Source organism: Lepisosteus platostomus, chromosome 2, assembly GCF_059453375.1.
Source record: "Lepisosteus platostomus isolate fLepPlt1 chromosome 2, fLepPlt1.hap1, whole genome shotgun sequence".
Taxonomy (NCBI): domain Eukaryota; kingdom Metazoa; phylum Chordata; class Actinopteri; order Semionotiformes; family Lepisosteidae; genus Lepisosteus; species Lepisosteus platostomus.
The window spans coordinates 19,009,602-19,073,748 of NC_142612.1; the positions used below are offsets into that span (position 1 = coordinate 19,009,602).

Consider the following 64,147-nt stretch of genomic DNA (forward strand, 5'->3'; position numbering starts at 1 on the left):
GCAGGATAAATTGTGCACCTACAGTAGTAGGAAATTCCTCACCACATTTTTTGTGATTCAAACAGTAATTAATTCCCTATGAGGTAACTTGACCTTATTTTTTTTCAACCACTGTGTTCCTTTGCAGAATAGGAGCAGAGTTACAGTGAAATATTTGCATAAACATTGCATAAATTGCAATGAAATAAATATGTTTATATAGTGACAACCAGGTAAAGGTGCCAGTTTGGGACGACGTGCAACAAAATGGCATATATACTTTCATGTCTGCACACACTGACCTTCCTATAAAGTCATTCAGTATTTGACATAAAAAAGATTAATGGCCCCATGGCAAGTGTTTTGTAAGCAGAATTGTTATATCTAGTGTTTCAAAGCCATACCTACAGCAAATCTAATGTTTTTTCTTCTTTGTTTTACCAGTTCTATAAGTCAGCAAAAGACTGGTGGCTGTTCAGCTTCTATTTCTGCATGCCCCTTGCTTGTACGGCGTTGTTTTATACTCTCATGACTTCAGAGATGCTGAGCAAGAAAAATGGGGTGCAGATCGCTTTAAACGACCACCTAAAACAGGTAGGAAACGGTTTGGTTACTTTGATAGCATGTGTCGGAGTTTATTTCATCCACCAAAACATTTTGAGACTTTGCATATATTTTGTTTTATTTTCCCAGAGACGTGAGGTGGCAAAGACAGTGTTTTGCCTGGTACTGGTATTTGCTCTCTGCTGGTTACCACTGCACCTCAGCCGAATCTTGAAATTAACCATTTACAATGAGGAAGACCCCAACCGATGCGAACTACTGAGGTGAGAAGGATTTTTAAATTTGAAATTGCAGTATCGCTGCACAAGTTTAAAAGTTTTTAACAATTTTTTTTTTTATTATAGCTTCTTCCTAGTTCTGGATTACATCGGCATCAACATGGCCTCAGTGAATTCCTGCATAAACCCCATTGCTCTCTATGTGGTCAGCAAGAGGTTCAAAACCTGTTTCAGGGTAAGGAATTCACTCTATTTTTACTTATTAGCTTTACTATTATATTTATTTGATTTTTATTTTACTATCAAATGTTCCATCTTATATGGCACACTACAGTGTTGTATATATGAACAGCAGCATCCTTTGGCATTTCTGCTGGAGAAACTGCAGTATGTTTTAGATTTTAGAATCAGTGCCAGTAATGTATCTGAGGTAATACATATGTAAACTTCTGCCTCTGAATTGATTACATTGATTTTGTTCCTGTAAGCACAATATATTATTTATGTACTGTATACTGTAGCTAAAAAGGAGTGTGGTCTTTAAACTTTAGCAATATACTCACATATTCAACAGATTTGCCTTTAAATAATTGTGAATTATAAAATGAACGCAGTCACAGTGGCCCCCCAGGACTGGAGATGAAGTTGGGAAGCCCATTCTAAAATGGTACATTTTTTAAATGTATACATTTTTTAATCTTCATGATTTGGCCAATTCCAAGCCCAATTCTGAAGGGATCAAGCCCTGAAAGAGTTAGACACACATTTCTGGTTGAGAAGTTGAGCTCTGTGGAGCCGACACCAGCAGTCAGAGCTCATGACCCCTATCTCTAACGTACAAGTGCTGAGTGCTGCTGAGGGTGGGCGAGCTTTTCTTGACTTGGACCGTCTCAGCTTTCAGTGCAGCTCCTGAAACCTCCCGGGCACTTGCAGGCCTGCAGTGACATTAGTGAGAGGCATGCTGCTTCTGCAACTGGCACATGCTCTTCTGTAACGCACTGCAAAGCTTGGAGCATGTCAAATTACAAACGGCTCTGATGGGCCGGAGGTGTGTGTTTGAGGAGGATGTTTTCAGGAAAATAATTCTCCCCATGCAGCATGGCGGGGGGAGTTGTAGTCATGAAGCCAATTTCTAAATTGGATGGGTGTTAAAAACCTGATAACCGTCAATTTCCAAAATAATCTAGAAATAATTCTAACAAATAATCCTAAAAAAATCATTTTAATTCCAAAAAAATGATTTTGAGACCACCCTGTCACACTTTAATGTATCAGTGAACTCTAAACATGAGAGAAGAAGCAGAAAACAAATCTTGAGTTAATTTCCCACTGGTTCAGTGATTAAAACTTAACAGATACTTACAGGACAATTACTGAAATGTGCTGCCTTCAGAAATCAAGAAAATTGAAAGAATTGAACATCTTTTCCTATTATCATTAATGATATCACTATTATCTACAGTATGTTGTCTGGTATTATTCCAGTGAAACATGTGGACTTTTTATTGGTCATTTTATAAAAGTACTTGTTTCTTTCTTCTCAAGTCGTGCTTGTGTTGCTGGTGCGTGTCACCAGACATGCTGCCTTTGGATGAGAAGCAGTCCTGCATGAAGTCAAAAGCCATTGACCGTGGATCAGAACAGAGCAACTCCCGGGTCACCAACAAGTACACCACTACATGAGGTGCTACCCATAATACAAGAGGTGCTACCCATAATGCACGAGGTGCTACCCATAATCACAGCTGCAATGTTTCCAACAAGACTCCTCTCCGAAGAGCGACATTTGTACCCACTGGCTTTCCCTCATTCAGAATGGAAAACACAAAAGCACTTAAATTCTTAACCCAAAAGGCTTTAGTTTCCATGTTTAATCTTATAAGGCACTTCAAGAGAGCAAAATATGACTGGTAATTAAAAATAATTGAATCTGAATTAATTCAAAGCAGCTCATGAGGATCACTTCCTTAAGTGAGTGCTTATGTTTTAATATCGCACATAATGAAAGTATTTCAACTCATTTTATCTGACTACAGTAAACACAGTTATTATTACCACTGAATGAAAGGTTTCTGCTTTGTTTTTTCAACACCTTCCATTGGCATGTTTAAAGTGCTTTTCTAGGATTAAAAGCCCCCACATTTGTGTTATTCCATATTGCTTTTTACTTCATTAAAATCCTGGAGAGTTTTCCAACTTGCTTCATAAAACTTTAAACACAAACCATGCTGTTGCAGAGGGATTAACTAGAATTTTCAGTGTGATGTCCATCTTATCTTATATGACTGATTATCATCAAATTAGAATAAGATTTTTGGGCAAGAGCCTCATATCACTATCAGCTGCGGTTGTATGATGTAGATGCTTGTTCCTTCATTTGCAGATTTGTGTTGTTCATGTTCAGCAACTTCTTCTGAAAGTATAAAAAAATCTTAAAGGGCAGGTCCCATATTTTGAATGTTTTATGTTTTGATTAAAAAACATTACAAATAAAGAGAATTGCCAGGTGCAATGTTTGTTATCTGTTACTTTTTCTTTATGGTGTTAAAACAACAAAATAATGTAATATAAAACTATTACAATTGTCAGGAAATATGGATGGAATTTTTTAATGGCAAAAGCTCTAAATTTTAAAGTTATTTACCTGATATCACATGCATGTTTCAACTTCTTTTTTGTGTATTGTGTATTTTATCTTTATTTAGCTTAGTGGTAAAAAGTATCACTACATTAAGCTTTGTTATTGTTAACTGAAAAAAGCCAAATGTATTTCATTATTGTATTGCATTAAGTGCCAGTATTAAATAGCTAATTTTACCATTAAACACTAGTTTTGTATATTATCCATGCTAGCATTGCTGTACATAGTGTGTGTAGCCTTAAACTATAGATTTTTAATTTATAATGTAGTCATCTCATCTGCTTGTCTTTCCCTTTTCCACTTTGAAACATTGTTAACCTGTTAAGTGCCATTTTACTGCTGAAAATGTGTATAGTCTATCTGTAACCAAAATTATTTTTACTTTGAAAATGAAAAGAAGTGTATAATAAAGTATAATTTTATTTAAATCACAGAACTTCAAAGTCTTTTATAAAAAGTCTAATGAACTTGACTACTACTATAACTACTCAGGCATCAATTTAAATAAAATACTTACCAGAGAGGGAACCACGTAATTTATATAGAAAAATACAAAGTGATCTAGACAAAACCTGCAAGGTTCTGTTCTACCTGTAGGGTTTCGTGGAATATTTTTCTTCAGATATTTAAAATATAATATGTATCGCTATTTGTGGTTTATATCCAGTGATAAATGTAAAATCCACCCACACCATACAAACCTCTATTTAGTCTTATTGTTCTCGGTCATATCATCGACTTTTTCAATGACAAAGTCCTGTCCACTGAAGTTCATTTTTCACTTGTGTTATATATTGTAATTCTTAATTTCTCAAAAATTGTTCTGAAATCATTGCATTGTACACCTGTCATCTTTTACAGGAACAAAACAACATTGTGCTAAAAATACATTGTCTTGTGAAAATAGCTACTGGATCTAAGACAAACACTTGGCTATAATGCATTCTTCACTTAATTATGTCTAGGATTTGAAAATTGGTTATGTTGCTAGTTTACCTGCTTGTGAGGACTGTTGATTAATTCACAAAGCAATATTTCATGTCACGAGTCTTGATGTGACTTGTACACTTTGTGTTCTCTCAGTATGTAGTTTTTAAACTGGCTTTACGAGATATTATGTAGAGTTCAGAACTACTTTAAAAACGTTATTACAGGAGATTTGTCTTTTTCAAATGAATCATATTAGCTACTAGCTCCAGTCTGCTCTTATATTACACTAAGCTTGTAAGAGTCATGGGTGGCATGTGGGCACAGTGGTTAGCATTGCTGCCTTGCAGGGTGGAATCTGGTACTTGGGTGCTAAATGCAGTCTGTATATTCTCCTTCTGTTTGTGTGGGTTTCCTCCAGGTGCTCTGCTTTCCTCCCACAGTCCTCCCCAGGTAGGCTGAATTGGAAGAAGTTTAAGAAATGGATGATATATTATATATTATTTTGCTTTATTCCAAAGCCATTAGACACTAAAAACTCCTTTAACGGGCATCTGGCTGGTGCAGAAAACATTCAGGGGTATGTTGATTTGAAAAGAGATTAGAATGTAGTTAGTACACAAAACACAGCATTTATTAAATTACGCCGAAACTGCAGTGTAAAACTGTAGTCAAAGTCACCATCAGCTTTCAGAATTAATAGCATAATTCATCTCAGGAAGAGAAGTCCATCCTGAAAATCAAGATCAATGATGAAGACAAATGCACATCCTTATCAGGGAAAAATGACACAAGGATGGAGATACCGCATACAAATAAGATGATTTATTCCATAAAATATAAACCTTTACTTGTTCCTTTGCAGCCTACAGATGCTGATGCAGCTACCTACTTGAACCAAATAAGATGGTGATTTCTCTACTTTTTAAATGCTTCTTAAGCAAGAATGTGCAAGAGAGTTGTTCTATTTGAAGAAATGAGTGACTGTCCCATGTATCTGCATAGCTCTCAAGTATATTTAGAATAACTTGAATGATTTAGCATATTTAGTTCACTGTCACTCAAGAGGTTTAATTGTTTAAACATGTCACATTACATGATATTTAATAGAAATATGATCACCCTTGTTTTACTTTTACTTGTTTGATCAAACAGACAGTATATAATTTAAGTTACTATTCATTTGTATGGACAGTGGCTCCTCATGAGATTGAGATTAATATTAACGGATTTAATAATATCTGATTTGAAATTGAAAGTCCAGACGTGCTCGTCTACAAATCACATAACAAAGTTGGTTTTATGATTATAAGTAGATGCTACAACTAATAATGAGTCATCTTTCTAAACATTATTTAAAATGTATTAACTGTATTGGAATGTGTCTATTAGTATTAATGTCTGCACAATTCAGGAGGAATCAACGATTCAATAAATAAATAAAAAGCATACCACATTTTATATTGTAATGAAGAGGTAGATGACCTGTATAGTTAAGCTATTAGTGGAGATTTAGCATAAGCCTTATTTGAAATAAACTAGAGGAAATTTCTAGGCTTTTCATTAGTGTATTATACTACTATTGACCCATTTAATTAAGTACGGTACTCTTTTATTATAACCAACTACAATGTAAATGAAATTAGATATTATTACAAATTATCATGGCCCTTTCATTTGTAAAGGTATAGTTATGTCCATTTTGTCTTTGGATCAGAGCACACATACAAATAAGCATTTTATTGCAGTTGTGAAAATGACAAACCGAACTGAACTGAATTTTGTTAATCATCACAAAAAATGATATAAAATCTCGAAAGCATGTAAAGGTGGTTTAAAATATAATTGTTTTGGTGTCTTTCATTTTATCTGTGCAAACAAGACTGTTTTCTTGTACAGTTTCATAATCTTCAGACAAAACGAAGAGCTGAACATTCAGTAGGAAGAACTACACTCCCTGGAGCCCAGCTGAGATGAGGACAGTTCACAATCTGTATGCTGAAGTGGAACAAGATACCAGTTTGCTCAGAAGTGGTCAAAGTGAAAATGTGATTGTGAAACATGCCCTGAACATTCAAACTGTTGAACTATCTTTTCATGATAATCATCTATATTCCATTCAAAGAATCCATCAACAAAAACCGTATTATTTCTAAATGTGCAACCACATTTCATCATGTGAGCCAGCTACAGAGAAAGCCTGACTAGTTTCACCCCACACTTGTGACATGGAAACATACCCTCGGGTTAGGCGCAACTCATGCATGTCAGATGACCGTATAAAACCCTTTTGTTCGCTGTGGGCCGTGACTCTTCCCTAGTGTGTAAAGTATGTACCTATCCAATGTCGTTGCTGACCGACATTTTAGCCTAACCCCTTCGTTTCACGAACGTTCAATTAACCATTACCACTTAAGCCATTTTTTCGCGTTAATGAAGTGTTCAAATTAATCGTTTTTCTAATTTTCATACATTGCATGTCCCATCAGCCACCCATCACACAGCTAGACTGATGCTGGGTTTGTACTGTATTGCTGCCTGGGTGTCATACTGAGTCCTACTAAGAGCTCTTGCCATTTTCCTGAGTTTTATCTCAAAACATCTTGCCCTCATATACAGTATTCTCAGCCATCTACTCCTGAATGTTGAATAGCTCTGCTTCCTTCATTTTCTTTTTAACATTTGGTCTTTTTTGAGTTTGTACTGCATATTTGGTTTAATTAGTATTGCTTATTGTGTGGAATACAGTGCCTTGCGAAGTTCTTTCCAATGATTTGGATCCAATGATGATTCAATTTTGTTACACATTTCTTAAACTGGATATTTGCACTCAAAACATGAATACTCAAACACTATTCTGAATGAAAGGAGTTAAAATTCTTCATTCCATCCACTTTCTAAACTCACAGGGGAGACGGAGCCTATCCTGACAAGCAATAGGTGCAAGGCAGGGTACACCGTCACAGGACAGACAGACACAAACACAGACCTATACACATGCAGATCAGGGCCAGTTTTCTCTGAAGCCAATTAACTATCAGTATGTTTTTGGACTGTGGGAGGAACCAAGAGCACCCAGAGGAAATCTACATGAACACAGGGAGAACAAACAAACTTAACAGACAGCACCCCAATCCTAACCACTGTGCTCTCATTCCCCCCTAAATACTTTGGTGTCCATTTTATTTGTAACATTAAAAGCTTATGTTTGTGACTTTCTGAACCCCTGACTAATACAGGATTTCACCAAGGAAAATTAGATCAGTTCACAACTTTCAGAACATCTGCATGAAGAATCAGCACCACAGCATTTTATCCTTAGTTTCTGTCACGGATGTCGGAAGGGACGAACCGTGGAGAGGCAGGAGAGCAAAAAAGACCCTATGCGTAGCGGCAAAACGGGGGTTAGCCTGGGCTCAGCTGTTCAGGAAATGCCGTATAGAAACCTATGCCTTCAGGTAGCGGACGTGGGGCGACCTGGTGCTAGGCGGGTTTCAGGACATCCGAACCTCGATGCTGAGCGAGGAGCAGAGCAGAAGCAGGAAGTAAATAGGCTACACAACAAGACACACCAGAAAGACATGAATAATCACAGGGAACTAGGAACAGGAGAGAAATAGAGCGCCCTCTAGGTGTACTGGGACTGACAGTTTCATGTTGATGTTCAAGAGTTGCTCAGAGTTTTAGATACCATGTGAGACTCAATGAGCACAGGCAATTGTTCAGCTTAAAAGATTCTCTTGTCAGTGATGCATCACCTTTTACACTTGAAAGAACTGATTTACTCAGCTCAACTGTTTTTTTTCCCTTTGTGAAAGCAATTTTCATGATCTGGTTGGCCTTCACTGATTTCATGAACATGTTCAAGTCTGTGATGGTTTAAACTTTTGTCCATTCTTCACTCTTCATCCTGCAATCTGTATTGCATTTAATGCTAATACACATAAGCTGTGGAATGGACAAAATCAAAGGTTATTTTGCTGCACACATTCCTGTAAATGTTTACACTACCAAAATAACAAAAGGCAGATCTAAACCGAAACATTATTCATTGTGTAGGCTAAGCTAGGGTGATGATTTAGATCTGAAATAGATTAAAGGCTGGAACTGCGTTGCGGCAGTAGCATAATAGTATATCTCTTATGTTTATTTTGGAGTGAATTAAACACTCAGTTTGGGGATAGACCTTGGAAAAATGGACACACTGTAGAATTATTCAGATATGTGTAAGATAAAGAAGAAATCAAACCTTAGAACTGGCCTAAATGTTTCATATAAGGTACCATACAGTACCTACTGCTTGGCAAACTTTGAACGTAACTGGAATCCAAAAGTACGCTGAAATTTATCAGAATAATAGTCGATAGGAAATGAAATGCATCTTTCAACAATCCCACCCATAACAAAAGGCCAATTAAAATAAACCAAAACCTCCTGGCGCTACTCACCAATCACGGTCTGATCTCAACATCGACCCAGCGACATCGGCAATCTTAGATTGTAGACACAGTTGAATGCGTCAAAGGTTTTTACTGAGAACCACCACACTACTTGAACCACCATACGTGTTTACTTGTACATTGTCTACTGTTTGTTTGTATGTTGTCTTGATGCACTGTCTGCACTTTGTGTTTTTACACTTGTTTTAACAATCGAGAGACTTTCTGTAAGTAAGAATCCGGTTACATATGGCAATAAAGTTCAAGTTCAAAGACAAAAAAGATGTTAATGGCTAAATATATCTTTAATGTCCCTTGAAACCTAACCCTCTGTTACATAGAGTAAACATAGACTGATATTTCAGATTGGTCTTATTTATATAAAAATATATGTGGGACTGGGCTACAGTTAAGCCTGAACTACAAAATGGACAACTGGAATGCAGTGGAAGGCAGAAGAGTTGACAATGGTGCATTACTACAGCAGTGGAATTAAATGTTCTATCCTTTAGGGTCGCTCTTCAGTGAAAAATTAAAGTAATACTTACCAATGAAGCGGCCATACAGCAGTGATACTGGGATTACACATAGGTCTCATGGCCAGGATCAGAGCGACCAGTTAACCTTGACAAGAAGAGGGGCTACAGTCCTGTTTTAAACAGCCTAATCAACATGGTATGAGACCTTATTGGCCTGGAGCTTTAATGTAGGCTTTACTGTAGTTCCTATCTATCGTTAGGGTAAAGGCACTTTTAGGCCTTTGAATATTTAATTGCATTTATACAGAGAATTTGTTCTACAGAACAAAAATCTCTTTGCATATAGGACAGGACCCACTTTATCCACTATTGGTTACCAACATGGCAGACGTACTGTAGCCATTCTGCAAAGGCATCCCCACTGTACAGCTGATCAGGTAGATAAACTGTTTCACAATCTGAATTTAAGGGGAACTTCAGGAAGGTAGGACTGTTTACACCTACGGTGGAATTCAGCCAGGACACCAGTGTTAACACCCCTACTCTTTCCAAAAGCACCCCGGGATCTTTAAAGACAAAGTAGTCAGGTCCTCAGATTAAAGTCTCATTTGTTACACTGAGACGACAACAGGCAGAGCCTTAAATTGAAAATAAAAGAAATGAAAAAGGTTCACAGGGAGGGTTTACTTCCTGTTTAATGGAAAGCAAAGCAAAGGCATTCGGACTCCAGCACCACCCAAACCACAGGACAGCAACTTCCGGGAGCTCTTCCATTGAACTGCGTTGAATCAAACATGAAACACACTCAAATTCACATGGAAAATCTAGTAAAAAAGTCAAGTGAAACATTTTTTATTCTATATATGTGAGTTAGGCATTGATGTTATTATGTGCAATATTAGTACAGACCATTTTAAAACTGTTTAGTGTGCTGTAGAATTTTGGGAAGCACTGTCATACTGTGGACATCCATGCTGTCTGAGCAAAACTGACGTAAACACAACGGCTATTACAACCAATGGCCACTAGAGGGACCTGTTGACTGAATCATCTCGGCACAAATACTTCAACATTGTTTTTTCTTTTATTACTGCTGCTGGAAATACTTTGTCCCACGCATATGCTTCTCTACATTTCAAAATTTATAGCAACTATTGTAATTTTGTATTGTAAGAAACATCCGTCATGCTACTCTGTTTTAAAAATAACACAGTCGCTTCCCTTCTGATAACCTCTCACAAGACGTTTGGACCAAGTTATCAGGAGACAACATGTGTGGAGGTCTGAATGCTGGACTGCAGACTCAGTCCCTCGTCTTGCTCGTCTGGCTGCGTCAAGGTTCCATGTTGTTTAGCTACAGTTGCCTTTTCTTTGTCTGTTTCTTAGGAGGAGCAAAAAAACAAGGTGGCTGTCTATTGGCCCTGGTGTTAATGCCCTGTCTCACCTGCCTAATCTAAAGCAACCTGGGTGTGGCTAAGAAATATTCAGATATGACTCATAAATGTAAAGAGATATCACTTCCCCAACCCACAGCAGCCATTTTATTCAGCTGTACAAGCCAGTACCTTCAACTTCTTTGGGTTCCCAGAAAGCCTAAGGTACAGTAAATCTGCTGTTTTGACTTTATAATTTTTGCTTCGGGAACAAAGATATGGTTTAGTGAAAAGAAAAGGGGCAAAAATGGTGGAGAGTTGTACAGCGTGTCACATGTTTAGCGCCACATGAAACTGAAAGCGGGAGTAGTTTGGAATTTGAATTTAGCTTGCACAGCTGCGGTGTAGAATAGTCTAGTTATTTGTGATCATGCTGGAGAAACTGCAAGGGTTAAAGATAAAGATGGGCTAAAATATTTCAGTCAGGGTGTTAAAAAAGTTTTACAGAACCAGACTACAGTGTGCAGAATGATTCAGTGTTTAAACATTAAACAGGGCCTAATGTTGCGTCACCAACGATGCAAAACAACCTTGAAAACATTCACAAAACTCTGGAAAACGTTTTCCAGGTTCACTAGCTTTGAATATACCCCTGCTAAATAATTACGTCTTTGCCATCTTTATATTTCTGGCCTCTGAACATGCAGGTTTGCAGTTCAGCAAATGACTTTCAGAAAAACAGGAGTACATTTTCAGTAATATAATTTGAAAAAGAAGTGATAGTTATGCTCCACACAGAAAAGAGGGAAGGGTGTCTGAAGTGCTAGGATGAGAGGGGTAAAGCACAATTAAGGCTTTCTTCAGAGCTAACAAAGCTTAGAAGTACACTAGAGATTACAAGAACTGCACTCAGGGAAGAGGTGGAAGTCAACCAGGAGAAAACACATTCCAAACACCACTGTGTCTGAGCCTGATAAGAAAGCAGGAACAACCAGTTTTAATGATGGAGAGAGCCATGAGGGATCAGAGGCTGAGGGTGGGGTTCCCTGCAACGTCGTAAGAGTTTGTCAGTATTTGGAAGTTCCTTGAAAATCACACGCAGCACATCGAAAAAAAGCATGAATTTTCCATTGGGCCGTGAGTAAATTAAAGGTATATTTTATGTCTTAGGGTTATTCAACAAAAACATTACATTCTGAGTTTACAATATTCATATTTATTTTGCTGAACGTTTACTAGAAGTATTATGTTTCTTGTTTTTGTCAAGCATTACAAAATGAGTATTAGGTGTAATTTATTTGGATTTGCATTGAAAGAGCTTCTTAAACTACAAGAAATACAAAAGCTTTACTCAAATACAAAACAAGCTTTGTCTTTTGAAAGAAAACAACCTTTTTGCAGAACAAGAGTCAAATTAAAATAAAAATAACATTTTTAGTTTGACCTTTCGTTTTCGGTCCGGTACTGCAGCTCTTTTTTATTTTCTGAGAACTTACAGTATAAATTTACTGCTGTTGAAAGCTTTTAAAAAATCAATAATAAATTCTCCTATTTTAAAATCACCCAATCTGTAATTTTGAATTGTGAATCTTTTCTCCTCACCTCAACAAAACCTGCACTAGCAGAGGAGGAATTAAGGTTTATAAAATCTTTTCTCAGTTTCCTGTACTTTTAGATATTATTAGGCCAACTGTCAATTACACAATGCCTGACTGAAGTTCTCTCTTCTTAGACATTGCTGTACTGCAAGCTCTAGGGGTCACTGTTGTGCATCAGTCTGAGATCAACCTGGCCAGCTCAAGGCCATAAGTGCATTAAGCCAATAATAATAATTCAGAATTCACAACAGTGTGTTGCTGCCTAGGGCATATCAGTCACATATCAGTCACAACTGGCTAAAAACACAGCCCAGGTTAGTACAAGAATATTTGGACTATAATGCTCAGTTATTGCTACAAGCGAGTGCCTAGACTGGTTTAGTCACTAACAAGTCCAATGCATGCTCAGATGCTTATACAACAACAGCAAAGTACAACCTACTACAGGACTCTGATTATTAAATAGCAGTAATTTGTTAATTGACTTCAATGGTATCACAGACAGCTTCTGAGTTCATACTTGTACCCTTCAAAATTATCTCAACAAATTAGTAATATACTGTATATTATTTAGATGTTTACTTTTCATATTACTACAGAATATTGTTATCGTACTTATTGTGAGCATACTTTATGGCTACTTGAGTTATGAGTAAGTTAATGTTAAATATACAGTGCCTTGCGAAAGTATTCGGCCCCCTTGAACTTTTCAACCTTTTGCCACATTTCAGGCTTCAAACATAAAGATATAAATTTTTTATTTTATGTGAAGAATCACCAACAAGTGGGACACAATTGTGAAGTGGAACGAAATCTATTGGATTTTTGAAACTTTTTTAACTAATAAAAAAATGAAAAGTGGGACGTGCAAAATTATTCGGCCCCCTTGCGTTAATACTTTGTAGAGCCACCTTTTGCTGCGATTACAGCTGCAAGTCGCTTGGGGTATGTCTCTATCAGTTTTGCACATCGAGAGACTGAAATTCTTGCCCATTCTTCCTTGCAAAACAGCTCGAGCTCAGTGAGGTTGGATGGAGAGCGTTTGTGAACAGCAGTTTTCAGCTCTTTCCACAGATTCTCGATTGGATTCCGGTCTGGACTTTGACTTGGCCATTCAAACACCTGGATACGTTTATTTGTGAACCATTCCTTTGTAGATTTTGCTGTATGTTTGGGATCATTGTCTTGTTGGAAGATAAATCTCCGTCCCAGTTTCATGTCTTTTGCAGACTCCAACAGGTTTTCATCCAGAATGGTCCTGTATTTGGCTGCATCCATCTTCCCCTCAATTTTAACCATCTTCCCTGTCCCTGCTGAAGAAAAGCAGGCCCAAACCATGATGCTGCCACCACCATGTTTGACAGTGGGGATGGTGTGTTGAGGGTGATGAGCTGTGTTGCTTTTACGCCAAACATATCGTTTTGCATTGTGGCCAAAAAGTTCGATTTTGGTTTCATCTGACCAGAGCACCTTCTTCCACATGTTTGGGGTGTCTCCCAGGTGGCTTGTGGCAAACTTTAGACGAGACTTTTTATGGATATCTTTGAGAAATGGCTTTCTTCTTGCCACTCTTCCATAAAGGCCAGATTTGTGCAGTGTAAGACTGATTGTTGTCCTATGGACAGACTCTCCCACCTCAGCTGTAGTTCTCTGCAGTTCATCCAGAGTGATCATGGGCCTCTTGGCTGCATCTCTGATCAGTCTTCTCCTTGTCTGAGCTGAAAGTTTAGAGGGACGGCCAGGTCTTGGTAGATTTGCAGTGGTCTGATACTCCTTCCATTTCAAGATGATCGCTTGCACAGTGCTCCTTGGGATGTTTGAAGCTTGGGAAATCTTTTTGTATCCAAATCCGGCTTTAAACTTCTCCACAACAGTATTACGGACCTGCCTGGTGTGTTCCTTGGTCTTCATGATGCTCTCTGCGCTTTCAACAGAACCTTGAGACTATCACAGAGCAGGTGCATTTATAGAGACTTGATTACACACAGGTGGATTCTATTTATCACCATCAGTCATTTAGGACAACATTGGATCATTCAGAGATCCTCGCTGAACTTCTGGAGTGAGTTTGCTGCACTGAAAGTAAAGGGGCCGAATAATTTTGCACGCCCCACTTTTCATTTTTTTATTAGTTAAAAAAGTTTCAAAAATCCAATAGATTTCGTTCCACTTCACAATTGTGGCCCACTTGTTGGTGATTCTTCACATAAAATAAAAAAATGATATCTTTATGTTTGAAGCCTGAAATGTGGCATAAGGTTGAAAAGTTCAAGGGGGCCGAATACTTTTGCAAGGCACTGTATATATATTTTTTACTTTGCATTTAAGTTTTTTTATTGTTTTTAAAGAATAGTATTATATTGAGTTCCTTTTGAACCTAAGAGGTTTTCCTTAAAACAAATAAAAAAAACTAATATTTTATCATTAAAAAATGTTATTAAAATAAACAAACATGCTCGTAACTGGATTGACACTTTAAAGTCATGCACGGGTTATCAAAATATTTTCCTATTTTTAATAGAAAACACATTCAATTACACATACAGAGGCCATATGTAGTGAATTTAACTATTTTTTTCAGTATCAACCAACTACAAGGGAGTACCCAACCACCAAAAATGATTACTAATAAACCTTAAATGACACCAAAAAAGTGATCACTGATAACAGTCAGATACATTTTGACTCAAACTGATGTAAAGTGACTCTTGTGCCTAACTGGGTGTTAAGCTTATATATACTCTACAATCCCTGTGGGATCAATTACTTGGGATAATGTGGTCTGCTAGTGCAGTCTTAGTGTTTTGTAAGGAAAACAATAATTGATAAAATTATTTTCATTTCCCAGAAACTGATTTAAAACTCGGGCAGAACAGTGGCCTAGTGATTCGAATTGCTGCCTTGTAGTGATGTGTCTGTCGGTTCAGTTCCTGGGGTGCTAGCAGCGTGGATGTTGAATGTCCTCCTTGGATACCTGCAGTCCAAAGACATACTGCTAGGTTAACTGGCTTCTGGGAAAAACCCTGGTGTGTGAGTGTGCCTGTTCCCGTGTGTGCATCCTGTCCAAGGTGTACCCTCGTTTGTGCCTCGTGTCAGGTTCCAGGTTCCCATACAACCCTGAATTTCAAAAGGCATTCTGAAAATGGATGGGTGATTTACTCCACTGACGGACAAAATTCAGATGCTTGTATGAAAGAAGCTTTTGAATTGCTTAGATGGTATAATTAGTCATATACAGTACCATATATTGTTTAGAAGTTTACTTTTACAACAGAATAGTGTCTTCTATTGACCTTCAAAAGAAGTCTCTACCCCCTGTTGTGCTACAATCCTTTAGTGTTAAAAGCTACACCTTCATACACACTACAAACAGAATACACTTCCTTGCTCTGTTAAGAGCAAAGACAGACTAGCAGATGGTACTGATGGATACCTCCAAATAGTGAGAGCACTTGATCATGAAAATAATTCCAACAAAAGATGAATCTACCATATTATAACTGAATATCTTTTATTTTAGGGGTGCTAGCAATTTGCTCTTAAGCGTGTCTCCTTCAAAATATTCATTTGAAATTAAACAAGGAGCGCCAATATTTAAAACTTTCCAGGAGAGCACTTGCTCTGTATTTTCTGGAAAAGAGTCCAAAACAGGGGCTGAAACAACAGTACTTATATATTTTTTTGTCTATATGACAAATGTAATGATATTCAAAAACCGTCAAAGCAGTTATAATATAACACAAACCTACATTTGTGAAATTATGTGGAAGTAAAACTTCTCTTTCTTTTGCATTTTATAAAGAAAGATATTTTGCAAGTAAGACACAATCAGATTAATAATAAGAAAAAACATCCTCAGTCTCTCGAGCAACACTTTCAGATAAACTGTGTCCTTCCCACCAAATATATTTTGTGGTAAACGTACAGTGATTTTGCATTAGTCATGTTAGAAAAATGCTTATACATGACTTTATTCAGGACTACTTAGAAAATTGTCTTTCTGCACTTTCCTAAGTTTACATTTTTACACGGTGCACATTTATATCATTGCACATTCCATGAAAGGTTTATTCATGTTAGCAGTTCTTTTCTGTGTGTGCATGTAACAATGATAACAGTTGACTGTTCAGGCTATTAATGAACTTCCTATTCAAACCTGCTCTAAATTACCAAAAAGCTGTGTTTGAAAACATAACCACGAATAAGGCAAAAAATATATTTCCATGTTCAGAATATGTTCTCTGGCTGTCTGTGGTCTACGCCTACTTCGACAAAAAGAAACTGACATATTCCATCACCTTCTTTCAATTTTACAAAAGTGATTCATGAAGGAGAAGATCAGTTTACTTCTACTCAAGATGTCTATGTAACACTGTACATGCTGAAGCCTGTTTAAAGCATTTTATACAACATCTAGTATGAAAAGACAGCTGTTGATTACATACATTTTAGGTGTTAAAATGACATAAAATTCTGACACCACAATATGAAATTATACAACAAATTTATACAATTCACATTCAAGTTTGTGACTTTGTGCCAAATATCTTTTTATAGTGTTGCATGTGAATGTAGCTAGAATGTGCCAAAGTGTGCTGTCTGAGGGTCCAATCTGTTAGCACTGGCTGACAACCATGGTGGTGGTGATGAATCATTCATCATACACATCCTACATAATCATTATAGTGGTATCAAGAATATAGTAATGATGGTGAAGGTGATCAATGCAGTTATTATTCACCCTTTTAACAAATTATTGTTTACACAGAGAGTGAAAGAGACATGTTTCCAATAGAAATTAATTTTGAATTAGAATTTAAAATTAGATTTGATTTAAAACACAGATGGCTCTCATTATACAATGCTTCTTCATGATGCAAATGTTGCTGTATCATGTCTCTGAAACTTGCTCAAGTACCACAGGATACAGGATATATTATATATATGCATATTTTATCCTTAAGCAGATTTTTTTAAATGCTGCAGTTTCCGGTTTGGCCTTGAATACATAGCTTATTTTTCTATTATAACTACACCATGAGGAAAACTCTGTTTTAGACTTTAGTGCTGTGTAAGGCAAAGCCATTTTATCTCTGACTGACAGATTATAATCAGTAGCTGAGCTACAGTAAGTGACAGATGTTTCATAATAGAGTGATATGGCACAAGCATGTAAAATATGACTAACAAAAAATGAAATAACTGCACAATAAAAAAAGTTAAGATCAACAAAATGCAAAAACATTGGATGAGAGAGAGTTTCATGGGATATTCACAGCAGCTAAAGCTGCAGCCCAGCTAAAGTACAGTGAGCTGTAGCAACTGACACAAAATAGTCAGCATGTTAAAAGCCAACAATGAAGTACTATAAAAGTGAAGGTTCTGACTGACAGGAAGCAAAGTTATTACATATGACACATCCATGGAATGCTTCATGTTTCAGTATATTATCAAACTGAAGAAATAAAAAATAACTTCATAAAAATATTCAATACGCAGTACTAGCACAATGTATTATTAACACAAATCTCACTTTAAATCAGTGGGAATCTGAATCAGGTAATGTGCAGTGCAATACAACTGCCTTTTTAGGGAAATTATTTCACCCATGAATAAAAGCAATAGCTCTCTTCTGTAAGAAAATACAATCTAGATTAAATAAAGAAGTGTTTGATATAATGTTAATATATGATCATTCTAGGATATAATGGAGACAAATATGCAAGTGTTAAAACAAATTGTTTCCTTGCAGAGTTCAAAACCTCTAACAAAGGCTTATTTGTTATACTATCCTATACCTTCAGTACCTGCAGAGTTATTTGCATATAGCATGTTATTGTCTCATGACAGCTGGGATGGTATATTTACATAAACTAGTAGGAACCTCTACAGGTTACTCATGCTCAATTAAGCCTGTAAAAGGCAGGACCCTTTAATGGACTAAAAAATAAATAAAAGTGAAAACAGGCAAAAATTGAGACTTTACATTTTTCTGGAGACTGTTGGGCTCCAATACTAAACCAAGACTTGTTTATCAAACAGCTGCAGGATACTTGGCCTGTGGCTATTGTGTGTATCAAAATATTTATGAGCTGCAGCTCAAGTGGTCCAAACCGAAAACTCAAGCAAAAGAAGAATCCACTGAAACTTTTAAATAATATGTAAATTAATGGCACTGCATGGTTAATTATTCTGCTTTTTACTAGTAATATTACTGAACCGTGATGTTTTTTTTAATACGCCTAAGGAAATGTAAAAAAAAACACACAACATAAAAATATCTTGATACCTTTCTTTTTTCAAGTGTTTTAAGAAATTTTGAAACTTTTAACAAGGCAACATTAACTAAGAAACATTACAAATAATACAAAAGACATAAAAACAGAAAGACAATCCCAACAGCCAGACAACAGACGAAGAACAAACAGCTAAACTTGCTTATGCCTTTTATTCGTTTTCTTGTCTGGATAAGAATAGAGTTAAAATCTATTATAAAAGCAACCACAAATTGATTGGATGAGTGGAACGATCAGAGATAAGTACAAGGCTCAATCTTTTCCAAAACATTCAAGAAAGGGACCCAAGATCCTATGGAATCACAGTGCTTGTACCTTAGAACCAAATCCTTTCCATAATAATTGTGGAGATCATCTCACTGAGCCAGCTCTTGAAACAGGATACATTTGCAAGTTGCCTCTGGACAACCAAAGAGGGCTAGTTCAGGATGTGGGGGGGGGGTATTTTTCCCAAATGCTTTTCAGTACCACTGAATTATTTCTACCCAAAATGTTTAGAACTTGGGAGACAGCCAGAAGTGTATGAGAGTGACATCACAAGACCTGTACTTGTCACAGAAAAGAGAGACTGAAGGATATATCTTGTTCAGTTCACTTTTAGAGCAATGCAGTCAGTGTATGACCTTGTATGTCTATTATCTGATGTCTAATGTTAATAGAGAATTGGTGATTATTGCTCAAACCCTCTTCCCAAACCTCATTAGAAATTTCAATAGTTACTTAAACCAAGCATTCTTCCCGTGATTAACAGACACCTCTGTATACCTAGAAAAAAAGAAAACAAACTGTGATAAATATCTAAAGTCAGGAGGTCCCTGTACAAGATCAATGAACAGATCAGCTCTGGGGAGATTTTCAAATCGAGACACGTTTTGCTTAACAAAGTGTCTGACCTCTAAATAACGGAAAAAATGTGAGAGGCCAGATTTGCCTTTTAAATGGTTAAATGATGCCAATTGTTCATCTATATACATTTTTTATAGGTAATCATTATTTTTTCCTTTCTATTTGTAAACATACTTTCATTTTGTGAAGGAGTAAAGGCATGGTTGGAACAACCTGGAACATAAACTGAGGTTTTGGGTAATTTGCACTCATTTGTAAACTGATTTGTTAGTGTGTTCCTCAAACTAACCTTTGTGTCGACCATTTCAGCGATTCAGTTTTAATCTTGACACCATTCTTAATCGCCAGCAGCCATATCACCCTGCAGCTCTCAAGTGGCTACCCACTGAAGCTAAGCAGGGTTGAACCTAGTCAGTACCTGGATGGGAGACCTCCTGGGAAGCTATGGATGATGCTGGAAGTGGTGTTAGTGGGACAAGTGGGAGACACCCGCCCTGCGGTCTGTGTGGGTCCTAATGCCCTGGTCTCCTATTGGCGGATACACTATGTGCTGTCTTTCAGATGAGATAAGAAACCGAGGTACTGACTCTCAGTGGTCATTAAAGATCCGCGGGCAAGAGTAGGGAGTTATCCCGGTCAAGGCCAAATTTCCCCCCGTGGCCTTTACCAGGGCCTCAAAATTGTCCCCATATATGATTGGCTTGCACTTGCCCTGCGATGGACTGGCGCCCCATCCAGGGTGTACCCTGTCCTGCGCTTGTTGCTTGCCAGGTAGGCTCCGGCTTCCTGCGACACTGTATGTTATAAAGTGGTTTGGCAAATGACATGACATGACCATTCTAAATCAAACCTCACTGAACCATTGAGAAGTACTCTATAAAATACTATTTATGCATCATTTAAAAGGGGCATTTAATTTCTTACATTTTTAAGTCATTTCATTATGCAGTGGTGTTATGGTGCACTGTAAAAAATGTAATGATTTTTCCATGTACTGGCAGAAAGTTCTAACATGTTGAGGTGCGTTTGCAAACTATTATACTGTGTCAGTGGGCTTTTTGCTAGCAAGGATGCATATTATTCTGTGTTTAAATGATCTAGAGACGTTTGTCTGCAAAACTCACAGCAAAAAGGTATTTGATCAATGGCTTCTCACACCAATTGTTCTAATTTGTTTCCCCACCATTTGACTGAGACAAATACTGGAAGCTTACCAATATTCATATTACAAAGCACTTTCATTTATATCAGGAGAAGTCATATAGCTGCATGCTTCCAAAACCATATTTTGTTGACACTCTACATTATTGACTTTCAGCAGAAACATTGTTATTCTGAGACGTTCAGGCAGAGCTAATGGTGTGTGTTTACAGTATCCCAGAACCTCTCTGGTCAGCCTTCTCATCTGACATAATAGCAGCTGAGCAATTTCCTGAAATTCAGTCTTTGACAACTTGAGGTATATATTTATATCCATACAAAATACCTGAGATTTTACAATAAATGCAAAAGATAGCCATAATGAAAGGTGATTCTGAAGGAGGCACATATGTGGAAAATTATGGTATGCTGCTTCACTACATTTACATGTGAAGCTATGAAAACAAACGGAAAGCAAAATATTTAAAGTTGTCAGTTTTGTGCTGAAAATCTAACTTTCTTATTCAGTTATTCAGACCATGCATTACGATATTTCAAATAAATCTCGAAACAGTTGCAACTGCTGATTGAAAATACCTCATATATATCTCAAATATAACACCCATTCATAAAAAAGCCAAACACAGAGAAAGAGAACTACAAACTAATCAGACTCACCTTAATTACACATGGAGTAATGCAACAGTTAGAAAGTAAACCACTTGAAAAACTAATTCATAGACTTGAAGTTAAAGTTCCAAGAATCCAAGGTAATGTGTACTGGGATAAAGAGTGGGTTAAAAGGCAGAAATCACAGGTTCTGAGGAAAAGAGTTACAGTACATCAGACTGGTGTAAAGTCATTAGTGGAATACCAGAGAGATCAGTGCTAGGACCTCTGATATTTAATGAACGATCGTGATTCTGCTATATAGAGTCAATGTGTCACTATGACAGATGATCCAGAAATAGTTGGTGTCAAAAATAGTGTAACAGCATCACAAGCAATACAAGTAGACTTTGACAAGATTCAGAGATTTGCCAGGCATTACTAGAACATCAAAATCACAACTTACTTTTGTGGGGTTAATAACCATTGTTATGTTCTAGAGAATATACATAATCAAAAATGTAATCTACTCGAATAACAGTGAAAGCTTTGTGACTTTCAAATTACTCTTCCCAAGATACCAGCTGTTGAACCCACGTCAAGTTTTGATGTTTTCAATCAATAACTTAAAATTCTGAATGTGTTCTTCAGTTCAACATACACTGTAAGACAACTGCAATCACTACCACATACAAGAAGAACAGGAAATCCTATTTAGCTTCTGCATAATATGCACTGTTGATGCACTTGATGAACTAATACTAGCAGTGTGCAGCAAACTCAGAGGGTCATGGAGTCAAGTGGCAGGCAAGACATTGCTGTTATACCCTTGAACAAGTTACAGTACATCACTCTGACTGCCCCACAAAATACCCTGACATGAATTCGTTCTCAAATGACTTAACAAGCTGTCAAATTATGGATTTAAAAAATAAATTCAGAACACAAACATCTATTGTAATATTTTAGTTTTCAACTGCAAGGAAGACAATGACACAGAAAGATGGAAATGAGAAAGAAAAGCAGCGGGAGATTAAAAATAACTTATCGTTAATACAGACCTGCAGATGTCAAACAGGAAGGACTTTGGCCATTAACTTCACTGTGCTTCCTGTCTGATACACAGGAGCTGCTGCATGTCAAAATTCACCAAAATTCAGTGGCAATCCAGACTTCTAACTGCAGGCATAATGCAGTATGAAATAATTTTGCCATTATGGGGAAAAGATCACATAGGGTTAGGAGAAAAGTTGTCTGAAGGGAACCATCTAGGAAAACTAATCATGTTATCTTGGGTGTGTGGCATTTAATTCTAGGAAACCCTTATTAATCTTTCTTAACTGACAAAGCCCACATATGTAGGCTTTTCCTCAAATATTTGCCAGATGGAACATTTCTGATGCTCCTGTGCTGCTGTGATACATTATTTGACAGGCAAAATGGTAACAAAAACAATAATAAAATAATTAAGAAAAAAACACATTTTAGAAGCTGGATGACTTGTATTCCTCGTATAATAGAAAAAAAAATCCAGATTTTTTTTATGGAAAAGATTTACAATCTCTGATACAGTGTTTGAAATGCCAAATTATACTTCTTCTGTAGTGGCACAGGTTTGAAAGAGAATGGAAAAGTCTCGGTATGCTAGATATTAGTAGAACAAATTGCTATCAATTCGACACTACAGTACTTTTCACCTTTGAGACTGAAAAATTAAAATGTAAGATGTTAACCACAGTTTGTCTATGAAAGTTGGTACATACAGTAGCTGTGAGAAACTGGGTGAGCTATCTGACCAGAGACCTGGGCTTCTGTGGGCTGAAGTGGGCTTCTCCCATGTGAACTTGCTGATGGGGCTCCCACATAGTAGGCCTGCTCTGTCCGAGCACAAGCTGAGCTCTGTGACCCAGAAGTGGATGGCTTGTTTGAGCCTGGGTCATGCCACGAGCCCACTGGGATGGAGAGTCCCCTAGTGGTGGTGCACTTGGCAGAGCTCCGTAAGGGAGAGGGCTGGGATTAGTTGGCCAGGATCGTCTTGGCAAAAGAAGCATGAGGTTTCCCAAGTGCCTGAATACTCGAGTCCTGCCAGTGAGAGGTGGACATGCCACTGCTCCAGCTGTGGTGCGCCATAGAACTTGCAGTGTGTTTGCAGATAAATGCCTCAACAGGGGGAAGCTCAGACGAACATGTCTGCCCTTCCTCATTCTTCATGTGCTGTACTGGGGTCTCCCCTGTGACCTCAGATGTAAAGTCATGAGTGAATTTATAATGGGAGTGTAAATCGTGAACAAAGGTGTTCTCTTGACCATGGGCTAAGTTGGCATTTCACTATGGATAGTAATTGTGAGGCACTCTGGTTGCACAGTGGTTAGCATTGTTGTCTCACAGCACTGGGGCCCTGGGGTGCTTTCTGTGTGGAGTTTGTACTGGATGTTCTCCCTGTGTTCGTGTGGTTTTCTCCTGGTGCTCTGGTTTCCTCACACGGTCCAAAGGTGTTTAAATGGCTTCAGGGAAAATTAGCCCTGGTGTGAGTGTGTGTGCCCTGTGACGGACTGGTGTCCTATACAGGGTGTATCCTGCATTTCACCTTTTGCTTGCTGGAATACACTCTGACTCCCCCATGAGCCTGTAGTGGATAAAACAGTTAGAAAAAAGATGGATGGATAACAGCAACTGTAACCATGAAATGTCACCTCTAAAATGAAATGCACTCATAAAGGTAAGGGTCTGCTAAATGCCACTGAAATTAATTTCCTGCATGTCTGTGAGCAGGGAACTTTGCTGTAAGCATTTTAAACACTAACCACTGCTTTATTGACAGTTTAAGCCGTTTATCTTTTCACCAGTTATAGACTAGGCAGTAAAACATTTTGTTACCAAGGAAAATGACTGCCTTTATCTAATATTGAGGTGTGGTGATTTTGGTTAAGAATTGCATACTGCTTAGACAGCATCACTGAAGTCTGTTTAAATAAGTGACGCAGTTAAGAAGTTGTTTTTTCTGATTGTCTGATTTATGCCAAGATCTACCTTGTACCCCAGAAAATGTTTAAGAATTGTTTAACATGTTCAAATGCTCTTATTTAGTGAATTTTGAATACTTGGTTAAGTGAGTTGCTGTTTCAGAAGGACTGTCACTAGAATACTCCTGATAAGAAAAGAGGTTGCTTTCTGTGCTCTTCACCTCTAATATCCCTTTATATATTTCTAAAATCCCCCTTAATATCTTGGCTAAAAGCAAATTAATAATAATAATAATAATAATAATAATAATAATAATAATAATAATAATAATGTTTCTTTATTAGCTCTATACAATTTCTTACATTAGGAATTCGTCTTTTCGCATACCCCAGCTTTTTCTCCATGGAGACACAGACACACAGACAGGGAGAGAAGCCTGGGGTCAGAGCGCAGGGTCTGCCATTGTACGGCGCCCCTGGAGCAGTTGGGGTTAAGGGCCTTGCTCAGGGGCCCAACGGAGTAGGATTCTTGTTTGGGAAGAAATATTTAATGTACCCATCAACAGAGCAAACTATACTGTATTAATTATAAACCACTTTACAGTTTAAGGTACCTTAGAGAATAATCTAGAGATATAACTTGAACGACTCATACTATGGAAAATGGCAAACTTGCAGTGCATCGAGTAGGCAGTGTTTAAGCAAAGGAAGTTAAAACGAGTGGCAAATTCTTTGACTCTCTTCAAATCTAAACTATAAACTTACCTTTCACTAGGGTCTATTTATGTCTGATGGCCCTACATTCTGTCCTGTGTGGTTTTAATTGTTTCCTTTTTAATTTCACTGTACGTTTTTGTCCTTTTATCACAATGTACAGTGTTCTTGGTATTGGAAAGGCTTTTTATAATTTGAAAATGATTTATTATTAGATCATCTATTTATAATTGTTGTTATAATTATTATTATATCATTGTATATTATTGTATACATACTACAAAAATAACCTGGATGGCAAAAACACCTACATAAAGAACTTCATTAATGTGGGACTGTATAACATGTACGGTAATATGACCATCCTACCTGTAAGTGTAATCAAGACAAATTTAGGTCGCTCTTTCTCCTTAATTTCAAGTGAAGAGGCCCACAAATACACAGAACATAGAGAACAGGACACTTAGGGGTTAACAGACTGAGCAGTAGGTGTAGGCAGACTCAGGTATGTGATCTGTTTGGCTTGTTGGCAAGGTGCTGCTGGTGTTCTTGCACTCTGTAATCTGACACCACGATAGGAACTGTAAGACAAAAACACAAAATGAGGAACAGGATTTTCTGGTCTTGACCACGTAAGGAGCAACTGCTTTATTCTCACCTCATCACATTTATGTCTGAAGGTGGTGGAAGTCCGGCAGAGGGCATGAACGCATCATTTGAGAGTTAGCGACAAGGGCAGGTAAGGCCGACACTACAAATGTTGATGAAGGTGAATACTGTGCGACAATTCCAAAGGCCAACAATAAACATAATACCAAATGCTTCTATAAAACTCTGGGTTGGTAAGCACAGATGCAGCCAGTACTCAGCTAATTTGCCTAGTTCCTTTCTTTTCACACGTTACTGCATGCTTACAGAAAAGATGGTTAAAAGTTAGTTCCTTCAGTACATAAGAATGGATGCAGTGGTGAAACTAACCCAAGGTCCACTTAAAAGCTGTCATCAAGCTGCTTAAAAGACTCCTCTTGGAAATTAGCAATTGCCAAACGTGTGGAAGACATACTAAAATTATTGCTTGGTTTGCACGTTTAACCGTTATGATTGAAAGTGGCGTGCAGGTGCTTATTTTAGAAACTGAAAGACCATGCACAGTTCACTGTAGTGTTAATTCTTCATCTTGTTATTTCTTGGTTGCTGGAATGGGCTTGATCTACAGGTCAGGAAAAGTATTTGTAAGCTATCAGTCATTAAATGTAGTCTACTGTACATAATATAAAGCAGTAAGTAAGTCAACTTACTTCAGCAGTTAAGTAAACTGCATGAACCGATCATAATATTGTTGGTATATAAACTAAAACATTAATAAAGCAATGCATTAATATACAATATTACTGCTTGTTAATTTCTATGTGATGCCTCAACAGATTACATAGTTCAAATATTTTTTAACAATAAAATAAAAGGCTATGATAGGCAGTTTATAAAAGCCCATTAGTTCTCTTAATATTTTAGATGTGTACGGAAACAAGAAAAATGCTGCTTTTGTTGTAGGTTTAAGACATTAAATGTAAAGGCTCACACACTTAAAAGCATGACCCCCATGTAAATGCAAAGAGGCTGTGCGCAACAACCACGAGGAAAACAAGTTCTGAAACCAAACAGCGACAGCAAACAGCTTTCAAAACAGAGGCTTGTGCAGCAAGCCTTGGTGATATTTTCCATTTCAGACGAGACACAACCCTTGGGTTGCTGCTGAGCGGGTGTGCAGCTGCTTGTTTGCATGTTCTTGTTTGCCGTGACGTGGTCAGCCAGCTTCCTTCCTGCAGCTTTTTAAGACTCAAGTAGAGATAAGGAAATAGTTTAGAGAGAACAGCAGAATGACTAACAGACTCCAGAAGAGCAGCTACAAGCTTGTACGTTAAAAAGCAAAGTGTGAAACAAAAGGGGCTCGTCTGACTGGCGACTTGAACTCTGACAGCTAAACTTGCTTCTCGAAAAGGAACTGCTGCTCACATGGCGGAACAGCCCCTGAACCTTGAACTGGCATCTCTTCTGATCTAAGTGATTGTTTTCAACTGGTCTTCAGCTGTCCAACTCTAAACCATTCTTGTTCTAACGTTTGAAAGCTAAAACCATTGAAAGCAGTTTCTTTTTCCCGTTCTTTGCAGAACAAAGTTGGACTGTGCTTTTTTTTTACCACCTAAGGATGGAGACAGGGGAAAGATAATTCGCTTCAGACCACCTGAATTGTTTCTGAAACCTTGGATAACGTGCCACGCTTTAAGGATGACGTTTCTTTTTTAAACATTTGTTTTATCGGTGGTCTTTGGCATCTGCTCTGCTTCTCCTAAAAGACACTATCAACAAGCGTAAAGCTGATCTGAAGAAATAATCATACTAAAACAAGCTTTGCAGAAAACCACAAGAAGATTGTGAAGACCCTTTGTTATGAGCTGCTAAACCTCAGGGAATGCATCACTATGGCTGCAGCAGTTCAGCAGAGTGAGCTTGTTTTTGAGTTTGCCAGCAACTGCATGGAAGACATACAACAGGTAAGGTGTAACAAATATTATTCATGAGAGACTGAGTATTGTATAGTCTTCTAGTGCCTATCACTAACAATTTCAGGAGTTTAAAATGACAAAAAGTTTAGAAAGAGCATTTAACTAAAAGAGCATGATTAAAAAAAGCATTGTCTCTGGTACTTGAAAATATGCTTCATCTAAATTTACTTAATGAAACTCAGAAAAAAGGTAACATGTGCTTTTTTTGTATCACTAAGCCATAGGTTTCATTTATGAATGCTCAATAACAAGTACAAAAGAGTTAATGGCTATTTAAAGGGACCGTGTTAAGATATAGTGGATGTTGTTATTGTTATATTGCAGCAAAATGTTATTAGTGTTATAGTGCACTAAATATAAACAATTTTTCTCAAACTTTCTATTGCGAGCTAAGTGGATTTCCGAGCACTGTAAATGTAAGCACTTATGAAATCCAGCTGTTATTTCTACAGATAATCAAATCATTCTCTCAGTCTGTGAACAAATGTTGTACACAAAAGGGAGTGGTTTTAGTTTCTGTAACCCAGGCTAAAGACTTTCTAAAACACAAAACTCTGTCTGAATTGTAAATACTCTACAGTTGTGCGTTTCAAATATGGTGAAAATAAAAAAAATGTATGTGCATAGTTAGAAGTAATTTGAAAAAACATTTGCGACCTTGAATATTTCCCTCTTTATATACATTTATCTTTCACATTTGCAATTTTTGAAACCTAAACAAACCTGATTTTTTTACTTGAGTAGTAGACACCAAATGTCTTTTTAAGCTATGTTAAGCTGTGTTCGTAAACACAAAAATTCAGATTTAATGTGTTCTTAATTAAAATTTTCTCATGACGTATATTTTCCATAAAACAGGCATAAATAAGCAACAGAAACCTCAGTATTGCAGTTTGACATTTTTAAAAAATGTTACTTTCTTGAATTTTGATGATTTCTTATTCTCTATAACAGATTTATTAACGTGGTAAGATTTCTGTGCTTAAAAATCAAATCTCAAAAATGTTCTTCATGTACAACTGTGAGCGCAGATCACTACAATGGTTATATGCAACCTGGCACAGATTTTAAGATCCCTCCCTCTGTATCTGTGCTGTACACTGTACATCAATACAAAGAACTCAGCCTGAAGGCCGAGAAATATGTGGACTGAGGGGTTTATACAGAAACACTAGAAAAACCTTCAGCACGTCCACCTCCCATTTTTTCTAACAATAGCAAACCATGTTTCACTAGTCTGCTGGCCTGAAGAAAAGCAGATGAAAAGTACCCAACATTCCTGTGGCAAACAACTTTCACTTTTAAGCCATGTTAATTATAAGGCTTGTTGGGAAAACAACAAATTGTGGAAAGCAGTAAATTCCTGTCAATTATTAAGTTAATTAACCCTTAGGGAATGTCTTGATTCAGGCTTATGCCCATTCTACATATTTCATTAATCATAGCTGCTAGCTACTGTATATATAGTATTTGTGGTTTCTAATCTGCTTTTAAAAGAATGTAAAGACTCGCACTGTAAAAAGTCATTTCCTCTACTTTCAAGCCCAAGCCAACAAGCAGTACATAGGAAAAATGACAAGAGCAGATGTCATACCTGGAGCAACAGACTCATGCACTTTAAAAATTACTTCCTTGCTTTCTTTCCCGTTATTGGAATTCAAGTTTAAGTTCTTTCAAGGCCAGGTTTTATTCATTCAGTAAGGCAGTAAGCTAAATTACTGTACCTTTTAAATTAGTTTTGTAGTTCAGCACATATAATGCAACATTTTATATGCTGAAACACAAAAAAGCAATAGACATCCAAACACAAAATGTTTTGTACTGTGCTCCAAAATGTAATTCACAGGGTAAGAACATAAGAATTTGGAGATGACAAATTTCCAGCATTCAGAAAATAACTTTTGACATGGCAAGAATGTTTTGCTGCATGTTAAAAAAGTGCTCCAAATTGTATTACATAAACTCTACTATATTGTTTGAAACAGTTCGGCCACTAGGGACACTGTAGCTACAGCACCACGGTATACAGTATACTGCACTGTATCCCAGTCAACCTAAACAACAAGCGTGAAATTGTTTACCACAGAATCTTGCACTCTATGGCCAAGCACATATGCAAAAAAAGCCTCAAAAACAATACAAAAGTGTTTTTCCAATGTATCTAACCCAAATAAATTATCTTTAAAAAAAATTGATTTTTATCCTTAGTACAGAGCCCCAAGTAAAGCTATCTTGGCTTCCTCAGATGTGTTTTAACCAGGCTAACAGATAATGTTGTATCTATTCAGTCTTAAAAAAACACAAAACAAATTACTTCCTATTTTCATACGAAGTTAAATATAAGGTCATGAGTGTTTGAGGAGAAAAAATAATAAGGAGTAATAAACGCTTTAAAGTCAATGATCTCCTTCCCAGTGCTTGAGGCCCAGAGACTCAAACTTCACTGTGACTTGTAGGCCTGACCCATACATTAGGTCAGTGATAGTCATGTCAATCTTGATTGGAAATAGTCTATCAGTTTTGATTGGGATCTTACTGTGTAATCCTCAATGAGCAGATCTGGAAACAGTGGACAGTAATATACAGCATGTAAGTGACCTAGAGGGTCAACCCAATCCTTCAAGAGTCCACTTTAGAGTTAAAACATGGTGAAGACATGGAAGTCCTGCAGGACCAAGGGCGAAAATCAGGGCAGGAGCTGCGGGCAGATCTGCCTGTTTCACAGTCTGACTGACCTCTTGTTGTGTGCAGTTGAATGACCCCTCAGTCTTCCCCGCGGTCATCGTGGAGCAGGTGCCCAGCGCTCACCTCCTGCAGGACTACTCGGGGCTGGCCTGCGCCGAGCACTCCTCGGACGTCATCCACCACAGCTCCCTGGACGTGGCAGAAGAGCAGGTCGTTGTAAATGAGGACGTCACTCTTACAGGTTTGACTCTTTCTCGTTATTGTTTCAGGACAATGCACGTGAAGATGAGGCTTTGAACTAACCCACTTCATGCCTAGATTAGCGTTAAACCTCAGCGTGCGGACATTATTTGCCGTTTCGAAAGTGTTTTATGAACAGACAGTAAAGGCTCCAGGGTCTATGTGGTTAAAAGAATATCGCAGAATGAAAGACGAAACTAGTATGTCCTGAGCATACACAGCACTCAGGCTGTTTTTATTGTACTTTCCCATGTGGGAAAGTACATTTGGTACATGTGGTTTAAATGCACGTGGTATAAATTTAACAAATTAATTCAGTGAGGTCCTAACAAAAATTGAGGTCGTGAATGTCAGTCAGATTTCATTGGTCCTTTCCAGAGGCACGTGCATTTTATTTTCTGCAAATTATTCCAGTTAAGACTGAAGTAAAAGAAGGTGGTGTCTTAGGCTTCCTGCTGGAATTGGAATTTCATTTTACCAGAAAGATTTAACACCAGGCTGACTTTACATCACTCCCGGTTTCAGAACCTGTCGACTGGATCGGGTCAAGACAGGGAGGTGCTACAGCCTTGAGTCTTAATCCTTAATCCTGGGGGACCCCTGTATACCCTGATTTATCCTCCAGCCGAGTTATTAATCACAGGCGAATAACATTTGATGAATAATAACATCCACCAACTGATGCTCGTTTCTTATTGTGTGGCCTGCTCTTAAAAAGTGGAACGTGATTTGTACATAATACCAACACTATACGAATTAGTTTCAGAACTGCCCTTATTCAGTGGTTATCTTGAAATGTGGCAAATAAGGACCAAGATTTAAACCCACTTACGTGATCAAAAAGGTCTTACACTATGCAATGTTTTTTTTGTACTTTTACATGTATTTTCGTAAAGCCTTCTTTGTACGCAAGGTGATTGAATTATCAACAAACACAAATCTTCCGTGTCTATTTTACACAGAAATCGCACTTACTGTGAAGAATAAAAACGTCAATGGAGCTGACGAGTATCTTACAGTTATCTTTTTTTTCTTCCATTTTTCAAATTCGGCCTCGGAGCAGAACCACATCGTAGCCGTCGAGTCACGGGTCTCTTTGGGTTTTCAGCGAGTGCTGTAGGGGTCAGTGCGGAGCAACAGCAGCCTGTTTCTGAACCTGCGTTTGCGTTTAATGGATCTGATACAACTAAAATTAATCCGCCGCTCCGCATAGTCTCTCTTTTTGTGCTACTATTATAAAATAGTAGGCAAAGTTGGTATTTTAATATACATTTATATTTTTTCGATTGCAAAAACAGACGATTTTATTACACTTCCTTCCCCTTGCGACCTTCCACACTGTGTGATGAGGGGGAGGATGGGATGTTGACAACTCTTACCCATGAAATGTTAAGTGTTTATTTGTTATTGTTCCGCCAGTACAAACTGCACTAAACGTTTTGTTTTTAAAATGCTGGCATTTGTAACAGAGAAATAAAACTGAAAAAATAGACCCGCATTTTATCCTAAATGACCGCTCCCCCCACCCTCCAAATGTTTACTTTCTTACAAGAATTTTAGAGCCAGTGCTGACCTTCGGGGGAAAGTAGCTTTCCCTCAGAGTTTCAGTTTTAGAAACCCCGCCTCCCCAGGAAGCAGGACTGCTGGGCACATGGACCGACCTTTATCCAGGAAGTGTAGGAAAACATTCGCACTGTCCCTTTCTGTGGTTTCGCTAGGTGGTTTGTCACGTCTGTTAAAAATTACGTAGATTACTGTTATACCTCTCGGTAAAATCGAAAATAGCTAGTGGTAATCTCGGTGGATTAAAAATGTTATTTCACTACGTGACGAAGATGTACAGAGTTATTTTTTTCCTGAAAAATAAAACTGACGGTTGTAGTTGAAAGCACCCCTATTCCTGGGGTGGAGCACCAAAATAGATTCCCGGATTTATTTTTATTTTTTTTAACTTTGCGGAATAACTTAAAATATAAAGTGATAAAATGGCGACTACGCTTTGCCAAAGGAGAAATCAGTTGGATCTGTTAATTAAAGCAGGTAATGGTATAGACGTGACTAAGCGTTTGTGGTAAAGTGATTAAACAAAATAGGAAACGAAAGATTGTGCTTGTGAGTTAAATCGGTGAGGTAGGATTAAAAAAACAGCTAACTGGGGAGGTGTGTCGGTTCGCTACTGAAACTGTTGGCAGGGAAAGAAATGCCAGGAAATGCGTTATGTATTTTACTTTGTTTGGAACTTTATAACTTTGAAATCAGGATTTGAAAAAAATAAGTTGTTTGCTGGTTTGTCGTCTTGTATTTGGATATATTTTAACTTATTTTTTATGTGAACACTTGGTCATTGTGATATGACCACCGAGACATCTAAAAAGTACAGGTCATTGACAAAAACTTACATGATCTATTTTGTATATTGTAAAAAAATGTTCCTTATACAGTATTATACTGCACGCCATATTTATACCATTATATGAATTTACGTTCGGATTTTCTTTCTTGAACCGTACGAAGTCGTATTTTAAAACCCAGTTGTAGTCTGAGTTTGGTTTATGCACTGTTTCTCAATCTCATCGTTAACTGCACAAGGTTCGCTGAAATTTGGGGTCGTCTTGCCCAGGAAGAGATCATGTTCTGGCATTCCTTCACAAAGTCTCTGGCAGCCCATCTCCATTTATGTCCTCAGCCGCTGTCAATAGGGCAGTGTCCAAAGTTAGCACACAACGTTGCGGAGCATTAATAACTCGACAGCGCTCTAGGTTCTACTTTAAACCTTATTTCTGCATCCCGCTGCAGCTAACCAACTACAAGGCTTGCTTTAAACGTCAGTTTGAAGTTCCGTTTTTTTCCCCGACCTTTTCAAAAACAATTCCTTCATTTCAACACCTGTTTAATTGATTTTTTTAATGAGATGAAAGAGATTTAATATTTTATTTGTTTTTGCATCGGATTTGCTTAATTTGTTAGAGCATTGCTAACTGGGAATGTTGGTAATGACACTAAAAATGACCCATGAACGAACATTTTCAAGAAGGGCCGCTTTTAAGACGTTTGCTTCAGCTGTGAGGCACCCCTGTGCGAGTAACTAACTGTCCTGTTTGTAGTGGAGGCCTCCTGTCACGATGGAGGTGACGAGACAATGGAAACCATAGAGGCTGCCGAGGCACTGCTCCACATGGACTCCCCTGGTACCCTCCTGGACGAAAAACGCGTTGGTGAGCCTTGGCCCTCTCTTCTTAAGCCACAGTAGCAGCTTTTTGTAAACGTATATACTTTTGGTTTACTTTGAGAAATGTGTTTTTCTAGTTCTTTGTTAGTGTGGATGAAGCCCAGTACTTTTTACGATGTTAAACCTTACCTTGTTATGTTTGGCCGAGAGATACACTGTACGTATCCATATTTTTATAGGCATTCATCTAGTTGAAAAAGAGGTTGCAGGGAATCTGAAAGTCAGGAAAATACAGAGGCTTATTGTTAAAGTTCCCCACTATATGTTGAAAGTTAGGGACCACAAAGGTGCAACATGTAGTGAAACCACTTATAACTGGGAATATTGTCCCATAGAATAATAGAATGTAAAATTGGTGGTTAGGGACTAAGAATGTAGACTTCAACTTTGCAACTTAATGTGGTACTTTTCTCCCATTAGAAACAATGGATAATTGTAGGGATAGGGACTGGAAGAAAGGGTAAGGTGTTTAACTTGTAGCAACCCAGGATTATTAAAGTACGTGTACAGTACTATATTGTTTTGTTTATTATGTAGTGTTGTATGTAACATTATATGCACTTTTAGAACAACTTCTGATTTAAAGGATCAAAAATACAATTTTTACTTAAGAAACACTAAGAAAAGTAAGAAACCATTCTCATTACTTAGTTTACAGTATTTGTGACATTTTGAATACATTTTTGTTCATGTATATTCCTTTTTTTATAACCTAGCAATTCTTGATTCCACAAACTCCTTTTCCGTGCACAGGAGAGAATTATGAACAGCATATTTACTGAAGCAGATTCTAATGGAGTCACACTCCTGCATAAGATGGAGCATTGTCATCACATTTCTCATTCAATGTCTGTCTCAGTGCACACAAGTTTATGATTTACAGCAACTTTTCCACATCAGGGATGTCGCCAGAACCAACCTTCTTGGCCAGCTTCACTATTTCACTTCATACGTGCAGATAATTGTCATGTATTCTTTCCAGTGAGTTCAGAGAAACTTTTATAAAGGGGCAAATAATAACAGGGACCTCCTGTATTAAACATAGGGATGCCACAGAAGTGTTTTTTAGCTTTTTCTCATTGATCTTTAGTATTTCTTGGACAAAATAAAGTTATTATCATGACTACAGATGTTTTTGAGAATTATAAAGATGTTTTGGGAAAATTTAATTTGCTTAGTGGCTTCAGCAAGAGCATAAGTGTAGAAGTCAATAAAACTCATGATCTGGGTAGCATTGGTACAGAGAAGAGTGTTTTTTTTTTTAATGGGTTGCGTGTTTTAGGAGTGTAAGGGTCAGAAGTGACACTATTTTTACGTGATCGGAAATCAAATATTTAAAACATTTGTATTTCCAAATCAAGCTGAAGAACATGCAACATGTAAAATCATGCACCTTATGTATTTCATTTCAGTCGTTCATGATATTCAGTAGAATGTTGGCTTGGTTCATTTTCATTTGCACAATACTAATAATTGTAGGAGCTGATATTGTCATTTAATGTAATAACAGAGGATTTGTTATTGTAAACTGCCCATACATTGAGGGTTGATTTAGTCTTATTGTTAGTGCCTGTGTCAATTCTAGCCATAGGTAGATGTCAGTCAGAAAGTAAGAAATCGGATCCGAAGGGTTGTTTTCCTAGCACATGAAGTTTGTCTTCTAGCGATGACGTGTTTTTCTGCCGTAGCTGGTCTCACAGGATGCTTGCTTCAGTGTATCTTTTATGGTGTTGTGAGTCATGCCCTGCCTTCTGAGAAACCTCCCGGACGAGGCAGCACAAAGTCAGCAGCCTCCCGTCTGGAGATTGGGTCCCTGACTGTCGGTGTGGGGTTTGTTTTCTCAGCTCATGTGGTGGTGCCGTTGATGGGTGAGGTCATCGCTACTCCGGTTACTCGCGTATCGGTGACAGCTGATGGAAATCAGGGGGCAGCACAGCTTCCTCAGGGCCAGAGCAAGGGGACGGCAGCGAAGCTGGCGGAGCAGCCCAAGAAGAAGAAAGGTACAGTAGGTGGCACAGGCGAGGTGACCACCAAAAGGAAAGCTGAGAAGATTAGTAAAAAAATGAAAATAACTGTCTGAAACTGTACAGGGCTTAGTTTTTTTTTTTGTCTTTATTGGACTAAGAGACCCTAGAAAATGCTTATTTTAGAGTAAAAGTTTCTGAGTCCCTCAGAATGTACTTCTTATAGAAAAGCAAATTCCATTCTTGATGTTTGTTAACTTAATTATTTTGGTGAGGGAATGGTTGTGGGTTCTGGGTACATTTTCATACAGAAAGACAGAAATAGTCCAGAAAAGTACAATCTTGAGAAAAGGCACCCGGAATACTTAATCTTCCTTGATGACTAAGTATATATGTAGTGCTACTTCCATATTGGAAATTGTCAGTAGTTTATTGCGTGTGTGTGTTTATGGATTATTTTTTATATGTTTGACCACTCTAGACAATAACATTTTAACACAAAACAACAGGAGTAAGTATTCCAGTTTGATTACTAAGTATCTAAATGCTGTGCTGTTTATATACTGTAGTTGGAATTGTCAGTAGTATTTTGTGTGCAGTAGTAGGCATTACAGGATGCATGCAATGAAATTGTTCAGTTTCCAGTATGATAGAAAAAACATTTTGTCTGCCTGTGGTTTCAGCATTCTAATGAGGGGGCATTCATTAGCTCCCTTTGTATGGAAGCGGTCAATGTCAAATTTTGAAAAGGAAATTTTGACAAAAGCCTCTCATAAGCAAGTACTTTGTCAACCAAGACCTTATTCAACATCTTGACATTTGCGTTTTTGTTTTTATCATGCATCACGGAAAACAAGCAGGACTGTTATTGCATGTCGTAACTGGGAGCTGCTGCTTTTATTTCAGGAAGAAAACCTAAGCAGTCTAGACCCGAGTCCCCAACAACACCAAATATCCTAGTCAAGAGGAAAAGTAAGGATGGCAAAGGTAGGAGTCTGTTTTTGAAGCTGTGGTCCATCTGGTTCCAGAGCTTTGGGACTTTTCTAAGGAGTCTGTTGCATCGCACAACGTTTTCATATGGAAAAATGAAGGCAGCTAATGATTTTGTTTGCTTAGCTAAAAGAATCTGGGCTTTGTCAGCCACAATTACCAGTGAATTAAAAGCATCCATGTAAATTTCATGGATGCTTGGCTGCAACTAAAAAACATCATATTTAATAGTAATGGCCAGAACTGACACTATTTTTATGTGATAGGAAATTGAATGACAAATACTTTTATATTTCAAAATCAAGTTAAAGAACAAGCCACGTGTATAATCATGTATCTTCTGTATTTCATTTCAGTAATTCAAGTTATTCTGAGTTTAATGGTTATTGAACAAATGTACATTTTAGCTTTTTAGGGACCCATTTAATAGAACACGGACTGTAAGTCGCCTCTGTTCTGTCTCTCCACAGGAAATACATTGTACCTGTGGGAGTTCTTGATGGCTCTGCTACAGGACAAATCCACGTGTCCAAAGTATATTAAATGGACACAAAGAGATAAGGGCATCTTTAAACTGGTGGATTCCAAAGCTGTCTCTAGATTGTGGGGAAAACATAAAAATAAGCCAGACATGAATTACGAGACAATGGGCAGAGCTCTCAGGTAAGACCGCAATGTCGGATCTCCAGAGCAATGCAGAGGTTAGAGGTCTTGAAATGATATAACACCTAGTTGTATTAGTGCTGCACTTTTAGGTTTGCATGCATTTATTTTATGGTTCTCTGAAATGAGGCTAAAAGGCTTGACTTTTAGACTTCTGCATCTCCTCTTTCTGTTATAAATATCACAGCACCTTGATTCTGTGGAGGAAAAAAGAGATTATTTTATATTGTAAGTCTGTATTTTATATTTGTTCATATGCCACATGTTTTGGACCTCCATATACTGTCACAAAACAATATATCAATTTCAGAGTTATTTTACTACTGTCCTCTTCTGTGTTAAATAAATTTTCCTACAGTTCATGAGTGTAGTCAGTTAGTAGGGCAGGTCTGTTTTGGACTACTTTTGTGGAGTAAATCTTGAGAAGTGAAGAGAATTCTCATCCAGACTTTGTGGTGCTTTTCACAGATACTATTACCAGCGTGGGATATTGGCAAAAGTAGAAGGACAAAGACTGGTGTACCAATTTAAAGAGATGCCACAAAATCTTGTGTGCATTGATGAGGATGACGACATTTCACATGATCAATCAACTGACGTACCCGAAACAGATATCCCTTTTGACGATCCTACACTTTCCTTTACAAAATCGTCCGTCAGTAAAAATCCCAGAACAAAGCACAGAGCTAAAGGCACAACAGTAATATCAGGCAGCAGAGCAGAAGGCATAGCAAAGCCCACCGTAGTTATGAAATCTGGAGACTTCTCCAGCTCTTCAAAAATGGTCAAGCCCTTGGGACTTATCCAGCAGCATCATTTGCCAATAGTATCCGCTGAAATGTTGAGAACTTTGCAAAACATCCAAGCACTGCAACCAGGGCAGCATGGCTCAGTGTTTCGGACAGTCCAGCTGCTGGAGAATCTGCAGAACGTTCAGGAGGGAAAGTTCACTGTTGGCAGCCTTCCGAAAATAGAAGAACCACAAGCACGAGGCCAGACGGCGAGGTATGCGTGCTTTTATTTGAATTGGGGGTTTTATTTAATGTAGTTGACTCATTGTAATCAAAGTTGTAGTTTTCATGTCAGAAAGAGGAGGGAGGGATCCTTAATTCTTGCTTCCTAGCAGTGCCAGCAATACCAGCAGCTATATCACCCTGCAGCTCACAACTGAAAACCATCTGAACCTATGCAGGTGTGAGCCTGGTCAGTACCTGCATGGGAGACCCCCTGGGAAAAAACAAGTTTGCTGCTGGAAGTGGTGTTAGTGGGGCCAGTAAGGGGTGCTCACCCTGTGGTCCATGTGGGTCCTAATGCCCCAGTGTACTGATGGGAACGCTATACTGTAAAAAAGGCACCGTCCTTCCAATGAGACATAAAACCAAGGGATGTAACCCCAGTGTCCTGGCCAAATGTCCCATTGGCTTTTACCAATCGTGGCCTCCTAATAATCCCCATCTATGGATTGGCTTCATCACTCTGTTCTCTTCCCCTCTGAGAGCTGATGTGTATCATCCAGATGGGGCTGCACACTGGTGGTGGTGGAGGGGATTACCTGTAAAGCGCTTTGAGTGGAGTGTCCAGAAAAGCGCTATATAAGTGTATATACTGTATATATAGTGCCATATATATTATAATTCCTTCTCTCTGGGCTTTCAGTTTTCCTTACTACCTGATAAAAAAACACAGTATTTCTTCTGTCTTGATACTGCCACTTCTTTATTGGTACAACTAAAAATCTGAATTCTTAAACTGTTTCTGTTTTGGCTGGTCTTCCTGCTTTCCTGAAATCTCAGGTGTGTAGTTCTTGAGATCAACATGAGGACTGCAAGTTTTGTTGAAACTGTAGTAAAGCACAATACATTCTGATGACCAGAGAAGACACTCCTGGCATCAACAATTTGCGTGCATTCCCCTGGACTTTACTTAATAAAATTCACTGCAAAGTATCTTTTAGAAAATTTGGGTTACAGCCATTTTTACCACCAAGTTGTTTTGAAATTATTTCTATATAAACTTCTTATGCTGCTCAAGCTGCAGAGAACCTCCAGAAAAAGGATGGTATTGTACACTTTGCAGGCAGTGATACTGATTCTGATACTGTTCTCTGATCCACTGTCCTAGTGAAAATACCTAACACCCTGCTGCCTTTCTCTGCATAAGTGGATGTTAAATGAGCAAGGCTCGATTAAACGTTAACTTTTTTTCATCTCAGAAGATTGTAAGTTGTTTTGAGTATTTTACTTCAGTATGACCTTTGGGAATATTCTATTTTGGGTAGATCAGAATGAGTACTGAGCTGACTCATCTAACTCATTGTGTGAGGGAAAGTCAATTGTATATTTTTAGTACTACCATCACCAGATTGTTTTTTTTTTTTGTTTTGCATGTGGCTTTTATGTATTGACATCGACAGGTTAAAGCAGTTTCGTTTCCGAAGGCACCTCAAAAGAAAGACCGTTATCACACACATACACTGCAAACCGAGTTTTTTTTTTTAAACAAAATAAGTGCATTTTCTTTTTTTTTTATTCAGCAGCACAAACAGCGAGACTCAGTTTCCGGTATTTATTGCTCCAGGAAACCAGCAGCTTCACACGGTGACCTTACAGCCAGTGTCTCTGGCCACAGTCCTGGGCAGTAAGGACACCTCAGTAACCTTGGCTTCATCACCCAAGTTCTTCCTTCAGACTGTGCCCTCCTCCCAGCCAATGGCAGTGCTCATGGAAAATGTTGCAGTGACTTCTCCAAAAACGACATCGCCTTCTTCCGTATTGGCTGACGGCAGTAACTCCAATCAACAAGACGTTGCTGCCCATTTGCAAGGAGATAACGAGACGATTCCCTTGCCTTCCTCTCCAACAGTGGGTTCTGCAACATCTGTAGTGACGTTTGCAAGTGGTGGTCAGCAGCTTGTGTCTCATCCTCCTGGGACAGTTATTGCTTCTGTCATCACAGCACCAGACACCAAGCAGAGTGTTTCTCAGAGACAGGAGACTCCAAACACTTCACCGGAAAGACTCGAGCAGGCAGAGATCCAACTGGATCAGCACTTCAGGGTGGTGGTGGTGAATGATGGTTGGGTGGAATCAGAGGCAAGAAGCCATGACACTGAATGTGATTCTGGTTGAAGTCCGATGTTCTGTCGTTTAAAGTACTTTAAAGTAGAGAACTCAAAGAGATGCTGTTTGATTTTTCTACTGCTTTCAGCACTTACGATCACTAAAATACTTTTTGGCACTTGGGTATTCTGTGTGACAACACGCATTGAGTTGCAGAACTGTCCAGGGTTTTAACAGGTGTGAGTTTCAAAAGTATAATGCCTTTCTCAAATATAATCTGTTAAACAAACTAGAAAAAAATGAAATAACAAATGATTCATTGTTGTGTGTTGGTATTCTTTAAGGCTTGTTCAGTTATCTAACCAGTTGTAAATTTGGATGCAAATCTGTTTAAAACCTTTTGGTTTGATTTTACTACTGCTTTCGTTTTTTTTTTAAAAAATAGATTTTGCCTCTTTGAAATCTAGGCAAAGTACCATCCAAACATTTTTTTCTCTTTTTGTGAAAGAAAAGTACCCAATCTTATCAATTCAAATAAAGCCTCCAAAATTTTTGTACATTTCAAATATTTTTGAAAATTCACAAAATTATCAAATCTACAAATTTAAGAAGTGTACATAATTATAAATTCCTCTAATTTATATTTATAAAATTACTGTTGCCTTTTGTGTAACTTTTTTAATGCAATGCTTAAATTCATCTTATTTTATTAAACTAATATTTTGACAATTGAAATTTTAAGCTAAAAGCCTTTTGCAGTTAGAATATTATACTCTTTAAAAATGTAAATATTGTACAGGAAATTTGACTTGATATAGTTTTACTTGTTGTGCATTCTAATTTTTATAAACAATAGTTCTTGTTAAACTGAAATAATTCTAAACATCAGAGTGGATTTGTATTTATTAAATACATTTTTAATTTTGACAAATTGTGTTTTGTACCTGTGAAAACTATTATATGTGAGTTTGAGATGTGCTCTTCATGCTTAATCTTCATGCTAATTTTTTTTCTCCTTTTTAATAGATTTGAAGTGTTTGTCCTTAGGATTTACTTTATAAAATGTAAATATAGAAACATTAGTACATTTTTAATATTTAATTTTGCTCTTGGTTACTAACAGTTTAACTACAGTATATAATGAAGTATTCTGCAAAAAGGCTACTGAAAACCCACAAGGTTTTTAAGTTTTAAAGTTTAGATATAAATTTGAGCATTGAGTATACTACTTCTCTTTGAGCTGCTGCAGTTGTTTTTGACAAATATAAAAAACTTGACAAATACCATTGGAATGACAATTCAACCAATGTCATATGATCAGATGCAATTAAAACTGACCTTTTTTAGACATTTCTATCACAGTTATAATTGGTGTAAAAAAGATGAAGCTCATATTGAGAAAAGTCTTGTGCCAACTGAAATATTGTGGGGTGTGTGTAATGTTTTGTGTTTGTGTTGCTTGGTCCTGGAGCCCTTGTCAAGATAAGGGAAATTATGAACTCCAGTAAGTACCAAAACATTTTGGCCAGACTCTGGTTCGTTCTGCAAAAGACGCTCAAGGTTTGCTGAAAGCAATCATTTCAGCATACATATATATCCAAATCGGATGAAAAAAGAATGGTTAACCGCAACTCAATCTAATTGAGCATTTCAATTGAAGATCACAGTTCACTAACAAAAGTGGAAGGGTCTGAAGGATTCAAGGAATGTCTACATCAAATAATATTCATAAATATCTCAATCTGAATATCTCAATACCTTTTTTCACACTGCAGGTTGTGTCCAGTCAGGGTAAAACCTGCCAGAACAAGATTTATCACAGGGGTGTAAATGTAACCCTTGTCTTTTCTGGACTTTAATAATGACAAATATGACTTTGCTCTTTGCAGTTCTATTGAAAAGTATGCAACTAATAATATTTTTAGAATTTTAAAGCAAGAAGGGTTATTCAGTCTGTAGGTCTTTCTGTTATTATCTATTGTTTCTCTTAAAAATTGAAAGGCAGTGTATTTGTCATCAGCTGGGGGTCTTCCATACAAGTTACTGGCTTGCAGTGTGTGTGGCCACTGTAGGAACCAATGTGTGCTGTACATCTGTACATAAATGCTGAACATACATTGTGTTTTGCAGCTTTTTGCAGTGTTGTTGGATTGTGTCCCATTCCTCTTGTTAACCCAGGACAATCTTCAATACTGTTAATGGTCATTCATTGTCAGGTGTGGTCATTTTTAACATAATTGGTTTCATTCTACACATCACAGTCCAAAAGTCAATTTTTTATACTAAAAAATAATGCAGATACTGTAAATAAGGATGATCTTTTTTTATTAGCTTTAAACAAAATAACTACATTTCAGTGGAAGAAGGGAACAGAATATTTCTTGCATAAAGAACGAAATAACCATCCATCCATTTTCTAACCTCTGAATCCAGTGGATTGCATCCTGGACAGGATGCAAGAACATCACGGAGCACACAGAGACACACACACACATGTATCAGCGATGGGTTTCCCCAGACGCAGTTCACTTACAAGCAGGTCTGTGGGCTGTGTCTCTGGCCACAGTCCTGGGCGGTAAGGACACCTCAGTAACCTTGGCTTCATCACCCAAGTTCTTCAGACTGTGCCCTCCTCCCAGCCAATGCCGGCGCATCACGGAGCACGCAGAGACACACACACGTATCAGCAGGGTTTCCCGAAACGCCAGTTCACTTACAAGCACGTCTGTGGACTGTGGAAGAAAACCACAGAAATGCAAGAGAACATAAAGACTCCACACAGACAGCACCCTAGGTTTGGACTGAACTCAGGGCCCCAGCGCTGCACGGCAGTAATGCTGACCACTGAGTGAAAAGATTAAACCAGGTTTGCACAACTTCAAACGCTTCAGTAACCAAGGACAGATTTCCTCGAGCTAATGGATTCCAGAATATCGGAAAGCAGATGTTCAACAAATCAATGGGTCAACGAACCCCATGAACGGTATTATTCTCAAAGGCTTGGAATTTGCTAGAAAGAAGTCAGCTCTGTCCTAGTGTCAACTCGTCTCTTCCTCTTACGAGGGTGATTCCTCCCTCCCTTCTTATTCCTTCCTTTTTTTGTGCTCTCTGTCATGCTGCAATTATCCTCTTTTGAGGCTCACTTCCTATGTACAGTGTATCCTGTCGTCATGTGAAGACTGTCTTACTGTCCTCCTTAAGAATGGTCCAGTTACTTTTAAATATTAACAGATCACTGTTAAATAGTAATGATCTAATATTTTTTGACTTAATGATTTAACAGTCTAGTTTTGGCCTAAGTTAACAATACCACACTTTTAATCATTTCAATATTGGATCATTGTTGACTGCCTCTAGGATCTACTGTAGGAGAGCTACAAATATGCTCAGGACAATCCCTATTGTATTGAACGTTCAGAACAGGGTAATTCTGCTGGGAAGAACAAATGTCCAGTTAACCATCAAACATGCAACAGCGCACTAATCAGAGCACCTCTTACCCATTCCTTACAGTATATACACCTCATTTGTCCATGTAATGTCAATTGATAGGCTACAAACCAGCGCAAAGGCAAGGGTGAAAAAAGGTAGGCACCAAAAATATACTTTCTATTTATTGCTTTGGTCAGAACAGACGTGTCTCTCATCAGTTCTTCGTGGTTCAAGAATCAGAATGAAGCATTGCACTAATAAAAGAATTCCAGATTATTTCTTTATACTCAACTGCCCTTGCACCCTGCTTTTAAAATGTACTTTTACTGGGTTTAGGAAAAATAACAAAAAACGAATCTAAAATCTTAACCTTACTTACAGTCTGCACATTCATGATAATGTGCAAGAATGTGCTTTTTGGCAGATTGCCGGTGCACCTATACACTGACAATATCTTGTATATTTTGAAATAGGTGATGTCTGTTTACCAATGCAGATCAATAATGCATTCCAATTAGTTTTTAGTTCTTAATTCTTCTAGATATTTTTTTTCTTGAAAAACATTTCACTTTAGCACAGACTATTAATTTAAGAAAAATAACACCGGCAAAATATAGATTCTTGATCTAAAAAATGTGTTGGTTCAGAGCTGTGCGTGTTATGGAATGATTTTTTAAATTACAAACATGCATTACATTGTTTTTTTTCAAAGTTCTGCAGAAGAAATGTGAGGTCTTTGCAGAATCTTGTGCAGTACCTTGATCGATTCTGCCATCTAGTGAAATATTTGCAGAATACATAAAATTTACACGTCAATTACACCTGTTTTTTTTTTCATACGCTGGTTTCTGGAAGTATACACAGTACAAACTTGTAGGCGTTTCAAAAAAAGCAAAGGTTTATCTGGCGCCAAGAAGGCCAAGCATTTACAAGTTTCCTCTGGATGCATTTGGAAAACTGTCCCTGGTGTGTGTGTTTTTGTCTGACTTGGGATGGACTGGCACCTTTCCTAGGGTGTATCCTGCCACGTGCCTATGGCTTGGTGGGTTAGGCTCTGGCTCTTCTGTGACCCTGTTTTGGCTAAAGTAGAAAATAGATGGGTGGAGACATTTTTATTCTTTGTCCATAGGTACTGTAGCGCCCTCGCTGGCTTTGCGGCCGAAGAGCGCCCGGCTGGGTGCGCGGCGAGGGGCAGGACGGGAACTAGGAGAGCGGCCAGGGCGGCTGACCAATGGCGGAACCGGTGTAAAAGGTCGCGAGATCGCCCGGACTCATGTAAATAGTTTCCCTGGTTTTGCATCTCTTTTATACATGTACCCAATTACCACCCTATCCCACTGTATCTGTACCCTAGTGTGTTGTAGCTTGTTGTCGATGACACTTGGGCTTGCTGTGCTGGATGCACGTCCGACTAATTAAAAGCGTCGTGTTTTCAGTTAACAAAAGCCTGATCCCCTGTCTCTATCCTCGCTGAACCTGTCGCGCTACAATATTTTGTTTCTGTAGAAGTATGAAAATGATTTAGTAGATACCATAGAATGTTACCATATCTTATGGTTCTATTGCAATGTACGGAAAACAGCTTACTAGCTGCGTTAAGTGGTTAGCGCGCAAGTACGTACTAAATCGGTAACTTATTTTTAATTAACTCTGTATTACCTTTTCCAAATAAAAATTGAATTCCAGCAAAGCATGGGAATCATGCCTCAGTTGCATGTTGCTACTGAAGTGGATGTGTATATAACGTCTTTAATCTGATCCTTATATATGAAAAAATCAAAATCTCTACAGGGCCAGAAAACGCACATATGCGCCCCAAAGGTACCTTCATTTGCGCCTTTTTTTTTCAGAATACAACTGGAGCTATTCTGACGAAATCATCTTGCTCGTAACACAGTGGACTGAAACGTCAAGAAAGTAATGCTAATTTGTAACGCTAATTAGTCTGTAACGACCGCTTTTAAACTTGCACATTTTAAAAGACTTCTGGCTGCTTCTTGAAACTTCCCATTTAACCTTAGATCCTTGAATTCAGTCGCGTTAGTACTACGGAGACACCAGGTGGCAGGACAATATAGTGCGTTGCATCCTTCTGCAACTGTGTCTTAGATGTGTCCCTTTTTTTCATTAATACAGCGGTAGGTTGCATTCTCCTGGCGCAGATTTCCGCGGTCCTGCACAGCTCTGCGTTCTTCCAGGGATGCGGACGGATTTCACCACAGGTCCGTGCAGATCCTACGCGGCACAGCGCAGTTTTGCAAACCAGCTCTGTGAGAGACCCGCAGCCACTGTGAACCAATGGGGTGACGCCGAGGACCAAAATGTTTTTGCTGTTCAATTCTTTCAGTATTTTCTCACTCTTACTGTTGTTATTCACTGATTTGCCTATGGCATCTACAAGCACATAAATTGCTTTCGTTAAAATAATATAAATTTACTGTATTTTACCGGTTGTCATTTTCCTCCCTGCGGCGTATTACGGTTTTTAGCATAGATACCAACACAAACTAGATGTGCCCTTCGATCTGGCAGTTAGGTTCAATACAGCCGCCATCTTACGATGGTCAAACCAGGCGGCTCCTCAATGTCAGCTTTGAAAATACTGCAAGGTTGCGGAGTATACGGCTGTAGTTTTGGGGGGCAAGTAAACTGACAAAGCACAGGGGGTAACTACGTTATTGAATAATCTGTACTCTGTAATTCAATCTCAAAGTGATAGATCTCGTTTAGCTTGCCGTGATAGGCTCCGGCTACCCCGCGACCCCGCCTTGCATAAAACGGTCAGAAAATGGGTGGATAAATATATTTTTGCCCAACACGTTAGTTATACGATAATTATTCGTTTCTTTTTTGGGTCCAGCAAACTCTATTACGTTTTGCTGGCTCTACAGCCGTATTCCTCATTACACTCTTAGCAATACGAAGCAGGTGTCAACATAAAGAACAATTATATTTTGCTGTTTACTGTTACAGATCCTTTAATTTACAGTTTCCATTAACGAGAAACCCGCATATTCCCGCTAAGAGTTGCGTCAACTCAGACCCTATCCGGAAAACAGGGTACAAAATCAACGTACGGAAGCACTCGTTTTTTTCAACATTATTTTAAACCGATTTGCATCTTAATAGTTTTATGGATTGTTTTTGAACTTTACTCGTGTTTAGCAAATTCAATCTCATTTACTTAACGTCCAATAATACTATTGTGTCATAACATTCTGAACATATTAAGTGTGACCATGCATGTAATACCCTAGTTGAGCATGACTGTTATATAATGTGTACGTATGCCATTATCATTCGTATTCGCGGTATCGATTATTCTGTTGTGTCAGTCACAATACCACTAGCCCACACAGATTTTTGAAACTTTTGTCTCTTAGAAATAATAGCACATCTACAGCCTTACTGTCCTAGTTACTAGTTTAATTAAAAGACAAATATTCATGTTAACTGTTTACATTGTAAAAAAGGGCAGATGCCCACCTGCTGACCTATCTGGGCAGCAACCAACTAGTAACAGTTCCTCATAGTTTGGCCATACTGTTGCATTATGGGATACCTATAGGTTTTGGGGAAAAGCGTTTTCTTGCGTCGCTCTGTGTGACGTCACACAGATCGCAGGGTGGATATCTATGGTTGTTTTCACGTCTTTTTCCATCTGAGCAGCCCAGCAGCCCCATCCAGAACGTTCTGGACGTCACTTCGGGCAGGACTTCATGGCAGACGAAAGGCAAGTGCAATGTATTTCACTACAACATTCAGTTAAATTAGCCGAGTAACGAGTAGGTTGAGAGTAGTCGATTTTCTCATAAACTGGTGTTTCTGTGTTGCAGGAGCTTCCCTGACAGCCTCATTGACGAGGATCCTCAGAAAGCTCTAGAGGTAAATAGCGTCCCTGGGTAGCTGTGCCTGTTTCCTTCCGTGGTCTTTCTCTTAGGTACTCAATTCGATTCTTTACGGTATTATTTTATACAGTCGGAATAAGCGTAGCCACTTTACTATCCATTTAGTAATAGATTTGGGCCTTTCTGTGTCTAAATGGTACTTCTAAACAGTTGTCTGCCCAACGATTTTCTCCGTAATCATTTCACTTTTCCGCATATAGCTAAACTTTTTTTCTTTTTAACATTACTCAATGTCCCAGAAAACGTGTTAACCTAAATCCGTTTTAAATTGTCGTATTGATTCCTTTGGATTCGTTACATGACATTCCAGATCATCCTATCTTGCTAGATTCAGTTCAGTTCAAGATGTCAATGTAGTATTTAAGCGTGCTCCTCAAACCGTCCAGTCACTTGATATCTCCTTGTCCCCCAGCCAGTACAACCGGTCTGAATAAATAGTGCTTATTGGGCACATTGGAGTCAATTTAATCTGAAAACCTCTGTGGGCTATGTACTGTACATTGGCATTGGAAATATTTTAATATTGTATACTACATACATATGTATATATAAATGTGTGGATAAAAAAAAAGTTACAGTAGGAGAGTTAAGATACCAAAGGGAAAACGTTATGAGCCTTTCGTGATGATTTCCAAGTGGAATTTAAAATCATTGCCCTCTCCTTCAGTTTGTATCGGGAAAGACCCATAAAGTTGAACTGAAGGTTCCATTAATTTAATTTGGATCTGTGATGGGTTTGAGCATTTTGCTGGATATTGGAATGAGAACTTTTTTAAACCAACCATTTTTGTGTGCTAGAATGTCTATAAATAATGTGCATTGGTACTTTGACAACTCGTTAAATCATATGCTACTACCATACCTTGGTCCTGTATTTTCTAAATACTCTCAGACATTTGCCTTTTTCTTTATGAAACACATTGTTCACCACATGTAGGTCAGTGATAGCTCTTTCAGGTTTTGCACTCATCCTTGTAGCTAATAATGGTGATTTAATCATCTTCTTCCAACATGCATTAACCTTCAGATAATTAAAAAAAGGTGTCAGAAATTCGTTAACTACAGAGTTTATTTTTATTCTACACATTCAGGGTCACAGATAATGGGAAAAGAGCCTCCTGACGATACAAATGATAGAATTTAGCAATGCGTTTAATTTCTTTTTGTTCTGTTCATAGTTTGCATGTAGTAGTGATGGGGACTCCCCTCCACCACCACCAATGTGCAGCATCCACCTGGATGATGCGACAGCAGCCGTACTGCACCAGAACGCTCACCACACATGAGCTATTAGTGGGGAGGAGAGCAGAGTAATGAAGCCAATTCATAGATGGGGATTATTAGGAAGCCATGATTGGTATGGGCCAATAGGAACTTTGGCCAGGGCGCTGGGGTAATTTATCAGTAACTTATCATACATATACAGCCATAAAGGAAATATTATTCATCAAATTCTGTTGATACATCTGCACTATACACATCTAAATAAGTGCACATTTCTCCAAACAAAGTCAGCCCTCTTTCCTGTTATTAGTTTTTTAATAGGTTGTGTATACATCCCTGATTTATTGTAAAAAAAAAAGTTATGAGATGTAAATGGCATGATAAGGTCAGCTGATTTTTTTTCACATCCACAAACTTGGACGTTAGATGTGAAATCTGTTTGCACCTGTTCTCCGCTGGGTCTCCAGTCTGTTGCTCTGCTGTTTTTCTGCTTTGCTTGAGTTACTGAGTACTTGCAACTGCACCAATTCAGAAACTTTTTCCCCTCTTATGTTAGATGAGTTTTAAAATATAGCGTTGTACCTAGGTTGTGTTTAAGCCTTAATTACCCCCACAATAAATTATATTGCATTTTACTGTAAATATCCATGTGTACTTTGTTGACATTTTTCTTACATTTTCTAATATACTGTACATACCTTAAGAAATGTCCTATGCCGATAAACTGAAGGAATTAACCCTTTTCAGTCTTGAACTGAAAAGATTATGAGGGTACCCGATAATATGAACCAGGGGACACAAATGGAAACTATGTGGAAGTGCTTTTGGTTTCAAGAACAAGAGGCAAATCTTTACCCAAAGAGCTGTGGGAGTGTGGAACAAGCTGCCCAGCCATGTCGATGATGCCCATACTCTGGCTTGTTTGGGAAATGGATGAGTAGATTGGATCGTTGGATCCAGTTAGCTGCTTACTACTAAATAGACTAGATGGGCAAAATGGGCCTATTCCTGTTTGTAGTCTTTTATTTTCATATTTTCAGTGACTAGTTTTTGTTTTTAAGTCACGTGTGGAAATTCACAATTGTTCTGAGGCTGATCTTGTTGCCTATAAGCTTTCTGAGCACCAGTCTTACTCAGTCAGTTGTCCTCTATGGCTTGGGGTGTCCTGCTCATACTAATTTTAATAACATAGCACAGACACAAATCTGGGGTTTCTGATTAACTTGTGCTTCCATTCAGTACTTTTACCAGTTGAGCCTTTTGGAAGCATCTGAGGTTAAGCTCTGCATATGTTTTTGTATGTCTCAGCACATTCATTTGTATTTTCTTCCAGGAGCTGAATGAGGCATTGGAACGAGCATCAGATAATGCAGAATGGTACTGTCAGAGATCCTACACCCACCTTCTGCTACAAAATTACAGCAGTAAGTAAATCTACTACATCCAAGTCCTCAATATTTGTCAGTAATGGTGCCTGTCACCTAGTAGTGATTTGTCAACTAGTGGTGGTGTTAAGATGTGGGCATGTGTTGAAACCACTTGTGTGCTTTGACCAAAGATGCAACAAGAAATGTAAGTTATTCAGAAGAGGATGCATGCTGTGGCAAAAGTGGGAGGTACAAATGTTTACCACACTGGTATCTTATTGTGTCCGTATTGTAACATTCCACTGTAAGAATAATTCCGTATGGAATTTGTGGGTGTATTAACATTTTGAATTTGTGCCATAAAATCTTTTCTATATCTTACTGTTTGTAGGTGCTCTTGAAGATGCAAAGAAGGCTCTTGACCTGAAGCCAAACCTTGCCCTAGCCTATCTCAGAGCGGGGTACGTGGAAACATTTCGTGTGTTGGTACTTCAGATGTTCCTTGTATTAGATGCTTTATAAATTAATTCTACTGAAAACCACAAAATGCTAAAGATGAGACACTGAATCTTGTGTGATTCTTTATAATATGCACTTTATTTTAGGCCAGTTGTAAACCACAAATACATAGCTGAATGTCTTTAGGATCTTCAATGGGGACCAAAAAATTTTGATTTTACAAATGGAACTATTCCCATAAGAAATAATGGAAATAAGGGTTACTGGAGACCAGGAGGACATAAATATTCCCCAGAGGACATTGAGTGTGACATTTTTCCCGTAAGGGACCATGACATGATGACATAATTCTAGAGTAGTGTACATTCACATTTTTTGTGAATAAATGTTTGTGGTTTGTGAGCAACTGCGTACGATACTGAGATCAAGCAGTGTTAGGTGCATGATGCTGCACAGGCTGAAAGTGGCATCATGTTTTGTGTATGTACAGCACACACAAAAATGAAAGCAACATTCAACTTTTATATACAGCAGAATAATACATACATTTACATTAAATGTTGCAGATGTGTTAAATAAGGACGTCTAATACTGTAAAATTACTTTAATCATCTAGTAACTCTGTCTATATTTTAACTTATCTAGCAACATAGTGTGCTTGTGCTTCTCGCTGTTTCTTTGACTTCTTTGTTAGGGCACATTGCCTTCAGGGGACGTAAAGTTCGAGACATAAAAAAGGTAAAATTACATACAAATCTCAGCCAGAATACAGTAATGTATAAAAATCATTATAGATATAAAATACAAAACAATTTAGATTTTACTAGAAATTGGCCATTTTGTACACTCTGGACTTTATGGAGCAGTTTAAGTCCTTTGGACATGAAGTGGGGGAATGTTTATGCCCATGGTTACAGAAACTCAATAGTGGAAAAAGTAGGGAGACATTAAATGGGGATCTTCCTGTATTAACAGTGGCTTGGACGGTGTGGTTTTCTAGGGACTTGGATCAGTTCAGAAATAAAAATATCCAGGCGTTATGTTAATATTCTCTGCTTCGTTCTTCTTTTTCTCTTCTTATCTGATGAGAGGTGTTCCATTAGTTACTGTATATGTGATTGTTCCAACAAGAAAAATGATGAACACAAAGCAGAGCTAAGATGCTTTGTCCATCTCTATGGTTTTGCTTTAATAAGTGTTTTGAAACAATAGTAACCACATAATATGCAGGAAACAGTTTAAGAGGAAATATCAGAAAAGTGTATAAAAATGTCAACTGAGAAACAATATACCTGGGTAAAGAATATTATCTATTTTGAACTGGAATTGTAACTATGTATTAGTATCTTACACACATTTGGTTTGGAAAACTTTAGGCAGTTTTACACAATGCCTAAGCTACAGGTTTGCTATATATTTTCTTGTTTTATTTTATAGAGTTGCAGAGTACCATTTAAAAAACTACGAATCTTCATATGAGGCATTCAAATCAGGACAGAAGTTAGATGGTGAGTATTTCAGTTTTATATTAAACAGCAGGTTAGTTTTATGTGCTTATGGTTTTGTGACTTTCTATGTCTCTGCACACATTACCACAGAATCTGACAGCACCTTTGGGATTTGGATTAAAAGATGCGAAGAAAACATGGATTGTAAGTAACATCTGATTAAATTTAGTTTTAAGTTTATTTTCTAGGCTGTTTTATAAATCTCAAGAATAGTTAAAATTTAGTCATTTAGTTTATGATTAAGCTTCTGAAAGTTTGTGCAGTTATTTGTTGAATGGCTGTCATACATAAGTATTCATTAAAGAGCACATGGACAATATGCCTCAGGCTGATGAAGTACCCTGGTTTTTTTTTAAATAATCTTAACAACATGGGATATGAGTTACAAAGCCTGATAGAATGTTTTATCTATAAATACATGCATATTGGTTTATTAAACTTTAGTAGCATGTGTAAAATTAGTAATTATATTTGGTGTTGTTGATGGGTATAATTCGTAGTATTTTGGTCAGTGTGATGTGTGGGTGTATTATCCAGCAGAAGTAGTATAAATATTAAAAATATTGGTAGCTGAAATCTTAAAGTTTCTACTTCTGGGTTGATAAAGTTTCAATCATTGTTTAACTCAGTTAATGGCAAAATTCATGATTACCAACTTATTTTGTTACTTGCAGTGAATAAACAGAATGGATCATCCAACACGGTATGTTGTTTTATCTCATTGTGGAAGATGATACTGATATCACGGCTTTGGGGACTTTCACATGTAAACCACTTCAGACATGCAAGGAAAGGCTTTATACCCAGTAGTTTAACAGAACAAATCAAAACGTGTCTTTGACATAAGAAACCCAACCAAAGCTTCAGAGAAGGTAGCTACCACCACTTTTCAACCTGCTTCTATTTCTATACTTACTCTGGACTACTGACTACCCAGTGCTCAACACATGCCAATCTGCACTAACAGGTTCCATCAGTTATACAGTTTCTATAGATGTCAATAACACTACAGTTAAATGTTTTTGAGTAAAATTTGGGCCAGAGAATTCTTAAGATTTGTTTTGCAGACCCATTAAGCCTTGAAGGTTTAGAAGTCAAGATGGAGATCTAATGTTGTATAATAGGTGATTAAAAGAGGGAAGGTATACTGTTTCTTTGCCAACAGACGTTGGTTGTAATCTGCATGGATGTCCGAGGGGAACTGGTCTGCACTGCATTTTGTTAAGACCCTGCTGCTGCATGAAAATCTGGTTTAGAGTAAATTGCTTGATATCACTTTTACTATGCAAATACAATTTGAATTAGGATTAATCAAATTTAATGTTCGTGTTTTGTGGCAGTATGAGCAAAAGGTTGAATACTAGTAGTAACTTCTCAGTGCGTTTTACAGAAAAGTAAAGAAAAATGAAAACGGCAACAAGGATACGTGTTAATATTAGCACAAAGAAACAGATGGGTTTATAATGTGATAGCAGATGCAAAAGGGCAGACATAAATTAAATAAGAGTCTTTATAAAGAAGATGGTTTTGGGTCTGCCTTTGAAGGCGTTGAGGGAAGGTGACTATTTGATATCATTGGGTGTAGAATTCCAGAGCTCTGGGCCATAGCAAGAGATGTCTTTGTCACCCTTATAATGTAGATCTTGGGGGACAGACAGGAGACCAGAGTCAAACAAAGGCTTCAAGGTAGAGAGTAGGAAAATGAGTTGGATAAATATTGGGGTGCCAAGCCATATAGAGCCTCACAGGTGAGCATGAGGATTTTGAAGTCAACACAAAACCTGATAGGAAGCCAAGGACTCCAGGACAGAAGAATTGTGATCTTTTGTATGTATTCTGGATGCTGAGTTTTGGACATACAGTACTGAAGTTAGTTAAGAATGGATTTAGATACACCAGCGAGTAGGTTGTTGCAGTAATTGATTCTAGAAAAGACAAATGTGTTGACCAGCTTTTCAGCAACAGTCAGAGACGACATAATCCAACGACATTTCTGAGATGGAAGAATGTTGTAGTGGGAATTATATTTACATACAAACAAATACAGTGGAATTTCCACATGTTTAGGTTGTAATACTGTAACTAGTAGGAGACATATGTATATTTACCATTTATAATAAAGTGCAAAGAAGAATATATTCTCTAAACAAATTGTATTGTGTACTTATATAGCATATCTTTTAAAATAAAATGTAGAATTACTTGATTTTGGCATGCTTATGCTTTAATAGTAAATAAATTATTCTAAATAAACTAAAAAATAAAAGTGCTAGTGTCCCCTAATAAAAGAGGGGTGAATAAAAGTGAAGCAGGTGTTGAACAGAGTTTTAATTTATTTTTCAGATTTGTTATGAGTTCTTCTTTAAGATTTTACTTAAAGATCACAGATTTTTTTTGCAACCTCGGCAAATGAAATCTTTGGCATTGCTTTGTAGAAACATACGACTAGATTTTGTGTATTAGATCCGTTCTCATGTAACATAACATTTTTCAATCCTAGAAACACAGCTACTGTATATACTGTATGTTGCTGATGCAATCATCTGTGGTGCATGTTGAATGGATTTTGAAGGACATTGACTATAAAGGGGTTATGATATTAACCAAGGAGGCCTTTAATGTGATTGCTTTGTAATCCCAATTTTCAACAGAATCTGTTTAAAAAAGATTTTTTTACCATTATAATCTCATTTCTCAACACAGTCAATTGGAAACTTTTGACAACTGCTTTGAGCATGCTAATAAAGTTTCTATGTTATGCTTACATTTCATGGGAAACCGAGAGGAAAATTGATCTAAGTTTATAGAATCCTAATGGGTTTAGATTGGGTAAACCCAATGGGTTATTTTACATTCAGTGGTAAAACAAAAAGAGAGACTCTAAAATAAAAAAATTCATTTAGGACTTTGAATAAGAAACTCTTCTTTAGAGAGTTTTGGGTATGTTTCCCAACTAGGTAACTAAGGTCCAAACTTTTCAATGTCTTTCAAGTAACAACTTGGTAAAATCAGTGATTCTTTTTGCTGCTCAGTTACCCAGAAAGCAAGAGGGTCTGAATGGCTTTCTCTTATTTGAAAACTGTTTTCTTTGAACTCCTGTGGCTTGTCAAAGATTTAATCATTTAGGATTTAATCTATTTGGAGTGAAGAATTAGTTAAAGCTTAAAGAAAAGCTTCAAGGTTCATTTGGAAGCATGAAAAAGGGAAACTCTTAATTGGGGAAAACTGTGAACTAGTCTGTGTGGAATACTTCATTGCACCACAAGGTGGTGCTATTTCATTCCTTCAGTTGCTGAACACTATAGTTTCTCTACGCACTGCAGTATAAACACGCAATTAAACTTGATTAGATATCGCTGTGTTTCATATGCAGGAGAGCCTCGCTTAAATTCTTTCACATGCATAATTTAAAGTTGTTTTTTTTTTCTCTTCCCGTTTAACTGACCAATTCAAATGGATGTCCTACTTAAAACACAAGGCAGCGCAACCAAATGTGAAGTAAGTGAATTCTTATTGTCGTCCGTTCTAACAATGAATGATTCTTAAACTCCTTTAGCAGTTGTTTCAATCCATGAAGAATTCTAGTTTTTGTCAATGCGTGAGCCCAGAAACATCTTCAGAGGCCCTGGTTATGGGTTTTCTTTGGTCTATGCAGTGATAAGCCATGATGAAGCAGTGGTCTACGAATGTGGCAGGTGAGTACCCAATCTAAGTGGTACCCCCCTGCCCCTCCAAGCCTCCTGCCAAAATGCAGTTCTGACAGCTGTAATGGATGTCCCACACGGGGGAAAAAAAAATGTGGTTCATCAGCTGCGGTGCTCCCATCCCCGGCACCATGGCTCGAGCAGCAGAACGCCCCGGATGAATTGTCCAGACAAGCCGGGGTCCCCTGGCGCCCGGGGAGGTGATGCGGAGCCTCCCAGTACAGCACCAGCAGCAGTCAAATCAGCCAGGCCATCGGCTTCCGCTGCTGGGAGAGGTCAAGCTCGAGCTCAGAGACCTTCATTGAATCATTTCACAAAACGGCCTGCAACACGGAACCACATCTGGCCAGGCCGAAACATGTAGACAAGAGCCCCCAGCACCGGTGTACACAGGATACACAAGGACAAGCCTCATATGATAGGGGTCTACAAGGGAGCAAGTCTTCAGGGATTTTTAGAAGCAAGATTTATTTTGTCCAGGAAATGTCTTCATTTCTAGCATTCAGATCTCTTCTTCAAATACTGTGTGTTGTAGGTGTGCATGAAAGTTTTAACAAAAGAAGACGGTGGGGGGGCAGGCCATTGTTTTGATCAATGGTGGGGGGGCAGGCCTTTGTTTTGCCTGTGAAATACTACTGTTTTATGTGCAGAAATATGATATTATAAACGTTTTTACAACATTTGACATCTTCACCTGTCCACTGAACTGTAAAAGTTAACTGTCAATGTTTGTCCTTGATTAAAATGTGCTCAGTAGCAGATGGAGTGTTTTAGAGTTTCTAAGTATGTTGTTTCCAAAGTACACAAGCAGTGACTTTAATAACTTTATTTTCTCATAGATACGATTGGTACCAGACAGAACCACAAGTTATCATCACCATCATGGTCAAGAATTCTAGGAAGGAAGATGTAAATATCCAGTTTGAAGAAAAGATGGTATGTGTTTTTTCAGTAAATGATCTTTTGATATGCTCTAATGCAATATGGTTTTGACACCCTGTGAAATTAATGGGAAACAAATGGCTATAAGATATGAAACATAACAAAAGTATTTTATGTGACTAGCAGATAAGCACATCATATTTAGTGACAGTTATTAAATCCTTGTACACTTTCATTATAACGTCTGTTAACATATCTGTATTGAAAGGCAAAAGATTAAAAAGAAGTGGAAAAATCTTTAAAAATTATAAAAATAACAGCTCCCAAAATCAAAGAACAAACCTGTGTTTGATCTGTTCTATAAATTAATTAAAAACTTCAGTTCTGTATAATAATTTGGTGCAAATTAGATGGAAATGAGATAAAATATTAATTTAGTTATCTGGGGAATCTGCCTGTAGGGCTTTCTAGTCTTCAGTCTGGCTCAAAATGCTGTCCATATGGCAATTATGTACAGTAGTATAAGAGAGCATTGGCCTGATGCCTATTGGCGTAGCAAATTCTTCCTGTGACACTCTTCTGTTAGGTTCTGATCTGAGATGTGGAGGATAATGAGGTTGTTGTAAATCTTAAGTGCAGAGCCTACCCCTGGGGCTGCCTCAGATCTTAAGAGTGTGGCCTCATTGTTACAGCTGCAGTGGAATGATAAGGTTATAAAAAAGATGCATACTGTGATCTATGTCGATATGCGTTTATCTGCAAAAGAAAGTACACTTCTGAGTCTCTTCTTTTGAGAACACCTGCAGATTCTGGAACTGTGCACAACCTTGTTAAAATATTGAGTGGGGCACGCTTAGTAGTGCAGCACTTTGCCTTATGCAAGGCAGTAATTAATTGGCTTTGTGCAGATGAGATTGCTTTCCATTCCTATACAGACACAGGATTTTGTCTGTGAGGGGATTCTAGGTTTACTTTAACACCTTTGTAGGTAGGTAGGGATCAGCGAAGGATAGTCTATATAGTCTCTGTAGTTTTGTATTTAAACATTTGACAGGTCATTCCAATTAGGTTCTGGCCTGACTGATTCTTCATCTTTGTGTTGCATTGGAGCCGTGAGCTGAAGTACTGTTTCAAAAATGTTACTGGTCTCTTTAGGCGGGCGACCTTCAGAGCAGATGGGCTGACATACCTTCTTGAGGATGTTGAGGGAGAAGTTAACATTCATTCCTGAGTCACCAGCTGTGACTTCCAGTGCCCAAACTCGCATTCTAAACCAGTTGTACTTTCTTGTGGCTTGATGTTATGTGAATATCCATATGCTATATGGTAGGGGGTAACCACTGACAGCGATAAGAACTAGGCCTGAACAAAATGACCGATTGAAGGTCGAAAGCTAATTGTTCTTTCTGAAGCCCATTTCAGAAGACTGCCAATGTGTGGAAGTTAGACAGGTTTTCCTTTTTTTTCTGCTCTTTTGCGCATTTTGCAACCAGAAAATGTCTGATAATCCCTTGGGGAAAGATGTAAACATTCTGCTGCTCCATTCTCCATACTTATCATTTGCACTTCATTTCCATTCTGTTGGTTTATAGTGTCTGGAGCCCATATGAACACTGCTCTTTTGCCCTCTGTCATACTGGGCAGTGGCTTTAGCACTGAAAGTGGAATATCTTGAGCTTTTGACATTTCCTGTGGGCTTCTGCAAGTGTTCTGTTGGCCATCTAGGGACTCAGTTTCTCCTTTGATTTTATGTCTAAACAGAACATTGACTCATTGCAGAAAGTGGCTTCCTTTAGTCTGGTTAAATCTTTGGAACTCTCTGTATAATTCTCTTAAGTCTTTGTATATGGTGTTCATAGCAATATCAAATAATTCTATGAAGTCTGTATTCCATTACTGAAGCCCTAACAAAATTTTAGCTGTAAGTGTATTGTAAAGATATAACAAAAATGTATTGTTACTGAAACACTAGCAAAATTGTCATTTTTTTTCCACAGGTTATACCTTTTCTGTAGTCAGAATTTCAGTGTTGTTAGTTACTAGAAATGTATTCTATCTGTTGTTTATTGTGATGGTCTAAGTACTTTAGAGAGACATAAAAGGAATATACATTTCTAAAGGATGTTATTTTTTGTGTCTTAAGTTACATGCAACTGTGAAGCTGCCACAGGGTGATGAATTCAATTTGAAGAAGCATCTTCTTCACTCAATAGTTCCCGAGCAAAGCACATTTAAAATTCTCTCATCAAAGGTAAGTTTCTATTCATTAGTCACTCATACTTCTGAGTGCGTGCATGAGCTGTTTGAAAACACTAATAGAAATTGGCATTTTGCAGGATTAAACTTGCACACAGTTATGGCCACATTAGCAGGAAAGGCATATTCAGACAGTTAAACTTTATTGAGATCTGAATTGCGGAATTGCAGCAATGGTCACCAATGACATTTCTGAAGACATCTAGTTATATTGCTGCTGACTTATATTGATCAAGAGAAAATTATCATGGACTGTGATTCTTACCAAACCGGAAAACCTTGTATCTTCCAAAATAATAACCTAAAACCACTTCACATTTACATTTGATTTGATAAATTAATAATGTTCGTGTAGCAGAAATCACCCGAGGCAGAGCCATATGTATGAATTGTATTCTGGTTATTTAGAAAACTTTTTCTTGCATATTTTATTTTAAAGTGAGGCATTGTTCCACACACACTCTGCGAGAAGGCAAAAGAAGTTCAGTATTTCATCTGGGGCTTCATTTGCGTTCATCTGTGCAACAATGCTGTCAGAAAAGTGAAAAATCAGAAGGTGCTTTGTTTCAGTTTTCCTTGAAACGCTGTGTCTCAAGATGAAATGGCTTATTATAACTTCAGTGATGAAGTGAAAAGGCGCACAGCAGTGTAGCTGTGAGTGTGGGCTGGGTTTCTTGCTCCTCAGGGCTGCAGTGGAACATGTGCTAGTGGTGGCCCATTAGCACAGTGCTGTTGCTTCAGAGGCTGGCTGCAGGCAGCAGAGGGTCACTATTCACAAAGCTGTGTTTGTTCTGAGGCCTGAAGGGCTCCCCAGGTTAGTCTGGCTTCACTGACAGTTACATGGTAAAGTATTTCAGTCTTCAGTGCTGGAATTCCACACAGACCATTTTCTCCCACCTTGTTTAGCCGCAGCAGCAGCGGCGAATTGAGTGTTTCAGTTTAAGAAAAGGAATCTATAAAGCAACGACCTGCCTTTTATTATTGAACTGAAGTACATTTAAGCAGACCTTAAAAATTGTAGTTTGAGTAACATGTGTATTTTAGTTTTTTTTTCCTTTTCAATATGTTTTTCTTTGAAACCAATGAATGAAAGTTTGTGTAATTTACTGCTCAATGTCTTCAGTTTTTTCCAGGTTTACTGTTTATATAAAATTTTAATATCTTAGTTATGTGATGTGTTAACATTATACTTGTACATGCTGGAAGGAGGGAGCCTTAATCCTGTTTCACCACCATTAATTTTAAAGTAATTGTGTTATGTAGAAGAAGGTCTTAAATAATTCAAATCAGTTTGCCTTCGAAAACAAGCTTAAACTGAATCTTTTTTCCCCTTTTAATCTCTTTATCCATCTTCCAACGGCTACAAGGTGGTACAGTCTCGTGTTAAAGAAACATGTTAAAAATGTTGAAGAAATGTATTAATTGAACTCAGTTGTATTCACTCTACACCTTTGTAGTAATGTTTTTGCAGAAAATCTGTGATTCTAGTGTTGGAACAAAGTAATCGATGCAGTTGCCCATATTCTGCCATACCTTTAAAAAAATTGCTTTAAATGATTTTTATTTCAGTAAAAGGAATTCTCCATATACAGTAGATGGAATTATACATTTCAAGTGGGCCTGACTCATGCCAAGCTAATCTTCCTCAGTTTACAGTTTCTGCACTGACAACAGATGGTCTGAAGTGAAAAGCTGAGAGCTTTATGTAACTCAAGCACCTCTGTGTTTTCTGAGGCTGTCCGTTTCACTTCCTAAGGTGATGGCTTTCTGAAGGCAAGCATGTTTTTTACCACATAACAAGTGCTCTTCAAGCTATACTTAATGCATACAAGTGTTGTTTTTATCATTTTCTCAACAGATCGAAATTAAAATGAGGAAGACCGAAGCCATCCGATGGGAACAGTTAGAAGGAGAGGGGGCCAAGCCAAATGTCAAACACTTCACACCTAGTAAGCAGCAACTTTAGAAAATTGCTTTCAAACCCATTGCTGGTGAAAACTGGGTTCAGCATTGTTCTAAGTCAATGAAAGTGTAACTTTGAGTCAAGCTAAGATTTTTTCAGCATATCATATATGAGACATGATATATTTCTTACCTGAAAAATAGTTTGTTTATACACCAGACAATTCACAAGGTAAGAGATTGAATCATGTTCTTGCTGCTTTTCTGTTTGAATTTATAGTAAATTAGGTTAACACTTTTATCCAAAGACTCTTCTGTTTGTAACCTGTCATGCAGCTGATTACTTTGCTGAAGCAATCCGAGTGAAGGATCTTGCTGAGTTGTATAATAGTATTGCCCATGGGCTTTGAGTCCAGAGCCACTACTCCACACTGCTGCCTGTTAACTGTAGTGAATCAAAGTCTGATTTCCCATTCAGGTAGTTACTCTTCCCTGCATGTAGTTAAAATAAAGACACTAATTGTATTTTGTTCTCTTTAGACCAGTATCCTTCTTCTTCACATTATACAAAAAACTGGGACAAGCTAGTTGTAGATATAAAAGAGGAGGAGAAGAGTGAGAAACTAGAGGGAGATGCAGCTTTGAACAAACTTTTCCAACAAATATATGCGGATGGCTCTGATGAAGTTAAACGTGCAATGAACAAGTCATTTGTAAGTATAATAATCCAATTTTTTAAGTTTAAGTTAGTGTTGTATTACTAGCTATTTTAAACATGGCTTTGAGGAATTTAAGATTTCTTTTTTCAGGGGGTTGATCTTTTAAGTTTTTTATGGTGACATTGGAATAGAAATATGCAAAGAATCATGGTAAATCCTCAGAAATATTTCTAGCAAGGTAATCAGGGCTGCTGTGGGCCGGGGAGCTCCTGGCTTGCAACCCTCAATGAGCCAGCAGTTGCTTGAGCTTCCTCTGATTTCCACTGCCTTCAGGAGCCTGCAATAAGCTGCTTAATAAGAATTTAGAAAGAAAAAAATTGCCGAATGGTCATAAATTGTTTTCTAATTTCAGAGAAGGCATTTGGGCTATATTGTGGCATGTGAACACAAATGTAGATAATTTATATACTTAAGCATGAACATAATATCAGGGTAGAGTTTGAATTAAGGGTAACTCATTTTTGGTTTTGCACTCGTGCTAGTAACCTAAGTGTTAAAAGGACAAACAGTTTTTTGTCCATTCATTCTGGGTGTTGGGAATCACTGGTGTAGTGGCTAGCAGCAGATTCTCTGTCTGCACTTCTTGCTCATGTGTGCTCATTTCTGGTCTTCTGTAATGAGGAAACAGCAGTTCTGTATAAAAATCTGTTTGGGAAATAGTTCCATTTGCTTGGCATGCATCAGGTATCCTATACTATCTATGTTTTTGAGCAGATCTAAAGAGTTGGGGTGTAGCAAAATGCATCCGTTTATTTAAAATAATGATATTATTATTAATCTATGAGACAAACTTCTTTTGATTTTGCTATAACTGTAATTGGTATTATTAGAGACAAGGATAATAAGGTTGTTTTAGTATCTAACGAGACACATCACTAAGGAATTTAATGATATTGCAGTATGTGCTGTTGTTCTGCATTGCTGTGCTGAGTCTGCAGGCTTACTTTAATACTGTATTGCAGATGGAGTCTGGAGGAACTGTTCTGAGCACCAATTGGTCAGATGTTAGCAAAAGAAAAGTAGATGTGAGTCCTCCTGATGATGCAGAATGGAAGAAGTTCTAAAAGCATTTGGATCCCGGAAGCTCACGTTTTGTTCTTCTGTACCTTTTTTGTGGACAGATTTTTTTTTTCCTTGCACTGTTTTGGGGGAAAAAAGGCTGCAAGCAATTCTGTGCATTTTAAAAAAAATCTCAATTTAAAGTGTTTTATTAAAGTTGAACTTTTCTGCAAACCTATTTTAAATAATTGAAAGTAAATTTAATATTGTGTACCGGACTCTTTTTTTCCACAATAAGAAAAGTATGGGCAGTAGCTGGGGTTCTGTATTTACCTAGTGAGATACAAAAGGCATAATGTCCTAGACAAAATTAAGGAAGAAGAGTATTTTTCCAGTCTGATCTAATTTAAATTGTCATTTATTTTCTGACGAATTACTTGTTACATCAGGAAATTTGGCACTGGTTATCTGTGTTCTGTGCAGTGCAAATGTAACACTTTAACAATCATAAATGATAAATGCAGCATTGTTCTTCACTCACTGTGCACAAAAATGGCTGTCAACTTCACAACTGTTTGATTAATTATAATAGCATAACTTTACAGTTCTGCTGGTTCTTCACTGAGGCTTTTGTAAATTTGTGAAATTTATAACTTCCCAGTTTTCAAGGCTTTGACCAGAGATATAGAACCTCTATACAGTATATCCTGTTTGCTGTTCTATTTTTATATATTTTCTGCACTAGTGATTAACTTTGTGGGTTCAGGACATACAGAAGACTTTGAAAAAGTGGTCTACGGCAATGCGTCTGGGCCAGATTTTATGAAATGTATACCAAAAGAAGTGGACAGAGAGCTGTTATGCTGGTTAAGCACCCCACTCATGAAATGGGTTATATTAAATGTAATGTAAAGCTGCTCCAGGTCCCCCTCCCTCAAAAGAGTGTGTTATCAAACATGTCAAAAACGCCCTCCAATCCACATGTACCAATAAAATGTCAGGAATAATTTGAATAATTTGATACCCTGCATATTCAATAGACTTCTACAGTTTGTCAGCCTCATCTCTTATCAATTACATGGTGCTGATTTACAAAACTTAACTTGTGAATAGGAAAATATAGACTGTGTAGTATTGCAAGAAAAAAAGAAAAACTGTCCAGTCAGCTCCTTGGCCACGTTGTTACCATGGACTGCACAGCTTGGGGTAGTTCTTGAATCATTAAGCTACGGTCAACCAAATGAGTAAGATGGGCCAAATGGCCTCTTCTTCAGTACCTTTCTTGTGTCACAGTGTCTAGAATAGGGCTATGCAGTCACATTTGTAAAAGAGTATCATGCTGGCATCCATGTAATATGTGACATCAACAAATCAAAGGTATATGTATTCTGCAGAGATAACAACAGGACTGATTTGGAGTCTTGAATGTTCCTGTATGTTGGTGGTTACTTCGGTGGCACCAGCGTTGGACCTGCTTCATCAGATGCAGTGTGTATATTTTCAGCAATATAATAAAACACCTTAAATTTGTTTACTGCTGGTTCTCAACTTCACTCAAAATTTAGATTTATATACTGTAATGCCTCTGAGCTTTGTTCTGAATTTAT

At 37.7% G+C, this 64,147-nt stretch overlaps 3 protein-coding genes across 9 annotated transcripts in view; all 3 read left to right on the top strand.

Moving 5' to 3' along the window:
* Window positions 1–3,020, top strand: part of ednrbb (endothelin receptor type Bb) — a 6,261-nt gene extending 3,241 nt beyond the window's left edge. Inside the window, exons 5-8 of the mRNA XM_088602916.1 lie at window positions 424–573; window positions 673–806; window positions 888–996; window positions 2,307–3,020. Coding sequence (XP_088459042.1) covers window positions 424–573; window positions 673–806; window positions 888–996; window positions 2,307–2,444 — 531 coding nt within the window. The 3' untranslated portion in view covers window positions 2,445–3,020. The remainder of the gene's footprint in view (window positions 1–423; window positions 574–672; window positions 807–887; window positions 997–2,306) is intronic.
* Window positions 3,021–10,696: 7,676 nt separating this feature from the next.
* On the top strand, window positions 10,697–41,111 carry LOC148676115 (ETS-related transcription factor Elf-1-like). 6 transcript variants are annotated; one of them, XM_088602930.1, is made up of 10 exons: window positions 10,697–10,845; window positions 25,467–25,525; window positions 26,955–27,338; window positions 30,102–30,276; window positions 33,380–33,490; window positions 35,349–35,522; window positions 36,375–36,455; window positions 36,929–37,121; window positions 37,590–38,126; window positions 39,655–41,111. In XM_088602930.1, exons 3-10 carry the CDS (start codon window positions 27,267–27,269, stop codon window positions 40,247–40,249), a joined length of 1,938 nt encoding a protein of 645 aa, XP_088459056.1. In that variant the 5' UTR covers window positions 10,697–10,845; window positions 25,467–25,525; window positions 26,955–27,266; the 3' UTR covers window positions 40,250–41,111. The 6 variants fall into 6 exon arrangements, with proteins under 6 accessions (XP_088459056.1, XP_088459080.1, XP_088459090.1 ...); XM_088602954.1 differs by having other exon boundaries at window positions 39,658–41,111; XM_088602964.1 differs by having other exon boundaries at window positions 10,698–10,845; window positions 35,349–35,504.
* Window positions 41,112–45,815: 4,704 nt separating this feature from the next.
* sugt1 (SGT1 homolog, MIS12 kinetochore complex assembly cochaperone) lies at window positions 45,816–63,547 on the top strand. Of its 2 annotated transcripts, XM_088602993.1 has the most exons (14): window positions 45,816–45,834; window positions 47,282–47,345; window positions 47,449–47,497; window positions 50,078–50,168; window positions 50,503–50,572; window positions 52,008–52,078; window positions 52,169–52,222; window positions 52,753–52,781; window positions 55,557–55,576; window positions 56,622–56,718; window positions 58,808–58,915; window positions 60,779–60,869; window positions 61,363–61,535; window positions 62,504–62,804. In XM_088602993.1, exons 2-14 carry the CDS (start codon window positions 47,332–47,334, stop codon window positions 62,603–62,605), a joined length of 969 nt encoding a protein of 322 aa, XP_088459119.1. In that variant the 5' UTR covers window positions 45,816–45,834; window positions 47,282–47,331; the 3' UTR covers window positions 62,606–62,804. The 2 variants fall into 2 exon arrangements, with proteins under 2 accessions (XP_088459119.1, XP_088459108.1); XM_088602982.1 differs by lacking the exons at window positions 45,816–45,834; window positions 58,808–58,915 and having other exon boundaries at window positions 62,504–63,547.
* The last annotated feature ends 600 nt before the right edge of the window (window positions 63,548–64,147 follow it).

Bases quoted from the DNA above. Each gene is read 5' to 3' on its own strand.
- sugt1 (XM_088602993.1), top strand. The intron at 47,498-50,077 runs GTAAATAGCGTC...ATTTTCTTCCAG, and splicing joins ATCCTCAGAAAGCTCTAGAG to GAGCTGAATGAGGCATTGGA. The intron at 55,577-56,621 runs GTAAGTGAATTC...ATTTTCTCATAG, and splicing joins GCAGCGCAACCAAATGTGAA to ATACGATTGGTACCAGACAG.
- LOC148676115 (XM_088602930.1), top strand. From the start codon at position 27,267: ATGGCTGCAGCAGTTCAGCAGAGTGAGCTTGTTTTTGAGTTTGCCAGC. The intron at 33,491-35,348 runs GTGAGCCTTGGC...TTGTTTTCTCAG, and splicing joins CCTGGACGAAAAACGCGTTG to CTCATGTGGTGGTGCCGTTG. The intron at 36,456-36,928 runs GTAGGAGTCTGT...GTCTCTCCACAG, and splicing joins GAAAAGTAAGGATGGCAAAG to GAAATACATTGTACCTGTGG.